Genomic DNA, 71174 nt, shown 5'->3' with positions numbered 1-71174 from the left:
ATTTCAATTAAAAAAAAAAAAAATAGCCTTCTTCAGTATGTTTTCCTGTGGTCAGCAGCCCCTGAAAAGGAGGACAGAGATATCCCAATTTATCTGGGGCACTTGGCAGGGATGGGGCAGCAATTCCTGTTGGGGGGTGATTTCCCCACAGTTTTGAGTTCTAAACCCAGCGATTTTGGCCAACATTTGGTTTTTAACACCCTGCCCATGGCTGTGCCAGCATCACCCTGCTCTCAGCCCTGTCTGAGGGTGATTCTGGTCCCACACTGGGGCAAAGCCACGCTCAGCTGCAAAACCAGCAAGTTTTGGCTAATCCCTCTCCTAGCACAGCACACCCCTCCCACCAACACGCTGCTGCTCTCTAATAGTATTAATAATTCTCCCTTTATTTCTCACTCAAACACTCTTGGAGGGATCATCCAATTTAAATCACAGCTTCTCTAGTTAGCGTGTGTCACCACGAGAGGGCAATAAATCATCTAATTACAGTGATGGAGCCGCTGTCCCTCCACAAAGCCACCCATGATGAACTTAAATGGATTTTAAACATTAATATAATAGGCATTTAGTAAAGAATGGGAAGGGAAAAGAACATTTTAAACAAGCCAGCAGGTTCCCCTGAATGTATTCGGGATGCAGGGCTCGGATTGGCCACCAAAACCATCCTGATGTGCTGGAATTAAAACCGGGGAAGGGAGCCCTGCCTCTTTGAGATGCTAATTCAGGTAAAAGCTCATTTTGAGGAGTGCAGACGTACTGACCCTAATGATTCGGAGCTATTTGTGGAGCTAATGGAGGGTTACTAATTTCAAAGCATATCAATCTCATAAGAAGTGAAAGGAGATGGTTCCTCACTCGGCCGTCCTGGGGGGTGTCTGGGGGCTCCCTGGCCCCTTCCACTGGATCCACAGGCCAAAATGCTCTGCCACATCCACTGCTAAGGCTTGGCCCTATAGATACCAAGGAAAAACCATTTCATCCCCCAGGCTGATGCTGTCAGGAACAGCTACTCTAATCCTGGCACTCTGACCCCAGCCAGGGGAATATTTTTGCTATAAAATGGTCCCACTCTCTGCTTTATCCCCCAGGGTGAGGTGGCAGGGTCTTGGTGGATGTTTTGTGCCCCAAATGTGGCAGGAGCAGATGGTTCCCACCTCTCCTGGGATGTGTTTTTGTGGTGACCTTGGCTGGTTTCTTGAGGGGCAAGGGTGGGAGTTGTCATTGAGTCAGCCAAATCTTATCTTGGCATTCATCATTGTCCTCAATGTCCTCATGATCCCAGTCTTCCCAGTTTCCACATCTGCCCATGAGGCAGGAGCAGAAATCCATCAGAAACAGCCATTCAAGAGGTGTGGGAGGTTTAAGGGCAGCAATACAAGATGTTGCTGGCATTTTGGGGTTATTTAATCCCTTTTATTTGATTTCTCACGCTTGGATGGATGAGACACCGAGCTGGTGCACCTGTGACTTTTGGAGATGGGGAGAGAGCAGAGCTTTTCTGCAGGAATCCAACACAGACCTGGATGAACCAAGATGAAAAATGAGCAGTTACCAGTTCCCAAAGCCCAGGAGAGCAAGATTAGTACATTTAGGAGGGCAAAATTAGGCACACAAGTATGAGAAGAGAGGAGAAGAGAAGAGAGGAGAAGAGAAGAGAGAGAGAAGAGAAGAGAAGAGAAGAGAAGAGAAGAGAAGAGAAGAGAAGAGAAGAGAAGAGAAGAGAAGAGAAGAGAAGAGAAGAGAAGAGAAGAGAAGAGAAGAGAAAGCAGCAGTGTTGGGGGCTGGCTGTGAAAGCAGAACAAATCACAGCCTAGGGCTGATGGGACAGGAAAGAAAAACTCATTTGGGGTGTTTATTATAAAGAGAGTCACACGTGAGACCTGGCAGGGACTGGTCCTGCCTCGTGTGCTCCTGCCAGGCATGAGGGAAGCTCAGGGCTTCAAGACCTTGTGAGCAACTTGTAGGGAGCCCAGAGGGAAGGAGCAGAGGTGAGGTGAGGGAAGATGGGCTATGAGCCTCCTGGAGTAGTGTGAGAAATGGATTTGTAAGGGATTCTCAAAATCTGACAGAAATCTCACACAGCCTTGCACATCTGTATGCAAACTCTGAGATAGGGTGTGCTGGCTTAGGAAGGCCATGGAGTAGAGATGACATTGCTGAGAGAGAGACTGAACTAGAAACAAGTTTCAACAAGTTTCGAAATACGGCCTTGAAAAAAGACCAGATATTTTAGAGAATTAGAACTGTGAAAGATGCATTGTAGCAAGATTACATGGGGCAAAAATAGAAGTTATTTGTGTTAGAAGTATTAGCAGCACGGTGTGGTAAAAGCTAATAGGCTGAAAACATTTATAAGATATTGTGACCAGGAAATAGGTTGGCTTCTGATGGAATGGGGTTGAGTTTTACATCTCTTACATCTCACTCTTCATCGAGACTGATAATGGAATAAAATCTTTTAAAATGCCTCTCAAGTTGCCCTGTCTCTAAAAAGCTGGGAATAATCCAATAGAGCAGGATTTGGCTCTCCTGTTCCTTGGGGAAAGGTCAAAGCTGCACTCAAGGAAAAACTCAACTGGTTTGAGTTGGAAGAGCAATGTCATGGTGAGGGGAGCACGTGCAGCCTCTGCCTTGGAGCTTTCCAGAACAGGGAGCTCCTGGGGAGGGACTGGGCCATTCAGACCTTCTCCACTTGATGGCCAAACGGGGCCAGAGCTGGGGAGGGTTGGGAAATGCTCCCTGTGATCCCCTCTGGAGCTCTCGTGCAGCTCTGGATGTGCCTGAGTCCCGTGGCTCTGCACGAGGCTGGTGCTGGCCATAAACCATGAGGAACAGCAGTGAAATCAAGGTTAATCTGGCAACAAGACCCACAGCACAGCCAGTGCTGCAGGAGAAAGGAAAAGCTGCCAGCAGGAGAAGGAATTGGGACAGGATATTCCTGCTCCGAGGAGTTACCAGGGAACATTATCAGGGAACACAGGAAATCCATGTTAAAGTTCTCTTGAAAAATAAGGGGATGACAAGAGCTGAGGGCCACCACAGCAAGTCCTGATGTAAAGGTTTAAGGAGCTGAAGGTTATGGGTTCACACACAGATTTATCCTCTGTGCTGATAACCATCCTCTGTGGAAGTCATGGTCACCATGGGGGTCTCCTGGCTCCTCCTGGCAGCATTTTCCAGCCTTTTCCACTGGGATGGAGGAGAAAAAGGCAGCTCAGGAGTGGTGTGGGTGATGGACACCCTGGCAGGTTGTTTGCAGCAGTCCTGGGTGGATATTTCCCTGGATTTCCCCTGGACCAGCATTGGCACGTTCAGTCCTGAGCAGAGCATGAAACAGAGGAGGAGAACATGGAGCCACAGAGCCCGGCCAAGTTCTGCACTGATTTTCATAACTAATAAAGATCCGCTATGAATATGAGATTGAAAGGCCTCAAAGCTGATTAAATCTGTTTGATATTTGTGGGTTTCCTCCCCCTCCCTCCCCTTTGTTAAAGGACAGTCTCCTCCTTCAAAGTGAGTGATGGTCTAAAGTCGTAATGCCGATTATTGCTGAGATTCTCACACAAATGCGGTGGGGAGAAGGGGGGGGGAAGAATAAAAATCCCTGTAGGGTAGTTTAAAGTCGGCGTGAGTAGTGTGTAATCTACCCAACAGGATTGATCCAGGTCAGGCATTAAAGGCTAAAATGGATTAAACAAAAGACATTCCCCTTGTAACAAGAAGGAAAAACTTCAAAGGTGGGATTTGTTCTTGTTATGACAAAGGAAGTGGATTTACCAAGTGCCTGGGGGCACACACCCCTCCGCGGCTTTCAATTTGCTCGAGTTGCTCTGAAGGAACAGGACAAAATGCGTGGGGGTTTTCGCCGTGTGCCGGGGCCCTCCCCGGGCTAGCAACGCTGGGTTAAGAGGATCGGCTTGGCATCGCTTGTTCTTGTTTTGTTTTGTTCGCTCTTTAGGGGGAAAGAAGGAAAAAAAATAGGAAAAAAAAAAAAAAGAAGAAAGGGCGGGGCGGGAATAACAAAAGGAGGGAGAAAGGGAGGGTTGGTGTGTCAGAGGGATGGGTGGGTGAGGGTGGTGGGGACAGGTGGGACAAGGGGTGGGATGGGATGAGATGGGATGGGATGGGAAGGGTGAGTTTCAAAGCAAAGAATGACCCAGGTTGTCCCAGACAAGGCTGGAGAAGGGGCTGGTCCTGTTTTGATACCAACCACCCTCTGCATGAAGATGCCTTTTCCCTCCTGCTCCCCATGGCCAAGGTGGGTGCTGATTGTCCCTGAAATCAGCTCTGCATGGACCACAAGGGAAGGGGATGGGACCTTCAGGCCAACAAACCTCACCAGGCCAACCAATCTCCCCAGGTCCCCAGGTGAGCGTTACAGCCACTTGTTTTCACAAGATTTGCACCCTGCTGGGCTGGGGGGAGGATTATTCTTTTCTTTCTTGTTCTTGAACCCACTCCAGGGCGAAGCTAATTCTCCTGCCTGGCTGGAAAAAGGCACCTGGCAGTAGCCATGGTGACAGCAGGGCATGGTGGCAACCAGAAACGTTCCCTCCATCTCCCCCAGGTCCTGCCACCGCTGCAGGGAACACGCTGGGACACCAAACACCTGCAGGATTCAGCCAGGAGAGCCATGACATTCCAAACCTTTCCAGGATCAGCCAGGAGAGCTGGAGCTGACACTCCAAACCTTTCCAGGAGACCCATGACACCCCAAACCTTTCCAGGAGAGCCATGACACTCCAAACCTTTCCAGGACTCTGCCAGGAGAGCCATGACATTCCAAACCTTCCCAGGAGACCCATGACACTCCGAACCTTTCCAGGACTCAGCCAGGAGACCCTGACACTCCAAACCTTTCCTGGCATGGTGCTTCCACAAAGCCTGAAGTGCTCCTTGGTGCACCCAAATCTGGAGCATCTCAAGCTGGGCTGGGCAGGGATGTTGGTGCCAACATCCACCAGCCAGAGGTGCTGGATGGTGGGAGCCTGGTGGCTTCCATGTTGTCTGTCTATAATTGCTTGAATTCAAACTACAGCTTCTTTGGAACAAAACTTGTGTGATTTTGAGTTATTTCTTGAAGGGAACACACTCTAATCTGTGTGATCACAGCAGGGTTAAGTTGAATGTGCCCATGTATGTGTACAAGTTTTCCACACTAAAGTCAGGTTAATTCTGTGAGGAAGTGGATCCTTGCTCTGGTGCAGCACAGGGTTCTGGTATTTCTATCTAATTACCCAGGTAATGCAATTAGAAAATCAGGTCTAAGCTGACATCAAGAGGGGAGGTCCCCAGGTTTGCACAGCAACAGGACTATGGTGATTAAAGGTGCCACACTCAATTATTGACACGTGAAAGCATCTTTGGGAAACTCCATCCCCACCCACATTCTCTGTGGTAACCAGCAGGTCTGAGCTGCAGCTCACTGCTTTGTGGGCAGAGAAGGATTTTGTGAGGGCCTGGAGGGACAGGACGAGGGGGAATGGATTCAGACTGGCAGAGGGCAGGATTGGATGGGATATTGGGAAGGAATTGTCCCCCGTGAGGAACAGGGAACACAGGGTGCCCAGAGAACCTGTGGATACCACATCCCTGGAATTGCCCAGGATAGGGCTTGGAGCAACCTGGTCAGGTGGAAGGTGTCCCTGCCCATGTCCCTTCTGCAGGGAGGTGGGAATGAGATGAGTTTTAAGGCCCAACACAAACTATTCTGGGATTCTGTGAACACGAGCTCCTTCTCCCAGGGTGTCTGGCAGTGGAGCTGACTCACCTCTTCAGGGCCTTCTGCTTGGACTCAGCATCTTCCTCAGGAGACCTTCCCAGGCAGAGGATGTGAGGGAGAGGGATCCCCTCTAGCTGGGAAGGACACTGCAGGACAGATGGAGATAAACAGCAAAGAAAGGTGCTCACAGTTAGCACAGAGCCCCTTTCCCTTTCCTGCAGCACAGTTATTTCCACAGAGCATGGCCAAGTCCCTTTAAACACAAGTGTAAATGGTTCCTGCTGAGGTGAGGACAAACGATGGAGCTGTGGATCTCCTCAGGAGCCCAGGCAGGTCCAAAGGACCACCCTGGTCTGGAAGCAGTGGCCTGGCAGAGCCATGGAGGTGGAGAAAAGGTGTGAATTCATCACTCCATGCTTAACTTCCGACCTCAGCAGCAGCTGCAGAGGGTGGCTGCTCCTGTCTTTCTCTGACACAGCTTTGGCTTAATGCACCTGTATTTAACCATGTCTGTGCCAAGCTTTAGTGACAGAATACTTTATTTCTATTTGAAGGAGCTGTGGACAGATTCCTGCTGTGGTCTGTCCAGCTCCGTGGCTCTCACCCCTCTTTAGCAGGTTCTGAAAGATCTTTATCATGCCCTTAAATCCCTTGAGCTTTGCTGGGGCCATCAGCTCCCTTTGGTGGTGGAATGGACAGACAGGGACATGGGGTGGTCTCTGTGCCAGGACTGTGACTGAGATACTCCACACAAAGCCTGATTGTCAGAGAGCTGAGCTGGTGCAGGTCCTTCCTTCCTTCCTTCCTTCCTTCCTTCCTTCCTTCCTTCCTTCCTTCCTTCCTTCCTTCCTTCCTTCCTTCCTTCCTTCCTTCCTTCCTTCCTTCCTTCCTTCCTTCCTTCCTTCCTTCCTTCCTTCCTTCCTTCCTTCCTTCCTTCCTTCCTTCCTTCCTTCCTTCCTTCCTTCCTTCCTTCCTTCCTTCCTTCCTTCCTTCCTTCCTTCCTTCCTTCCTTCCTTCCTTCCTTCCTTCCTTCCTTCCTTCCTTCCTTCCTTCCTTCCTTCCTTCCTTCCTTCCTTCCTTCCTTCCTTCCTTCCTTCCTTCCTTCCTTCCTTCCTTCCTTCCTTCCTTCCTTTTCCTTCCTTCTCCAACAACACACCCCATGGCCCATTAACATCCTCCCACACCATCTCTCTGCAATACTTCATACTCTGGGGTCTTCTTGGGAGTCTCAGTTTTATAGTGAGATCCTGGAAGTCTTTTCACACCGAATCAGAGAATCCCTTATGTTAGAAAAGGTCTCCAATATCATCAATTCCAACCTTTGGCTGATTACCACCTTGTCAACCAGACCAGAGCACTGAGTGCCATGCCCAGTCATTTCTGGAACACTTCCAGGGATGGTGACTGCTGGCCAGCCCATTCCAATGCCTGACAACCCTTTCCATGAAGAAGTTCCTCTTGGTGACCAACCTGAACCCTCCCTGTTGCAATCTGGGGCCGTTTGCTCTCGTTCTGCCACTGGTTCCCTGGGAGCAAAGCCTGACCCCCTCCAGGCTGCACCCTCCTGTCAGGAGCTGTGGAGAACACAAAGGTCCCCCCTGAGCCTCCTTGTCTCCAGGCTGAGACCCCCAGCTCCCTCAGCTGTTCCTCACGCTCCTTCCTCTCTCCACTCTTGCATCTCATGGCAGGGCAGCGGGCATGTGCTCAACCCCACCAGCCCCAAACATGTTCCAGGTGGTTTCTCCTCACTCCCAGATCACTCCAGGCTGTGAAAATCCCTTCTACCCAAGCCACGCCACTGCACAACCTCTTTCCTTGCATTATCCCAGCACCTCCCAATGCACTGGGGCCACCACACATCATCCCAGTGGGAGCCCCCTGAGGGCTGGCAAATCTTCCATCCTCTGCAGCTCTCCCACCTCCTGCTCCTTTACAGGATTCTTGGAAATCCCGCTGGGTTTTGTTTGGGTTTTTTTTGCCTGGGTGTTTGTTGCTCTCGTCCCCATTTTCTGCTCCCTTGGAAGGGGAGCTTGGCACGCTCTGAAAGAGACAAGCGTGAGTTCTCCGTCTCCACAGGTGAGCTTTCTGCTCTGGGATCAGCAAGGAGCCCTCATGCACGGGGAACACATCCCCCTAATTGTGCTCTGCCACCGCCAAAGCTCCTCTTGGCACCGGGCGCTCAGCGCAGTCAGCTCGAAAAATGGGGAAAAAACACAAAAAACAAGCAAAATGCAGAGTTCTGGGGCAGCGGGGGAAGACAAGAGGTGGTGCTAAAACAGCAGCAAGACAGGGATGCTGGGCACCACGGGGCAGAGGATGAGGGGATAATTCCCCCATGGCCATCTGTAAAAACCCATTTGGGCTGTTTTTATAGGAAGCGAAGTGGCAAAACTACATTCGCTAGCAAATAATTTAAATATTGCCAGTCACGTCACATTGTGGTTGTTTGGAAATAATTATATCCATATCACAGACAGTAAATAATAGATGTGCTTTCACTAACATTTTATTCATGTTCTGTTTTAATATGGCAAACTTAGAAGTAATTTAATCTCCCAGTAAATTGAACTGGTAGGGGGTTCTTCACACAGAAGATTGCAAGTTATTAATTCCAGGCAGTCTTCATCTTGTACAATTAGTCACTGTTTGCAGCTGGAAATGTTTTATTAATTTTCCATAGCAGTTGATTTTCCACAGTTTTCTCAGTTTAAATTAAGCAGTAAGAGCCGCTGTTTCTTCTTAAATAAATTTCCTTTCCACAAAAATACATGCCTCTGGCTATGTCAATTTTCCCATTTGATTAAAGTGCCAGCAGGCAATTAATAACTTAATGCATTTTAAAGTACTTTTGGAAAAGTAATTTGAATAGCCAAACTTGTATATTTGAATTGATTGTTGCAGAAGATTTAACACACATTCTTAAATCACAGAACCTTGTAAAGGACAAATGAAGAGTTGCAGAAGAAGCAGCCACAACCATCTAACACTGTCTCCTGAAAACAGAGGGATCTTCTAAGTCTCCTCTTTTGGGATTGTCACCCAGATTTTGGTCCTGGGAGAGGGGTTGGGGTTGGTTCATTGGAGGCTTCATGGGAAGGGGATGGTTGCCTTGGCTGAGCTCATTGCAGATGAGATCTTTGGGAAGCCCTGAGGAAAGGACCTGCTCTGTTAAATAATTTTCCATGCTCTGGTAAATAATTGTCCCTTCTCCACTGCATGGGCTGGGACATTCCCAGCCACCATAGAGGCTCCCACTGGCAGCAGGGATCTGCTCTCAGGTGGGTCCTTGTGGTGATTCAGACCTAATTTTGTTGCGCATCCATTGCAGAATCACAGAATTGTTTCAGCTGGAAAGGACCTTAAATATCACCTGATTCCAGCCACTTCCATGGGCAGGGACACCTTCCACTAGATGAGGTTGCTCCAAGCCCCATCCAACCTGGCCTGGAATTCACTTGGAGGGATAGGGCAGCCACAGCTTCTCTGGACAACCTAAGGCCAGGACCCCACCACCTCCAGAGGGAAAAATTTCTTCTCAATATCCCATCTAAACCTACTCCCTTTTAGGTTGAAGCCATTCCCCCTTGTCTTTTCACTTCACGCTCCTGAAAAAGTCCCTCTCCATCTCTCTTGAAGGCTCTCTCCAGGCACTGGAAGGCTGCAATTAGGTCCCACCAAAGCCTTCTCCTTCCCAGGCTGAGAATTCCCAATTCTACCAGTCTTTAGCCATCAAGAATTTCATAATAACCAACTTAAACTTGCCTTCTGCCAATTCAATACCATTCCCCATTGATGCCTTAATTTTTTAAGTTTTTCTTAGCCTCCTGATGTTTACATTCTTGTAATGAACTTTCTTATACACTTTCTGTAAATAACTTATTGTTTTGCATTGTTTTCTGGAGGAGGAGAAATTTGATAGACTTGGTTTGTCCAGTGTCATTGGAGACGTGGCACTGTCATCCTCCAATCCACTGTTGCTTTTGGAAATCTATAAATGCTGGAGTCAAGAAATAAACTCCCTTTTTTACCTTGAGAACAGCAGCATGTCCATGTTGTGTTGTTTCGTGTCTTATTATATTGACACCCCCTGGTCCTCTCCTTATCTGTCAGGATCTCTAGCTGGTCAGAGTGACCCTGAGAAAAGTTCAAAAGTCTGTTTTCCCAGCCTGGAGCTTGAAGAAGGAGTCAGCGTCTTCATTTCTTGGTCTCAAGGTTGTTTATTGTTCCTTATCTATAAAATATTTTCTCCTGCCCTGCCGAGGTCCATCCAGCAGGACAGTTCCAGGCACTCTGCCTGCCCCTGGGGTGGTGTTATGTCTGTATACTAAAAACTACCTGCACAATGTTTACAATTAATTCCCAATACCCATCACTATGTTAGACAGTGAGCTTCTACTCTAAACCAATCCAACAGTGCCAACATCACAGCAGAAGATGGAGGCCAAGAAGGAGAAAGGCTGGACATGCCCAGATCCCTCCATCTTGCCTCCTGAACCTCCATTCTAGAAACCCCCAAAATCTACTTTTTCACCTTGTGATAAATTCACTGTCATTCTACTTAATTTGTCATGGCTTGCAGATCTTCATCTAGGGTTGGTAACTTGCTCCACGGGTCATAATCAAACCCACAGGGGCATTTTGGGCTCTGTGCCAGGGTCTTTGAGCCCCCTGGCAGGGGTCTTGGCTGCTCAGGACAGCCAGAGGGATGTCCTGGGTCCTGACTTGTGTAAAAAGTCAATCTCCATGTTCATCTCCATGCTCATGGTTATATCCATGCCCTTTCCCACATCTGTCCATGGTCAGTCTCAGCAGGAGCAGCTCAGCACGAGCCCCTCCTGTGATTCCAAATCTTCCCTCAGACAGGAACAAGGACTCAAAAGGCCACCTCACCCAGGTGGGATCAGCAACCTCCAGACTGGAGAGATGTTTGTCACTGGCTCATGAGACCCCACCACATCCCCTGGGCACCCAGCCAGCCTTTGCTGCCCTTCCAAGGACTCTGTCCTTGGCTGTCCTTTGGCTGGACAGTGCTCAGGCACAAAGGGACCGGGTTGACAGCAGGCTGGACATGAGCCAGCAGTGTGCTTTGGTGGCCAAGAAGGCCAATGGCCTGGTCTGAATCAGGAATGGTGTGGCCAGAAGGACAAGGGAGATCATTCTGCCCCTGTACTGGGTGCTGGTGAGGCCAAACCCTGAGTGCTGTGTCCAGTTCTGGCCCCTCAGTTAGGGAAGGATGTTGAGATCCTTGAGCACATCCAGAGGAGGCAACGAGGCTGGAGAGGGGCTGGGAACACAAACCCTGTGGAGAACCACTGAGGGAGCTGGGGCTGTTCAGCCTGGAGAAGAGGAGGCTCAGAGGTGCCCTCATTGCTCTCCACACCTTCCTGAAGGGAGGCTGCAGGCAGGTGGGGTCGGTCTCTGACAGAACCAGAGGACACAGCCTCCAGCTATGGCAGGGAAGGGATAGGTTGGATATTAGGAAGAAACGTTTTACCAAAAGAATAATAAAGTACTGGAATGCTCTTCCCAGGCAAGTGGTGGAATCACCATCTCTGGATGTGTTTAACAAAAGACTGGACATGGCACTTGGTGCTATGGTCTGGTTGAGGTGTTAGGGCATAGGTTGGACTCGATGATCTTAGAGATCCCTTCCAACCTCATAACTCTGTGATTCTGTGATTCTGTCCTGGCTGTAGCTCCCGTTGGATGGGTTTTCCCTGGAAGCTGTGTTCAGGGTGTGCTGAGGTCACGGCGGGCAGGAGAGAGGGGCGTTTCTCCTCCCACACCTGACACCCTGATCCAGCAAAGCCCTTAAGAGCCCTCATAAATACAACCAGATAAACACCCCCTTTGAGTCGTGGCATTATTCCTCTGCTTGCCTTAAAGCAGGCGCTTAAGGACTTTGTTGGATTGGATTTGAAATGCTTTAGCCCTCGTCTTTATCTGCCTTAAAATCAGTCTTGGAATAAGGGCTGTCTTGTATTTGTTATTCCTTTCAAGACATCAGCAATCTCATCAATGTTTCCTCCTTTTTGCAGAAATTGAGGAACGCTGTGGCATCACCCAACTGTGAGGAGCTGAGGGTACCATGAGAGACAATTGTGAATTTCACCTGGTGCATCCACCAACTGGAAAGAGATTGTTTTTCTCGATGCTGAGCTGACTTTTCTGACCATCTCAGTGTAGACCTGGAGCCAAGTGTGGGGTGGCAGGAGGGGAAGGGATGGGTGATTCTTGTTTCACACATCTGAGAGCACAACGTGCCCCAGCTGAGAACTTCAATCCACTTAGTGCCAGATAAAATGGCAGCTGTGTTAGATTGATAAAAAATAATAATCCTGATGAAATAATAGGATTAATATGCCAGCTAGTGCTGTTTAACCAAAAGGTCATTTTGACAGAGGTAACTTTTATCAGGAAGCATCAAAATATCAGATTCATTTTTGCTTTTTTTGAGGAGAGGGCACTGAGAAGACAAAGTGGGGATGTTGAACGTGCCAGGACTTTTCTGGGCTGTGGCATTTGGCTGGAAGCAGCTCCCAGTCTGCAAAGAGCAGGTTCTCAGCTCCAGGGACATTGTGGCCAAAGCTCAGCCATGATCAGCACCAGGCTCTGTGTCCCAGCTGAGAAACTCACCCTCAAACCACATTCCTTTGGGTGAACTCTCAAGGGTTTTATTTTTCTCTAATTTCCTGAAACTATGGGGTTGTTCCTGATGTCTCCACTAACAAACATCTTCCTGCTTGTCTTGGAAACCCAGTTCAGCATCACTCCAGTTCCCACCTGCCCCTGCTGGCCTGTCTGGTCCTCGTGGGCAGCTTTGGCTCTCCAGGGACCACTCAGGTTATGCCAGCACTGACAGCTCTGCCTTTCCTCCCTCAACTGGCTTAGTGCCCATCCTAAGGATGATGGGGCTAAAAAACATACAAATGAAAAAGAAAAAAAAGGTTGTAAAGCTCTGCTCCTTGCCTGGGGCTGTGGCAGAAGGAGAAAAGTCGATTGGGAGGAATAAATCTAACTTGTGTGTCTCCCTTCTGCTGGTGGCTTTGCTGGACCTCCACCTCTCTGCTTTCCCACCACGCCTGTCCTGCAACCCTGGATTTGCCCAGGGTTGAGTCTCATGTCCCTCCTGGAGGAGGAATCTTGCTGCCAGGGGGCTCTGGGCTCTTCATTTGTCCTTGTTGCACTGTGTTCTGTGTTTTTCCCCTCCTCTGAAGGCCAGGGTGGTGTCCTTGAACCTCCTGTGCCATGGGCACCGTGTCCAGAGATGTCACTGCTGGCTTCCCCACACCATGAGCAGCCTGGTGAGCTGGAGCTGTGTGGTGTTTGTGAGGTCCGCAGGACGAGGTGAGAGATGAGAATTTGACTCCTTGTTCTCAGAAGGCTGATATATTATATTATATTATATTATATTATATTATATTATATTATATTATATTATATTATATTATATTATATTATATTATATTATATTATATTATATTATATTATATTATATTATATTATATTATATTATATTATATTATATTATATTATATTATATTATATTATATTATATTATATTATATTATATTATATTATATTATATTATATTATATTATATTATCATATTATGTTATACTAAAACTATACTAAAAGAAAGAGAAAGGATACACCAGAAGGCTTAACAAGAATGAATAATAAAAGCCTGTGACTCCTCAGAGCCTCGACACAGCTGGACCATGCTTGGTCATTAAATTAAAACAATTCACATGTTCGGATAAACAATCTCCAGACAACATTCCAGAGCACCAAAACCTGTTGAAGCTGAAGCTTCCCAGCTTCCCAGCAGAAGAAATCCTGGTGAAGGGATTTTTCAGAAAATATCATTGTGACAGAGGTGTCCCTCCCCATGGCAGGAGGGCTGCACTGGGTGATCTTTGAAGGTCCTTTTCAACCTAAGCCTTTCTGTGATTATATGATTCCATGCCTAGCTCTGCCAGTCTCAGGCCCCACATTTTTGGGAGCTCCTTGGCAATCCAGGAGCAGAGCTGAGAGGCTGTCTCCTCCTTTCCTGATACACCTGCCGCCTCCTGCTGCTCAGGGTGCTTTGTGTCTTGTACCCAGTTAAAACCAGGGTACGCCAACGCAGCCAGCAAGGGGTGGAATTGCTTTATTTTTACCTTTGGAAGCCAGAGGTGCTTTCCAGCAAAATCCAGAAGTGGTTTTTTCCCCTGGATTTGGCTGCTGAAGTGTGGGGCTGCGCTGTTTCCATCCCAGGAGCTGCTCTCCCACTGCTCCCATATCAAATGCAAACAGGAGCTGTGGGAGGCCAGCCCGTCTCTAACTGCATGAATCTGAAGGGAAGAGACAAAATCCCCAAATCTCGAAATAATGAAAACAAAGATATCCAAGTAATAAAATCTGTGAGAAGCACAAAGACAACATAACTCAGATCTCAGCTGGCTCAGAGAAAGTGTCCATTAACAAGGGATTAGCAGGAGGGAAGTACACAACCAGTCAATAGGAAGTGAAAACACACCACACAGTCACCCAATATCACAGCCCAGTGCAGGCTTAGGATGAAGGATGTGTTGGTGAAGTCAGAAAAACAGCTACTCCAGAATCTATCAAATAATAAAAACACATAAGTGCTGCCAAACCTGGCTTTGCCGAGGAGCCTGGCTCTTAAAAACCCTTAAAAAAGAGAGATTTGGGGTTTTTTTTTTTTTTTTTTTTTTTTGTTGTTGTTGTTGTTGTTGTTGTTGTTGAGGGTTTTTTTGGGTTTTTTTTTGTTGTTTGTTTGTTTGTTTGTTTTTGGGGTTTTGGGGTTTTTTTTTTGGGAGTGGGTTGGGGTTTTTTTTTGGTTTTTTTTTGGGACTATCTCCTCACAAATTTGGACCTTTGGGGTGCCTTCTTCACACAAATAGGAATCAAAAATCAGTGAGATTGATTATGTTCTCCCCACTGCTGTTTTTCAGCTAACCCAAACTCTTCCTTCCCGAAATTGCATTGTAATCACTTGTTTGAAAGGCACTGGTGGCTTGTGGAGTATTTCTTCCAAAGCAGGGCAGAAGCAAGTGCTGTGTAATTAGATATGCAGAGAGCGTAGAGTGTGTGGGTGATCCATTCATTTGGAGTCATTCACACACTTGCACTTCCATCGTTATTTAGAGATTAAAGCAGTTCAGCTCCCTTAGTGCTCACATCTGCCCAACACCCCCGTGGACTGCAGGCACTGGGGTACCTCCTGAAGCCACAAAATATCAAACCCCATCCCAAAATGCTGCTCTGACACGAGTGTTCACAAGCAAAGCCTTATTTTAGTAACTCTGGGTTTCAGCTGCTCTGTGTCAGGAGAGGCTGGGTGCTGCCCAACACCCCTCCCTGGTGATTCACATCCCACCCTGGGGGGGTCAGCCCAGCCGCATGGGAAACAGGGCCAGGTTCTAAATAGGGGCTTAATCTGAGTTAAAATTAAATGGGCTTGATCTGGTCTTAATCTGAAATAATACCTCCGGTGTTCTGGATATGTCGGCAGAGGGCTGGCAGGAGCAGGCACCGTCCTTCAGGAGCCCTGGGCACTGCTGCCAGCCTGGCACCCTGCTGCCTCCCAAAATGACCTCTGGGTCTCTGTGGCCACCAGCAGTAGCGGTCATCACACCCTCAACCTGATACCCTCTGTAGAATGGAGACTCCTGAGTGCAAGACAGAAATCTGTTGGGTTTGTAGGATTGTGAACGCCCTCACAGGCCTGCCCTGGAGTCTGTAGAAGTCCTGAAGCAGTGCAGGTGCTGCTGATGCCTTTAATATAATTTTTGAAGGAATAAATGTACTAGCTTTGATGAATCAATGGTATTTAGGTGTGCAAAGTTAGCATGAATTAGTTTCACCTACTTCTGTTGTGGCACAGAGCTGTGGGCTCAGCTGTGTGGGTTTGGCACGTGCTGTCAGGGTCCCCTTGAGACCGTGGAATGGGAAATGGAGCCCTGAGATAAAGGCTGTGGCTGAGCCCATCCTGCTGGATGCAGGTGAACGCATCCACCTGGGCCTGGGAGGAAAGGAAACTGCAATGGGCACAGCAGGGAGGATGAAAGGAAGTGTGACAGGCCTCAGAGTAACATTGGCAGGACCTTGGTGGGGCTCAGCCAGCCCTGGATCAGACACCTGCACTTCAAACACGAGCAAAAATAGCAAAAGGTTGCTTCAGGAGCAGATGGGAGGCTCTCCCACCACCAAAGTCCATACATTCATAGGAGATCCTGAGCTGGAAGGGGACCACAGGGATCACTGAGAGCAGCTCCTGGCCCTGCACAGACACCCCAACAATCCCACCCTGTGCCTGAGAGCAGTTTCCAAACACTCCTGGAGCTCTGGCAGCCTTGGGACTGCCCATTCCCTGGGGAGCCTGGGCAGTGCCCAGCACCCTCTAAGTGAAGAACCTTTCCTGATATCCAACCTAAACCTCCCCTGACTCAGCTCGATGCCATTCCCATGGCCAAAACCCAGTGAAAGCAAAAGGGGAGCTTTTAATTTCCTTATTGGAGCCCTTATCCACCCCAAAGCCATCTCAGCACCCATCAGAGGGGCCAGCAGCTCCTGCTAAAAACCTTTCCCAGCTCTTCCGGCATCCCCCAGCTTGGATAGAGTATGCACCCAAAGCCTTGCAGGCCTTGCCAGAGGATTTGGGCACCTCCAGCTCAGAGGTTTCTGCTCCCTGGGTTTGCAAACTTAAAGCAAAAGTGTTTTTCAAGACGTGTGCCCTGAATCCTGCTCCAGCCTGATGGATTTAGGTGAGCATTGGTGTGAGTGGCATCATCTGACACGAACTGGCACCTCTGGCAAAGCTCCTGGGCTGGGGGAGAAGTTTCTCAGCTTTGCTTTGCTTTTTGCCTGGCAATTGGCATGCAAACACCCTCTCCCCAGAAAATAATGTACATTGTCCTGAGGATTTATGTGTTGCCAGCTGCAATTTATGAGATTCTGCAAGCTCTGCTGGTAGCTTTGTATACTGGAGGTTTCATTTGAGAGTCATCAGCCACAGATTATGACTGCAAGGGGTGCCTGTCTTTAATCTCATTTTTGAAGGAATAAATGTTATTAGTTTTGATGAATTAATGGTATTTAGGTGTGCAAGGTTAGCATGAATTAATGTCCACCTATTTCTGTTGTGTGCCTGACTATTGTAAAAGGACTCTGGTAAGCAATCTTTACACAGTCTCTTTTTTTCCTTCCCCTTCATTCTTTTCTAATGCTCTTTTAGGAGCTTAAAAATAATGTTTGAGAATTCTTTTTTTCCTCTTTCTTTTTAAGTAAAAAGAAATATTGAAGATTTTCCCCTGGGTAGAGCTGACATTAACTTAGCCACTGCTGAGTCACGGAAGGCTAACAAGCATTTGGGAGCCCAACCAAAAGGCTCTGATTTATGGATGCTGCAGGTGGAGGAATAATTCATGGCACAGCTCAGCTTTCTGGGGAGGGCTGGCATTGCTGAGGGTTGTGGATTTACTGGCTGATGGAAGAGCACCAAGAGAGGCGTTGCAGGGAACCTGCCACCTCCAGAGGGGGTCACAGGAGTGCAGGGCACTGGGATCTGCTGCCCCATGGAGCCAGGGGCCACAATCCCCTTTATGAGCTGCTCACCCTCTGCTAAAACCATTTTGTTTTAATTTTACCCTAGAATTGTTGAGCCACAGAATGGTTTGGGTTGGAAGGAACCCTAGAGACCATCCCATTCCAAACCCCTGCCATGGATAGGGATGCCTTCCACTATCCCAGGCTGATCCAAGCCCTGTCCAGCCTGGCCTTGGACACTTCCAGGGATCCAGGGGCAGCCACAGCTGCTCTGGGCACCTGTGCCAGGGCCTCACCACCTTCACCCTCAGGCAAGAATTTTTTCTGTATATCTAATCTAAATTTCCCCTTTTTCAGTTTAAACCCATTACATTCTTCTTAAACTCCCATATTTTCTTCTGATCAGAATCAACCAGCCCTGATAATTACAAAATCTCATTTCCTTCATTTCCCCTGGCAGATTCATGATCATTGTAACCTGGATTGTTTGTGCTCCATGCTGTCCATCATACCAAGGCAAGCATGCTGCTTCTGCTTGTTTGAGATGATTCTCTAGAATAACATCACTTTCATGGTGGGGAACAAAAAAAAATCTGTACAAAAATTGGATATTTCATGTTCCAAATGGTTGTGACAAGTCATGTTTTGAATTTCTCTGCGTGGGCTGAGAAGGTTTAACTCTGAAATGGGTGGACAGTGTGTTGAAGGTCCTCACTGCCACTCCATCCTTCAAAAGTAAGGACAGAGGGATGTATCTGGCTTTTTCTTTGCCCACCCTGCAGAGAGCTTGGCATGGGCATTCACAAGGTTATGAGGAAAGAACAGACTGGTCTAATAAGTTTGGCCTCTCAGAAGGGGGCTCAGCACAGAGGGTTTTGGTGGCAGCTTGGTACCTGAGAGTGCAAACAGCCTTTCTGAAAACAGGCAGCAATATTCACTTCCAAACCTTGAGGAATAATTCTACCAGAAAAAATAATTTTCTGGCATAAAATCAGCATAAAGTTGGGTTCCAAATCAATGTGCCATGAACACCTAGACCAGATATTTATTTATAGATCCCTGGCAATGCTCAAGGAAGGTTGGAGAGGCTTGGAACAACCTGGTCTCGTGGAAGATGCCCCTGCCCATGGCAGGGGGTTGGAATGAGATGGGCTTTAAGGTCCCTTCCAACACAAATAATTCTATAATTCAATGATTGTCAACAACCTGGGCACTGAGAACATTGATCATTAGAAACCCAGAGATTTCTCTGCCTTCCCCTGGTCCCATCAACTGGGGACTTGCTCTGTTAAAAGATAATAAGATATAAGATCTGGCAGTATTATCTGGATGCAAGGAACCTTTAATTGAGGATTTTTTTGCTTTATTAATGAGAGTCTCCAGGAGCAGGCGGGGAATGCCTGTACTGCTGGAAGGATCCAGGTTTTGTCGTGCTTGCCTTTATTAAATTCTGTGTTATCTGATCACAGCTACAGAGCCTTCCCCAAAATTGGGTTTGTTACAGTGCCTTCGCTGAAAAAAATTGCACACAAAAGATCTGAACCCCTTTACAAGGGAAGTACCTGTAGTATGTGATAGGCTTCTTTCTCCCATATAGGTATATTTAGGAATAACAAAAAGTCTGTGTAAAAATGCCTTGAGCTGTTCTTTAAGTTAATTATCACTTCTTTGGGTACTATGAATGGCTGTTCAATGACACTGTCAGCAAGTGGAATGAACCAAATTACTTTAATTATGGAGTAATTGCACAGAGTGATGGTAATTAAATCTTGATCAGTTTAAGTGAGTGAATTAATTGCTCCAGCTTGGAATGCACACGGCAGCAAGAGGAGTTGTTTTGTAGTTTAATTAACACCAACCACTAAATTCTTATCATATCTAAAATGCAGACAATTAATGAGTTTGATTCTGCTCTCACCTTAATAGGAACTAGGACAGAACACATGCTGAGAAAGGTAGCTGTGGTAGCAAAATGACAGAAAACTTAATATTCCCGTCAGTGGTGGAGATACATTAGCTATACTCTGCTTTGCCTTGCAGTGAAATGTGCAAATAGAAATATTTCCATATAATTAGCTCCTGGCCCCATTTTGTTTCAATACTTGCTGATCAGGAGACATTGCCAAATTTGTTCATGTTTCCATGAACATGTTTTCCAGCTTCAGCTGCCTGTGTTTCCAGGTGATTTTTGGCCTTTTCTCTTGGGTGCTGCTCTTCCCTTGTGCCACGTGCCAACGTGCTGCCATGGTTTTGGGTGTGTGATGGTCACACAGACCCCGCCTTAATGCAATGCCCACCTGCTGCCTCACCTGACAGCCTCCCAAAAGTGACTCCTCTCATGGGGAAGTCACTGCTTCTCTTCTTTTCACCATGATAACATCTTCCTGAAGGGTCAGGGGACATAGAGGTTGGGGTGTTGACATGTTGACAAAAGGGAGGAAAGCTGCAAATGCAGCCCACGAGTGCTTGCCATGCTGGTGACACTGCTTAAGGGACACTTAAAAGTATAGAAGAAGGGATTTCCCAGCAGATGACGTGTCTGTGGGTTCAGAGTATTAATTTTTAGCTTAATCATGCAGATCAGAGGAGAGGGGAAACTCCCTGGATTGATACCAAATGAGGAACTTGGTAAAAGCACTTAAAGGTGCTTTTAAATAATAAAATTTCTGTCCTGAACACCTTCCTGGGGCACTTTCACACAGACAAACATACAGCTCCATCTTTCACTAACAAGAAGTGATAATTTACTCTGCAGGGAAGCTGGTGGAGGTGTGGCCCTGAGCTGGAGCTGCCATTCATGAGGTGACAGCAACCACCATCCCATTGTGGAGGGCAGTGGCCACAGTGGGAATGCCACAGCTTCAAGGTTCTACAGGTGTCAAGTGTTTAATTGGAATTTGCACCCCTGAAGCCTCTGAATTTGACCAAAACCAGTAAATTTTCCAGCACAGAGAAGCACCCAGCGGTGTGGCCAGGGACAGTGCCCAGCTGGCAGTGCCAGAGCAGCAGCCTCTTCATTAGCTCTGATTTCTGCCTCCTCTTTAATTGGTGCCCCGAGCCAGCCCTGCCGTGGATCTGCAGCGCTGCTCTGCCCAAGGCCAGCTCTTGATCAAATTTTCCACATCTTGTCCCGACCTTGGTCACGTTCCCTCACTCCTTCCACATCCCCACTCAGCTCCATGTCATGGACACAGGCACAGCCCCAGGAGATAATTCCCTGCTGAGTGGTCTCTCCTCTGATTTGAATTGCTGTCAGCGGCAGAACACCATCTTTTGGAAGCAAAAGAAAGAACCTGCTGAATTAGAGGTATTTCTCCATCCATTTGCTAGATTTCATGGAGTTAATTTGAATGCATGGCTCCTGTGGCTGCCATGACAAAATCAGAGCCTTAGAGATGGCCAAGGATTTCTCATTTTTCAGGGATTTTTGATCCCCTGAGGCAGGCTCAGCTTCTGCTAAGGACTCAAGCCACGTAAAGGGTTTAGATAGCAGCTCCCTTCTCTTCTAACACCATCAGACTCACAAAATGTTTATTCATTATTCATTCAAATATTTATATTCATTTATTTCAAAGCATCTTCCTACTCTTTTCCTAAAATAACATGGTAGCACAATATCTGGGGCTCACTACCCAGCATCCTAGAATTTATTTTTAATTTTTTTCTCTTCCTTCTTTGGTGACTTTGCTTGTGAATTGGTGCACGATATTTGCCTGGGTTATGTCCTGAAGATATTTGAAGGCAAAAAGGTTTTTTTCATTCTGAAATCTGAGCCTCTTGAGTGAAAGGCCCTGTTGTTTGATTTTTGTGGTGCTGGAGGCCTTCGTCCCCTTTGGGACCTTCATTCCACTTTGCCTTTCCCCACAAAGCACCACCTTCATTTTGGCACTGGAGAAGAGGCCACACTGTGATAATTTATTTGTGGGGAGTTTTGAATAAGTTAGAGATGGGATTTTTGAGTTGTTTTTTATGATGTGGTTTATTTTTTATTTTTTTACAAAGGTAGGAAGGGTGAGTTTGGTTTACATTGTTACAATATGGTTTAGAAAGTTATCAGACTTTTAGTTATTAGATTTTTAAAGGAGTTATTAACTAATAAAATATTGTTAACAAAGATATTTATGTTTTTAACTTAATCTTTAAATATTTAGTCTTATAGACTCATACTACAGTGCAAATTTTCTTAATCATGTTATGACACACAAACCTACAGTACTACATTCTAATCTTTTTATTTACCTTTGTAACTACTTCTATTTTTTCTATATCTTAAACTCAAAAACTCTAAACTTTCCTTAACTTAACTCTAAACTTTCCTTAACTTAAATGTGTCTCTACTTCAAACTATAAATCCACATTCTCACTTCTAGCACTTATGTTTAGAAGCTTTTCCCAAAATCTCAAATCAAATCTTGTATTTAATTCGAAGCTTTAACTTACAACCCTAAAATTCTAAAAATTCCTTACATTTCAAATCCCAGCACCACAAAACCACTCCACACAGGGTCCTGTGCCTTTGGGCACCTGCCTGGAAGATCCATCCCAATGTTTGCCTAAAGAAAGAGAGGGAAGGAGGAAATTGCTTGTTTTTACTCTAGGGAGGGTCTGGACCCACTTAGACCTGGATTTCTTCCAGCTGCCCATCACTGTGGATTGTCTGCTACTCTCCTGCACCTCCTGCCTGGGTCTTGCATGGTGCCAACCCTCCCCAGTGCCACTGGGATAAGGATGACCAGGAGTGACTTGCAGCGATGGTGGACTCTTGGGAAGGATGAAAGTTTGACAAGAAAGTCTCACAGATATGCGCGCTTAGCAGAAAGATTTTTGAATGTAGAGTCTGGTGAAGGAATAGAGATGGAAGCAAGTTTTGATATAGAAGAAAAGAATTGCTGAGCCAGTCTCACTGGATAACCAAGGAGGCAAAGGCTGTGTTAGTTAGAAGGGGTTTTTATGACTTAGAGCAAAGGATAAACCCACCCCAAACAAGATGCTTTTACCAAGCAGAAAGATAGCACAGCCAAACAAGTCAGCATATGTTGCAAGTAGAATAAAGGTCTCAGAATTTTCCATTTTCACTGCAAGAAAATGGAAAAACAACTTCTAGCTTAAACTGTAATGTATTAACTTTTAGTGATTGGAGAACGGTAACATGAATATGGTAATATGGTAATTACAGTAGTTCTGATAGGCTATAGGTAAAAGTTAAGGTATAGATTGGTTCTTAAGATGCTCAGGCTATAGGTAAAAGTTAAGGTATAGATTGGTTCTTAAGATGCTCAGCAAAGAAAAGTATATAATGTATTTGTAACCTAAACTAAGGGTGTCCAGGCCTGCCTGCAGCTGGAGCTGACAGCTGTGGGCACAGCTCTGTTCACCCACAACCCTGGACTGGTGTAACATCTTGGATGGAATAAACTGCATTTTTGAAGAGCCACCTGGAGTCCCACATCCCTCATTCAGGCTCTCAGTGGACAGGTTTGAGCAGCCCCCACTCGCTGTGCCCTCAGCAATCCATCCCTCCTGCAGGACCCTGGCTGTCAGGAAATTCTGCTAATCCCATGCAGCCATGGAGAGCTTTTCTCCCATTTGCTGGATGTACGAAATCCATATGTCATCAATCTCTTTCTGGTGGCTGGAGCCTGCTCACGAAGCTTAAATCTCTGGCATGTGGCTGGGAGCACGAGGGCCAAGTCCTGGTGCCTGCCAGCACAAGCTTCCCCCTCCCACATCTCCTGCTGCCCTCTGCTCTCCCTCCTCTGGCAGCCAGCACCCCCTGCAGCCCCTCTTGGATCCATTTTAGGGGAACCAAATGGTTTCTGCATAAAGCTGGAGGTGGAGCAGCCCAGATGTGCTGTTGGAGCAAGGAGGAGGCAGAGATGGGCATCTGGCTGCGTGCTTTCCCCTGGGAGGGCATCACCAGTGCTCCAAAATCTTCTTCCCAAACCACCTGCCAGCTCTCAAGCTGCCAAAAAAGCAACAAATGAAGTGCAGCAGGGTCAGCTGCCTGGCCTCCACCAGCACAGGGGAGCTGAGGCTGCTTAAAAATGATGGCATTGCCAAATTTGGGGGCAAAAATCAGCCTTTTGTCGATACTGTCTTTGCTTCAGCGCCCGGCTTGGGCTTTCCAAATTCCTCTCCAGAGGCTGGGCAAAGGAAATGGGCAAATCTGGGGAACAACCCAGCCCTCCAGAGTGGGTGGAAGGGGTCCTGCAGTTGGCAGGGAGGAGCTGGCAGAGGCTGGGCACCGTGGAGAGGTGACAGACCCGCTGGTGGGGACAGGGTGCCAGGAACGCTGCCCCAGCACTGCCAAGCTGCCCCTGAGCCCCAGGCACAGAGCAGATGTGGGAGGATGGGGAATGCTGCCACAGAGAGGTGCACAAGAACAGGGAATGAGGCCCAGGAGCAGCTCAGGGTTGGGATGAGGGGAGAATTCACATGGGGTCAGAGCCCTTCTCCTTTTATCTTTGGGAGATTTGGGTAGCTTACTTTATTTTAGTCCCTTGCAATACATTTACATAAAGCTGCTTTGGGCTGAGTGCTTCTTAGTGCTGGTCTCTGCTCTATTTAAACATAAATGTTTTAAAGTGCACAGATAGGTTTTTAACAGGGGGAAAAATTGCATGTGAATTACATTTATTTCTTGTTTACCCATACGGCTCCAGCCGACACTTATCGACAGATTAACTTTCACTAAACTTTCCATGTAATATGTTTTAAAAACCCACTTCAAGTACAGATTCTATTAGTTCCTGACCTTATGTTTTAAGAGGAAGAAAGTGGCTTTACACCACATGAAATGTGTTAATGCATGGATAGAAGTCCTCTTATCCTCCTGCTTACATTAGGTCCAATCAGGAGAATGGATTATGTTTTTAATAATCTGACATTAGTATTAAAAGTAATATTTAAGGCATTAGGATCCATAACTGCTGTGGTGTGTTCAGAGCTTTCTCTTTGTGTATGTGCACACAGGGCTGGGCTAAAACATATGTTTATGAAACAATGCATTAGCCCAAAACCTCCCCAAATATATGGGGATAAATTGGGGCAGCAGATTACTGTTGACATCACTTTTTCAATTAGAGGCAGAGGGAAGATTTGATGGCCATTTTAAAACTGATTATGGAGGGCAGGGATTAGAGGCTGTTAGGAACAGGAGGTCTTGCTCTCCCCTCAGCCTTGGCCTCCTGTAGACTTCAGGAGTGGGTGCTGCTTTATGGGGTGGAATAAGGCCAGAGGCACTGGTGGCACTGGTTTTATGTACAGGTTATCTGTACATGGGGCTGGGCCTCTCAGCCTGTCTTGGAAACATTCCATGGGACAGGGGAAGAAATTTGGAGTCCTTATCCCTAAACTGAATGTTTTAGGGGAAAGCCAAATATTCCCAGCTGGTTTGGGTGGGTAAACACTGAGCCCTGCTAGGCTGGATCTCTTCTCTCTGTCTTCACTCATGGCTGGAGGGACATTCAAGTCATCTCAAGCCCTGATGTCCCCTGCATCCCCTGGAAAAGACAAAAGGGAGCTGGAAAAGAAACAGGGAACACCAAGAGGAGAAAATAGTGTGTGTGGCCATCACCATGCAGAGGAGTGGACTAGGATCTGCCATCCCAGCCAGATTTCTGCAGTGTTTAATTCCCTCCACCCAGAACCTCACCTCTAGGTGTAATTTTGTCTAATTGCAGCTTTTAGCACTTAAGGCTCACTTCAGCTTTGTCTGCTCAATTAATCATCCTTCCAGAATCAGAAATCTTCTCCTCATGGGGCACTCACAGCCCATGGCCACACTACCGCCCACCCTCCTCTCTGCTAAGCTGTAGATTGCTCAATGGAATTACAGAGGGTTTTTTTGCACCCCTACTGGTGCTCACAGTGAATTTTAGACCTGTCCTATGTTTTAAGAATCCTCCTTGGGAAGCCTAACCAGAGCCTAATGCTCCCATCAGGGCTGGACGCAGATGTAACTCCACGACTGCTGTTGGTAAGAATTGGAGATCAAAATGCTTCAGCTTTCACTCCTCAGCTGCTGGGAGAGCATCCTCCCTTATTTTCACACACACCTTTCTCTCCCACATCTCCTGGACAGCAGGAATTGCAGGGAGCCTCTGCCTTTCCCCCCTTCTGATGGCAAACAAGGCTTTATCTTCCCAACATATGTGCAGTAACTGCTGTTTGGTGGCAGAAGGGAAATCCACAAGCTATCCAGCCACTGCACCTGCCTGCTTGGACAGAATTCCCTTACTTGTGTTTGTTGACTGGAGTTAAGCAGGTCCTGGGCTGGGAGACCAGCTGGGAAATGCAGTGATTACAGGCACAAACAAACGAGCGAGGGGCGGGCACGGGCAGCTGCTCCTGTGTGACCACCACCCAGGGAATTTGGCAACACACCCTCCTGACTCTTTATTTTAATTCCAGTCGGGGGAAATTGGAGCCAGCCAAAGGAGGTGGGAGACAGGATGTCCCCCACCCTCCAATCTGGACTGGTGGCACGTTTTGTCTGGGGGAACGCAGCGGTTCGAGGCGGCCACCCTGGGCTCTGCAGACTGTCCTGCCTTCCTCCTGCTCTGCCACGGCCTTTTCTGACACTGAGGGGGTGTCTGAGCAGAGCCTCTTTGTCTCCAGCTTCCAGACACAACAGCTGTTTCAGAGGGCCCTCCTGGCAGCCTCTCACAGGTGTGGTTTTGGCCAGCACAGGGGTATGAAGTGCCAGGTGAAAGGATGGGTTGTGCAGAGCTATTGGTGTTTAGCTGGAAACTTCCTTCCCCAAAAGAGCTGCAGAGCTGGGGCATTTCTGGAGCTGACTTTGGAGCTGCATCAGTTTCCAACTGGGATAAACTGGTCATTTCTGGATGGGTAAGAGATGAGACCCCACAGATATCTCCATGCTTGGAGTGACTCCTTGAACTAACCCCCCAATGGATTTCATCCATATGTAGAGAAATCAAATGAAATTTAAGGTTTTTCTTCATTTTCCTGGTGTCCTTTCCAGTTGGTCAGCTACAGGGGACAAAAACCCAGCCCAGATAAACTGATATTCATGAATACCAGTGGATATTATTCTGCAAAAGCTTTGTTTGGGAAGGTCAAGTCGTACAGCATTATCTCATATTTACCAGTGGAAAAAATCCACAAGGTTCCTAGAAAACAGGAAAAAAGGCTTCAATTGCCTCCTGTATTGCAGAAGAATTATCTGTGCTGATTAAGCTGTTGCTCATTAGCTCACCAGGCTTATCAAGGCCCCAGCCCACAAGGCCTTTGACTCTAGCAGAAATGATAGCACAGAACATTTGGACCACCTTGGGTCATTTTACACCCATTTTGCCTTTTTTTGCTGCTAATATCATGTGTAAATATATGCACAGCTGACCCTGCTGGAGAGTCCCCTGTCCCCTGCAAGAGGCTTCAGTTCCCCTGTGCTTCCTTTAGCAGTGTAAGTTCAGGCAGATTTGTGGAAAGCAGGAGATTTTGTTTGCGCCTAAATCTTTTTGTAGGATTTTCCTTAAAGGCCTTAATGCCATGGAAAAACATCAAGAGGCAAATTCTGCTTTGGGTTACACCAAAAGGGGAGTAAGGCAGCTGAAGGCAGCGAGGGAAGCTGGATTTATCCCAGTGGAGGCAGAAGCAGAGCTCAGCCCCTTGCACTTTGCTATTTTCTGCACCAGCAGTTCTGGCCTTTGAAAAATGAGATGCATTTTTGTCCTTGTGCCTTGAGAGGAGCCTGCAAATGCCAGATGACAGAAAGCAGAGGAGGAGAAGTCTGAGGCTCCTAAATTAGAAGCTGTGGCAACTTCAGGCACTGTCCTATAGAAGCTGCCCTTGGCTTTATGTTAAATGTTGTTTTCTTGTGATTGTCAGCATTTGGTGTTAAAGAGATGCTCAGGGAAGGCTCATTTTACCTCAAATCTATGATTGGGCAGTACCAGATTGGAAGATTTGTCTCTTTATGGGATGGGATTTGGAGCAACTTGGCTTAGTGGGAGGTGTCCCTGTCCATGGCAGGGTGTGGAATGAGATGGGCTTTAAGGTCTCTTCCAACCCAAACCATTCCATGAAGATTTTGGGGTCCTTCCCACAACATCTCCCACAAGGCAGCTGGTTTGGGTATGGATTTCCCATGGAGTGCTCTGGCCACATGGGTGCTGAGCATCTGGTGATGTCAAGGGGCAAAGCCAGGTCTGGGAATACGCCAGGATTTAATCTGGATTTAATATAATCCATTTAATCTGTTTCCTAGCCTGGCCTTCCACAGGAAATGGGAGATGGGGCCAAAGTATCCTGATTCTGTTTTTGTGCTTCCTGACCTCTAAGGAGAACAGCTGCAGGACCTGTGCAGACCTTGAAACCAGGGCGTGGAGACCTTTCAGGAGATTTGATGGATGATTCAGGACTCAGGAGATCCTTGATGCATGGAGGGTAAAATTCCACATGAGCTCTGGGGACGCTGCTGAGCTGGGACATGCTCCTGTCAGCCACCAGCATGCTGAAGGAAACATGCCTGAGGTTTGGGTTGTTTTTTGAGGCTATGGAGAATCCCACTGTTCCAGCCTGAATTTTTGGTGAGGTTTATGCTTAAATGGTTCAGCCAATTATTGTAAGTGTAAAAGAAGAATATTGTGTTCTGCTCCTGTGTAATAGAAACAGCAGCTCTGGGACTGTCACCCCCTGGGACAGGAACTAGGGCTGAGCCAGGGATCAGCCAGAGAAAAACAAACCAGCCCACTCAGCCTAGCTCAAAATCCTGTCCATGGGTTGACTTCCCAACTCTCTTCCCTCCAAAAATTTTATTTATTACATTGGAGCTCTCCAGGAATGTGAGCTATCCACAAAATGGCACATCCTGCATGATGGCACAGCTCCATCAGCAGGGCTGCTTGGATACAGGGAAATGGGAATTACAGAATCCCAGAATGGTTTGGGTAGAAGGAACCTTAAATCCCATCCCATCCCACCCCTGCCATGGGAAGGGACACCTTCCACTATCCCAAGCTGCTCCAAGCCCTGTCCAAGCTGGCCTTGGACACTTCCAGGGATGGGGCAAGCCCACCATCTCTCCTCCATTCTCACACTACCTGCTGCTCAGCATCTCCACAAGTTCATTTTGGCCACGTATCAACACACCACAGCCCTCGTCTGTGACCTCATCTATGCAGAACAGGGGGAGGAAAAAAGGTTCCTATCACAATCTTACCAGAATTATTATTACCACAATCTTACCAGAGATTAATGCAAAAACCCTGTAGGAGAACACAGGTTTTTGAGCTGACTCTGGAGCTGCATCAATTTCCAGCTGGAATAAAGTAGCAGCACCAAGGATTTGTTTAATGGAGGAACACAAGAAAGATATGGAGGGGCCAGGCAGGAAAACACAGGTATAGAGAGCAATTTTGGAGGGTACAATTCCTGTCCTACTTGACATCCTTTGTGCAAATTCCCTGAGCATGATCCTCAGCTGACACAATTCTGACAGAAGCTTAAAGAAATGGGAACAAAACAGAGAGGACTGATGGAATGTGAAAAATTCTTACCTAAATGAGTTCCTTGACGAGTTTCACTGGAGCTGTGAGCACAGATGAAGAAATGAGAGTTTTAAACCCTGAACTGCTGGTACAGATTTTCAACCGTCAGCTGTGTGTGGGCATTTCTTGGGCCAGGCTGTGAATTTGGCCACCAGGCTATGGGCTAGAAATTGATGTCCTACACCTGTAATTAAAATATGGATGAAAATGTGTAAATGAGTAAAAAATGTTCCCTTTTCCCAAACACTTACTGAGAGTAATAGGGATGAAGGGAGCAAGGCCCTCAAGTGATGCAGCAGACGGAGAAGATGATCTGGGAGGTGGTGGTGGAGATCAGGCATTTCCAATAAGGCATGGGGATAAATAAATAATATTAGTTCAAGGAAATCAGGTGTGAAAACACAGAGATGACTGTCAGAGTTCTGAGGAAACCAGCTGAGACAAGTGGGATCTGTGACTGCTCAGTGTGACAGAAAATCAGCTGGGAGGCCACTGAAACTGGTGCAGGAAGAGATTGGAGTCTTCTACAAGTCAATAAAGCCTTTCTGACAAAGGTGCAAAACTGTGGGAAACAAGAAATGGGGAAATTAAAATTAAAAATTGAAACAAGAAACATAGGAAATTTGTTCAGTCAGTTTTTCTATTTGGGGAATAAAATGAAGCTGAGCTTAAAAAAAAAGAACAAGCTGTCCTGGCAGCAGTGGAACCGATTCTGTTTTCCTGTGGAACTGAGTCCCTGTTCTTCTCTGACCCCTTCTCACCTGGGAGAGCTTTACCTTTCTTTTGAATTTTGAGGGGTTCACAAGGCACTGAGTGTTTCCTGGTGGATGTGCATGAATCTGGGTCCCTCGGATGGCCAGGGAGAACACAAGGAACCAGCACAGAACTTCCCCAGTGCTCTGGTGACCAGCCACATCCAGACATGTCCTTGATGGCTGGATCTACCTTGAAAATGTGATTTTGCAGGATGGGGCAGAGAGAACCCCATGTCTGATGGTTTTTGGCTTCTTTTCTCTACCTCTGTCAAGGTCAGGACTGAAGCTCTCGAGATGATATTTTGTATTCAGGCTCAGACATTTATTATTTCTTATCTGTATTACAAGTTGTGAGTTCTACAGCATTCTACTAACAAGCTACAAAATGGCTATCTTTCTCTACAAGGTCTTTTAAACTATCCAAGTAAGAAATGACACCTAAATTATTTTCACTTTTAACCCAATAACTGATCACTCCAAGTAATGCAGGCTTTCATGTCCAATTACAAAATACCACCCAAACCCATGAAGAAAAAGGAAGAAGAAGGTGAAGAAGAAGAACAACCAGCCACTGCCCTAAAATCTCCATCTTGCCCCACATATATTGCTATATTCTAAAGCCTTAAACTCTAAGTTTTCCACCCAGTGATATTACACACTTCTAATCAAACTCCACATCCATAATCCCAGTGCTATCAATCAATTTTGGAAGCCTTCTCCATGGCCTCAGGTCAAATACAATATTTTCTTGTGGGTCTGTGCCCTTCAGCACAGGAAGTCTAAAATTCCCAGCATCCAGGATTCCAACACATGTCCAAGGACAACAGGATGCTCCCAGGACCAGGTGTGCTTTTATTCCACTTTATTCTCCTTGGAAACTCCTTCTGCACCACGTCCACTGCAGCCACGTTGCTGTAACTGGGGTATGGGAGCCTGGTCTTGCCCCCCTCAACAAACAAGTCATAAAAAGCAGCTTATTCATCAACTTAAGAACAAATAAAAGCAGCATAACCTCCTTCATCGTGCTTTGCAGGCGGCCATACATCGCCTGTGGAAATTCTGCCAAAATTCTTGTTTAAATATAGGAGCTGTTCTTCTTTGTATTGTTGGTGGTCCCCACGAGGACCTGCTCTCCTTGCATGGGGATATTGTTCAGAATGAAGCCTGGGCTGGCTACTTTGCCATTAAAATTCCGTGCCAGCCCAGTGCTGACAATATTGAGGCTTTGCTAAATGTGTGTACGTGTAAGTTCATTAAATGGGTGCTGACTGTTGTTACACGAGTACAGCAGTTGAGTGCTTTCTGTATTAACCTTATCACCTGATGGGCAAAAGAAAAGGTTTAACTAAAGCTTAGGACTAATTGAACGGTATTTCAGTATTTTCTTATGTAAAACTGGTTCTGGTCTATTGTTTTTATTTATTTGCAATAACTGTGCTCATTCAAGTTTGTAATGACACTGCCATGGGTGAATAGAATTTGCTTTAAGTATTATTCTCCCTTTTCCTATCTCCTGCCTCCTCTAAACTGTGTCTCTCAGGAGAAAATCTGCAACAGAGCCTGGTAAAAAGACAACTCTCTAAGTACACAGTAATTTTTGGGAGATACATTCCCAAGCTGTGTTTTCAAAATTACTTCTAGCAGTTCCTGTTTATTTTCTCTGCCTGCCTTGGGTATTTCCTGCTGGGCTGAGCACCGAGCGTGGAGCTGGAGGAGATAGGAGAGGAAAAGCCTCTCGAAGAAAGGTGGGAGGTGTCTTATCATCAGGACACTGCACAAACCAGAGCACTTTCTTTGCTCGGTTGCCACTAGAGTATGCTCTCGTGCTACAAGTTCCAAGGATTTTTAAGAAATAAATCACTCTGTGTAGCACGAGGCCGTCTTTCAAAGGCTTTCCATTTGCCCCAGTGGTTTGGGTGTTTTTTTCTAAGTAATTTTTTTTTAAAATTGCTGTTGAGTACACACTCAAAGCTTTGAGAAAGCCTGGAGGGCTGCTCTGCGGTGAGGTGAATCTAACTTGGATTTGGACAACTCCCAGAGCGTGGGTGAAAACGCCCAAAAATATCTTACCTGTCTCTAAAAAACAACAAAAAAGGGAGGTTTGCATGTCCTTCCTGTCTTGGTCAAACCCCCGGGTCATGGCTGATGAAGAAAGGGGAGGCAAATCTCACGAATTAATAGATTTCAGCTTACAGAAGAAACATGTAAATTCCCCTTTTCAACATAAAGTGTGCCTGTAATCCCAGCCTTTGAAATGGTGGTAGTTATTCAGTAAGATAAAGGCTGCTGTGAGCCTGCCCTACCACATTACAGCAAAGTACTTTGTCACTGGCACCCTAAAACTTCCAGCTTCTGCATGACAAAGATATGAAACAACTTGCAGGACAATTAAAGAACAGTTTGTCCTCACCCTATTATTACCAGCCATTCTTCCACGTTTCGATATTTGCCCGTAAATTGCTACCTCCCCCATCAATATAATTGTAATCAGCCATGGCTCACATTTGTCTTTGGATGCCTTTTCCAAGGGAAACACAAAGAAGGAAAAATACGGCAAAGAAAAAAGCCACGCTCCGGATAAAGAGCCTCGCCACCAGCCTGCTTTCACACACAGGCTGCGCACTTTGCTGCTAAAATTACATTTTAGGAGCCCCAACGGGCACGGGAACAATGACCCCGCTCATTTCCATAGTGACAATGGCTGGAGGAGGATTGGAACGTGTCTTTTTCCTCTCCCCGATGGTGCTCAGCCAACGAGGGCAGAAACCTGCCAAGGAGTTGGGTCCTGGAAGCTCTTGGTCACCGCCGAGCTGGGAGATTCCCTTTGGGCCCAGGTGGTGCTCATACCCTCCACCAGTGACTTCTGAGTGGGTCAAAACTTCAGCTTTTCTCTACAGCCCGGTTGAGTGCACAAAGCTTGCCCAAATTTATAAAATAACAGGATGGCTTGGGTTGGAAGGAACCTCAAAACCCATCTCATTCCACCCTATGCCATTTCAGGGACACCTTCCACCATCCCAGGTTGCTCCAAGCCCCATCCAAGCTGGCCTGGAACACTTCCAGGGATGCAGGGGCAGCCACAGCCCCTGGATCCACTCATTTCCATAGTGACAATGGTTGGAGGAGGATTGGAACGTGTCTTTTTCCTCTCCCCAGTGGTGCTCAGCCAACGAGGGCAGAAACCTGCCAAGGAGTTGAGTCCTGGAAGCTCTGGGTCACCACTGCTTCTCTTTGAGATGGGAGGCAGCTGCTGGGCCCAGGTGGTGCTCACAGCCTTCAACACCAGCTCCTCCAGGCTCCCCAGTGATGTCTGAGTGTGTCAAATCTTCATCTTTTCTGTACAGCCCGGTTGAGTGCACAGAGCTTGCCTAAATTCATAAAACAACAGGATGGCTTGGGTTGGAAGGGGCCTCAAACCCATCTCATTCCACCCCTGCCATGGCAGGGACACCTTCCACCATCCTAGGTTGCTCCAAGCCCCATCAAAGCTGGCCTTGGACACTTACAGGGATCCAGGAGCAGCCACAGCCCCTGGATCCACTCATTTCCATAGTGATAATGGCTGGAGGAGGATTGGAACGTGTCTTTTTCCCCTCCCCGATGGTGCTCAGCCAATGAGGGCAAAAATCTGCCAAGGAGTTGGGTCCCTGGAAGCTCTGGGTCACCACTGCTTCCCTTTGGGATGGGAGGCAGCTGCTGGGCCCAGGTGATTTTCACAGCCTCCAATACCAGTGACTTCAGAGTGTGTCAAATCTTCATCTTTTCTGTACAGCCCGGTTGAGTGCACAGAGCTTGCCTAAATTAATAAAATAACAGGATGGCTTGGGTTGGAAGGGGCCTCAAACCCATCTCATTCCACCCCTGCCATGGCAGGGACATCTTCCACCATCCTAGGTTGCTCCAAGAACCATCAAATCTGGCCTTGGACACTTCCAGGGATCCAGGGGCAGCCACAGCCCCTGGATCCACTCATTTCCATAGTGACAATGGTTGGAGGAGGATTGGAACGTGTCTTTTTCCTCTCCCCAATGGTGCTCAGCCAACGAGGGTAGAAACCTGCCAATGAGTTGGGTCCTGGAAGCTCTGGGTCACCACTGCTTCCCTTTGAGATGGGAGGCAGCTGCTGGGCCCAGGTGGTGCTCACAGCCTTCAACACCAGCTCCTCCAGGCATCCCAGTGATGTCTGAGTGGGTCAAAACTTCATCTTTTCTGTACAGCCCAGTTGAGTGCACAGAACTTGCCTAAATTCATAAAATAACAGGATGGCTTGGGTTGGAAGGGGCCTCAAAACCCATCTCATTCCACCCTATGCCATTTCAGGGACACCTTCCACCATCCCAGACTGCTCCAAGCCCCGTCAAAGCTGGCCTTGGACGTTTCCAGGGATCCAGGAGCAGCCACAGCCCCTGGATCCACTCATTTCCATAGTGACAATGGTTGGAGGAGGATTGGAACATGTCTTTTTCCCCTCCCCGATGGTGCTCAGCCAACGAGGGCAGAAACCTGCCAATGAGTTGGGTCCTGGAAGCTCTGGGTCACCACTGCTTCGCTTTGGGATGGGAGGCAGCTGCTGGGCCCAGGTGATTTTCACAGCCTCCAATACCAGTGACTTCAGAGTGTGTCAAATCTTCATCTTTTCTGTACAACCTGGTTGAGTGCACAGAGCTTGCCTAAATTCATAAAATAACAGGATGGCTTGGGTTGGAAGGGGCCTCAAACCCATCTCATTCCACCCCTGCCATGGCAGGGACATCTTCCACCATCCTAGGTTGCTCCAAGAACCGTCAAATCTGGCCTTGGACACTTCCAGGGATCCAGGGGCAGCCACAGCTTCTCTGGGCATCCTGTGCCAGGGTCTCACCACCCTCACAGGGAACAATTCCTTCCAATATCCCACCTAACCCTGCCCTCTGGCTGTGGGAAGCCATTCCCCCTTGTCCTGTCATTCCAGGCCCTTGTCCAAGTCTCTTCTCATCTCTCTTGGAGCTCTTTTACGTTTTGGAAGAGTCTCTAAGGTCTCCCTGGAATCTTCTCCAGGCTGAACAACTTTCCTAGGAATCTCTTGGGAAAGCCAGGCTGCTGAGCCCACTCTGGGACAGCCCATTTCATGCTTGGAGCACTAAGCAGCCCTAAAGTACAACAGATGTCAAAAAACTAAATGGGAACATTTCTTCAAGAATGTGTTGCATTCTTGAAGAACATTCAAGGGATCAACACTTCCAGGGATCCAGGGGCAGCCACGGCTTCTGTGGGCACCCTGTGCCAGGGCCTCACCTCCCTCACAGGGAAGAATTCCTTCCCAAGATCCCATCTAAATCTAATCTCTTCTAGTTTGAAGCCATTCCCCCTTGTCTTGGCACTCCATGCTCCTGTGAAAAGTCATTCTCCAGCTCCTTGGAGCCCCTTTCAGGTACTGGAAGGCCCCAGTGAGGTCACCCCAAGGCCTCCTCTGAACATCCCCAGCTCTCCCAGCCTTTCCCCACAGTAGAGGGGCTCCATCCCTCAAATCATCTTGGTGGCCTCCTCAGGATTCCCTCCATCAGGTTGAAGTCCCTGCTGTGCTGGGGACCCCAGAATTCCCTGAATGCCTCCCTTGGTTTCACTTTCCAGGTTTTTTTTGCTGCTGTTTTAGCAGGACCCTTCTCCATCCCCAGAACACCACACACATTCCCTCCGTTGTGTCAGCCCTTAATCCTTAATAAATGCAAACCTAATTTTCTAACGTCTCCACTTAGATCTAATCCATAAGGCTGTTTATTATCCTCATTACCCTCTCCTATACCTTTTTTCATTTGTATTCAAAAGCCTCTCTTTAATCTGTCTCAATTCTGCAGGTACGGCCTCGCCGCTCTTTGGTACAATCCCATAATGATTTCCACGGATGTGTTTTAGTCCTCCATCGATAGGTCTCGGGATGCTATTTGCCTTCCTTAACTGCTTCCCACAGCGGGAATCACCGCTTTTAATAATCCGTGCGCTGACACCTTCAATCTTTCCCTTCACCAGCATCTTGTGCCACCCCAACCAGGGGTTAAATCTTTATTATTTGTGTATGGGCACACTGGAGTTGTGGTGGAGGGGGTGCAGCCAGCACTGTCCGAGGAGGGTTTTGATGTGTGTGAGAGAGGCCAGAAGGAGCTGATCCTTAAAAAACTGATCCTTAAAAAATCTCGTCCTGAAGGGACGATCCCAGGAGCAAGGGAGAGGCAGGACGCGCACCGGTCCCCTTCTCCCCCCGCATCTCCGGTGGTTTCGGCCCGTCCCCCCCCAGCGCGCCTTGGTCCCGCCCGGCCGTACTCACCCTCCGCCACGCCCTCTTCGGCTGTACCAACTCTTCTCCGCCGGGGAAGATGGAAGAGAGCGGGAGGCCGCGCTGAATAGCCTCACTGGGTTTTCGGCTTTCTCTGTTCTCTGAGATCTGTATTGAGAGAAGTCCCTGAAGGCGCTCTGGGGAGAGCGAGAAGGCGAGCGGGACAGGGATGCTCCCCCGCGGGGCGGTGGATGGTACAGCCCGCCCGAACCCGGAAGGTGGCGGCGCACATGGGCGCGGGGCCCGGGCCCGGGGCCGGCACCGGCACCGGCGCGGGGATCGGAAACGGGATCGGGAATGGGGCGGGAGGAGCCGCTGCCGGGGCCCTGGGCGCTGCCGTGGCTGCTCTCTACACGGCCACGCTGCCGCCCGCCCTGCCCGGCGGGGATGCGGGTAATGTATCGGGTGGGGACCCTCGGCCCGTAGCGGCCGGTGCATGGCGGTGGGTGGCGGGGGCCAAACCCTCAGGGACTGGGTCATCCTTGTCACCCCACAGGGCTGCTGTCACCCCACGGGAGCTCAGTGCATCAGTGCATCAGTGTCACCCGTGTAGGGTTGGTCTGTCCGAAGGAGCCGGTGCGTTGGTGTCACCCCACTGGGTTGTCACCACAGAGAGCTGCTCACTCCAGAGCGACTGGTGCCTTGATGTCACCCCATCGGCTTGCTGCCATCCCACGGGGATGCTCATCCTATAGGCGCTGGTTCTTCACTGTCACCCTATAAAAATGCTCATCCTATAGGGATGGGTGCATTGCTGTCACTCTATAGGGTGACTGGCTATAGGGCTGTTCACCCCCGAGGAGCTGGTGCATTGCTGTCACCCCATTAGGTTGGCTGTCATCCCATAGGTATGCTCATCCTATAGGGGCTGGTACTTCATCGTCACCCCATATGGTTGCTGTTATCCTGCAGGGACTGGGGATCAGTGTCACTCCAGGGGGTTGCTGTCATCCCATAGGAATGCTCATCCTATAAGGGCTGGTACTTTACTGTCACCCCATAAGGATGTTTATCCTATAGGGGCTGGTACTTCACCCCACAGGGTGACTGGTGCATGGCTCTCACCCCTGTAGGGCTGTTCACCCCAGAGGGGCTGGTGCATTGCTGTCACCCCATTAGGTTGGCTGTCATCCCATTGGAATGCTTATCCTGTAGGGTCTGGTATTTCATTGTCACCCCACATGGTTGCTGTTATCCTGTAGGAACTGGAGCATTGCTGTCACCCCATTAGGCTGGTTATCATCCCATAGGAATGCTCATCCTATAGGATATTTCTGTTATTTCGTTGTCCCCCATATGGTTGCTGTTATCCTACAGGGACTGGGGCATTAGTGTCACTGCAGGGGGTTGCTGTCACCCCATAAGGATGCTCATCCTATCAGGGCTGGTACTTCAATGTCACCCCATAAGGATGCTCATCCTAGAGGGACGGGTGCATTGCTGTCACCCCATGGAGTTGCTGGTCCCATTGGTATATTTTGGGTCCCCATTAGGTCCCTGTAGCCCCATTAGGGGCAGTGCAGCCACTTTTGGGGTGCTCACCCCATTGGGGTTGGTGCATTTAAAGCTCCCACAGGTGGGTGCAGCAGGGACACCCTGCTTTGGGGTGTGCAATGGCCCAGTGGGGTCAGCACAGCAGGGACCCCCCTGGGCTGGTGCCCTTGAGCCCCCCATAATGGTTTGCCCATATTTGAGCCTTTCAGAGGAGGATTTGGGCAGGGGACAGCTGGTGGCTTTAGGGGACAGCTGTGCCATCCTGCCAGCTGTGCTGTCACGGGATTGTGCAGCAGGGAAATCTTTGGAGCTGCCTCTCTGCCAGTGCAGCTTCCTGGCAGTGCCAGCCTGTCTGAATTTTGGTGTTTGGCCCTGCTGATCCCACAGGGGGACAGAGTTCTCCTGTTTGGTCCTGCTCTGCTTTTACTGATTTAACCTGTTCTTGTTTTAAAAATGCTTTGGTTTTGCCTGTGTGGGTTGGAGATGGGAGGGCTTGGTTTTTCTTGGGAATATATTGATGATTTTTATTTAATGGAACAAGTGTCCAAGATTCTTTCTTTCTGTGTCATCCCAGAACAGTTCAGTGGTTCTGCTTAATGCTGTGCCTCCTGGTCACCAGTGGTTTCAAATCCAAGCTGTGCATGAAAATCCTTCTAAATAAATGACATTTTAATGGTTTCAGGTATTTTACAGGCTCAGGATGTGTGGAGAGAGGCACTGGCCAGGCTGGCCATGTGCATCCTGATGCCTTTTGCTTCTGCTCCCAAGTTACTGAAAGGGCTGTGTTTGCTCCTTCTGGGTATATTAATTAATGTGTGATGATTGGTATATTTACAGTTGTTACAATTTGGGTTTTTATTATAGTTTTTTGCCTCTTTTTTTGTCTGTGGAGAGCACCCTGTGCTCTGAGCTGTTCATGCTGCATGAAGCCTCGGGAACCTGGTTCTTAATTAAACCTGGTTCTTAATTAAACCTGGTTCTTAAACCTGGTGCTTGAGCCTGGATTCTCCCTCTGGGATGCAAATAGGCATGAGCAGCCTCTGCAGAGGGGGATGCAGGTTCTCCTGGTGATGTCCTGGCTGGATCTGGGATTTGGTTTTTTGTTTGATATGAATTATCCCAGTGGACAGAGCAAGCAGACAAACAGCACAGTGGGTTCACCCCACTTTCCCCAGGGTATTGTGGAAAGGAAATCCCTCAGGACAGAGTCCCCTGACCAGCCCTGTGACCTCGCTCCTTGTCTTTCCTTATTTCTTTATTTTTGTGAATTTTATTTTAAATTTCCTGCCTGTCTTCCATGTGTTCACTGGGACTGGGCAGACACACTGCTGTCCCCTTGTGCCTGTCCCAGCCAGCATTGTGTCCCATCACAGTGTCAGGACTTTTTTGGGCATTATTTCCCTGGTTTCTCATGGATTGAGCCTGGAATTCCTCAGCTGGAATATCTGTGCATGGCCCTGCTTGTGGTGTTTGATTTGCCTGTGCCTGAAACTTGTGCCACCAAAAGCACTGAGGCTACTTGTGTGAATAAAGAGCTGCTTAAGGATTTGCTGTATCTGCTTCCAGGCAGGGAGCCTAGTATTTTATTTTATTTTATTTTATTTTATTTTATTTTATTTTATTTTATTTTATTTTATTTTATTTTATTTCATTTCATTTTATTTTATTTTATTTTTATTTTTATTTTTATTTTATTTTATTTTATTTTGTTTTATTTTTATTTTATTTTTATTTTAATTTTAATTTAATTTAATTTTATTTTTTATTTTAAGTTTTATTTTATTTATTTTATTTTATTTTATTTTATTTTATTTTATTTTAATTTTTATTTTATTTTATTTTATTTTATTTTATTTTATTATTTTATTTTATTTTCATTATTATTTTATTATCTTCTATTATTTTATTTTTAAACTATCTGTATTTTTAATTGTTCCCCAAGTTTGCAGTAATCCAAAAATATCTAAGGCAGTTGGTATTTCTCTCTCTGGCAGCTTGCTCGTGTTACTTAGTGTTGGAATAAAGAAATGAATGAGAGAATAATAGGGGGAGATGGAATTATAATTCAGAAATATCCACAGATGTTAAAACAGCTTTAAAAGGGATCAAATAAAGTTTAAAAAAATAGAAACCAACCAAATGTTCACTGTGATGTTTCAAACATCAGCTCCCAAACTTGCTGGGTATAAATCAAGAGTTCAGGCAGCATTGGGTTTGTTGCCTGAACACCTTTATGGGGGAATCAGAAACTTGTTTCCATCAGGAATCACTGAATATTCTGAATTAAAAGGGACCCACAATGATCATCAAGTCCAGCTCCTGTTCCCGTGGAGTTGGAGGGAATAAACATTTCAGTTTGAGCTGGTGCCTGAAGATGCCAGAGGTCATTCTGTCTCACAGGACATTGAGTTTGGGGGTGTGTTTTGTTATTTAACAAAATAAATGCTCCTCACTCCTCCAGCCCATGGAGGCTGTAAGGGATGCTCAGGTGTGTGGGTGGGAGGTGGAGAATTAACCTTATCCAAAGCAGTGGCTGTTATGTACTTATTTTGATTTTCCCACTGGAATTCAACAAGCCTGCAGCCTGTGAGCTGATCTTTTGCAGCTCTTTTTGGGTTTTTTTTTCCTTAATTCTTACAAGGCAAAGTTGTGCTGTTGTATTTCAAAGCTTGGTGGTGGCTTCCACCAGTGGTTTATTTGTATTATTTCTGCAGCTCCCTGGTTGATTTGTGGCTGTGTTTCTTTGGGGTGATTCTTGCCCTTGATATAAACGTCACAGCAATGTGAACGAAGTTAAATTTTTGCTTTTTTAGATGCACATATTGCTACATCCCAGGAGGATTTTAGTGGAGCAGCATGCCTGGGATGTGCTGGGTGATGGGCATCACCAGCTGCTGCACACTGGGGAACCCCCCCAGTGCCAAATTTAGGGTTTCCTTTATTGTCACCATCCTTTACTGTGTGCAGGAGGATTTATCCCTTCCCAGCCCTGGAAATGTTGGAGCTGCTGAACTCTGAAGGGCTCAGAATTGGGATGGATGGTTTTCCCATTGCATCCATTTTTTGGGGGCTGTTTTGCAGTGTAGAGTGAAATTTTCCTAAAATAAGAATAGCAGGAAACTCCATGTCTGAGAGGTTTTGGTGCAGAAGTGGCAGGTTTGGCTCCAGTCATTGCCAGCCAACAGCTCTAATTCTGCAGAAGTTGCCACCAGCAGTAATGGGTTGAATCTTCATTTTAAAATGCAGCATTTACTGCATTTTACTTTAAATCCTGGTGTCAGGATTTAAAGGTGCCATTGGTACAATCCCCCCTGCCCCCCTTTGTGTGGCGTGGTGAGGATGTGACTGTACAGAAATTTAAAATATTGTTAATTTAGCATTTAAAGCCACCAGCGCCCTTCATTTGTGTCTTTCCCATCTAACAAGGCTTCCATGACCCTGGTGCTTGCAAAATTATTAGGACCTAGTAAAATTGGATTATGAAATTTGAGGGAAGGAAGGAAAACCAGCTGTAAATTTTTAATTTTGTGTCTCCCTGAATGCGTTGTTCTCATTGAATATATTTGATGTATGTTGTTCAGTTTGCTGCAAAATGCTCCAGTGTCAAATGCTCTAAAAATGCCAACTATTCTGCTAACGTGGGTCTTTTTGTGGCAGCTATTTGTCCTGGCTTAAAATACAAACAAAATGCACAATCTTAATGTTGTTTCTGTTGGGAGCTGGGTGCAGCATCCACTGACAGGTAAAAGAATTACTTGTGAAGCAGAATTGCTTTAGCATCTAGGGAGAGCAAGCTTCCCAGATAAATGGATGCAGATTTGCACAATCAGTGATTATGTTTTTCCTCTTTAAAAGCTGTAAAGCTCTGGTTTTGTGTTGGTTTCTATAATTTTTTTTATGACAAACAACTGGGTTATTGAACAAACAATGCAGCTTAAGCGTTGCAAAGTGCAGTGCTTGAAAGTTATTGAGTCAGATGGTTTTAAATTAAAAACACACACACACAGATGTCTGCATTTTGAATGTCTCAGGCCATTCTTTGCCCGATCCTACCTATATTTTCACTTATCTGTTCATAAAAGTCTCACGAAAAACATACAAAAGATATTTTGTGCAATGACATCAGAGGGAGAAAATATTCTTAGAAAATTTCATGCTGTTAAATCTCCACAGATTTACAGTTTTATCCAGTCAAATTAATGCAAAACCCCAATGCAAGCATTTGGATTTTGAAAACTTTGGAGGAGTGTCATTTCCTAATAGTAATTATTGGTTTTACATTATTTTTTCACAGGGGAGCTGATCACAGCCGCATATGAGCTTGGAGTAAGTATTAGTTTTATTGTTTAATCAATGCTCTCATTAACAGTTTTAGGAATTAAGGAAGTTTAATTAAGCATGGAGTAAAGTAGATTAATTTATTTTCAAACCACAGTTTTTACTAACTTATAAGTACAGCACGCGACAATTTACTTCAAGTTTTAAATCCAATTAAACTAAATTATAAAGCAAAGGCTTTACTGTATATACAGTAGCTGGCTTATTATCAACCCAAATTTTGTATAAGCTGGGGAGAATAAAATAAATCGGGTTAACAATTTTAATAAGTTTTATTATTTAATAAACTTTATTATGGTGCATGATCCCTTTAGGCAAGACCTTAGGACTGTCAGCGCGGTGGTAATCCGATAGCAGTGTGGTCTTTCAACTTGCTAACCAATAAAATAGTTGAGAAGCTGCTTTAAAAAAAAAAAAAAAAAAAAAAAAGGGGGAAAGAAAAAAAAAACAACAGCCTTTTGAATGACCCTAATATACTGTGAACCCAAACAAGGAGCCCTTTAAGGCACGCTAATGAAACGTGGCACCTCCTTTTCCTCGCAGCCTCATTATTATGGGCGAGGTGTGGAGCCAGATCCACTGAGGAAAAAACCTTGGTGGGGTTGGGATGGGTACCAGGGTTTGGGATGGGTACCAGGGTTTGGGATGGGTATCAGGGTTTGGGATGGGCACTGGGATTTGGGATGGTTATGGGGATTTGAGATGGGTACCAAGGGTTGGGATGGGCACTGAGGGTGGCTCGGGGAGCGGAGCTGCTCAGGGCTGCCCTGCTCCCATTCCCAGCCTCTCCCCCCCTTCCAACCCTGTGTCCCTCTGTCCCCAGGTCGCCCACCCTCCTGGCTACCCCCTGTTCACGCTGCTGGCCAAAGGGGCCACGGGGCTGCCCGGCAGCTCCCCTGCCTTCCGAGTCAATCTCCTCTGCGGCTTGGTGGGAGCAGCTGCTGCCTCTTTGCTTTTTTGCACGGTTTTCAGGTAAAGTCCTCGGGGGCGCTTTTTCCTTGGCTTCGTGGTGCTTCCCCGGCAGCTCGGGACATTCCCGAAGGCTCCCTCTGCTCCCTGCTGGCCTTCGGACCAGCATTCCCCCCCCTTCCCTAATTAGTTCCTCTGATTAACCTAACAGCAACTTAATCTGAATTTGACCTTCTTTCCCGCACAAAAGCCTCCCCCCTCTTTTTATTTCCCCCCCCCCACCCTTTTCTTTTCTGTTAAATAATAATAATAGCAATAATAAAAAGTGCGCCCTTTCCCTTGCCCAGCCGTGACAGGTTGTTCAGGCTCATTATCACAAATCACCGCTCGGTTTAACTAACCAGAACTAATGAAGTTTGTCGTTCTCGAAAGATGCAGATGGTCTGTTTAAATTAACAGGATGAGCTTCACCTATCGGGAAACCGTGAACTTGGTTTAATTGCAGCTCCCGGCGGAGGTGGATGGGCAGTTGCCTGCCCGTGGTACCCAAGGAGCAGGGAGAGCATCCCTGCCTTTCCCTGGAGCAGCTCCGGGCTTGGGGGGGATGTCCGGGAGCCTCCTTTCCGCACCTCTAACCTTGGGAGGACAATCGGGATGCTCACGTGGTTGTGGGGTTTTTGTTAACCCTGCTCGTCTTTGATGTGCAAGTTCTGGCTGCTCTTAACCTCAGCCTGACCCATATTTGAGAGGATTATGGCAACCCGTATAAACAATTTCTGATGTTCTTTTTGCAGGGAAAATAGGGCACGTTTTGAGGCTGCGAGTGGTATCGGGGCGCTCCGGGATGAGACGGGGCGATTCCCGACTGGGATTATTTTGACAAAAGCCCTTTTCTCCCACCCGTTTCCAGAGCCACCCCTCAGGGAAACCTTCCCAGCAACCTAGAAATAAAAGCAGGAATAAACGGGGAGGTGGTGGGGGGCAGATTCTGAGATTAAGCAAGCTCTGAGCTCACTTAAACTTTGTTCCACAGGGTCCATCTTTCTCTGCTGAAGAGGAGTTGCTTTTTTGCACATCACCTCGCGCGTAGCATCAGCTCCAAAGCACACCTACTGGAATTGCTTGAGTAGTTCCTAAATATTTCTGTAGGCATTTCAAGTGATTGCTTTCACTGGTGGGTAATACATGTAATTAAGTCAGCATTATTTAATTTAATATCCTGTATTTCACAGCCTGTTTGGGAGGCTGGAAGTGGCGCTGCCCTCCCGTGCACAGCGCTCGGTGCAGCATCAGAGCACAACTCCATTCTGTTAAAAACTCCTGCAAGGAGTTGCTAAAGGTTCTCTATATTTGTTTCTGATTTCTTTTTTTATGATGATTATTCCCATTATTGCAGTTATTTGGAAGATCTTCCCCAGTTTTTAGTTTGTGTGTGACAGTTCCTTGGGTACCCACTTTGTGCTTTGGAAATGGTGCAATCGTTCCTTTAGAGAAATAAGGATACAGGAGAGAAATGGCAGGCTAAATTTGAGAATTATTTTGGGAATTACTTCAGCACTTCTGAAGGTTTAGGTGTTTTGTTGGTGTTTAATTGGATTTGGAAGACGGCGCTTCTGTCAAATTTAGAATTTGCGTGAAGGAACAGAAAACGTGCAAGTGAGAAATGATAAAAACTATTAAGACTTACAGAAATTATTTCACAGATACTGACGGGATCAATTATTCAGCCTAACAGTGATTGTTTTGGTTTTTTTTTTAATAATTGTAAGGTCAGTTTTATTTCCAAATTATAGTGTTACATTTTTCATTTCAAGCACCTTAAAATTGGTTTATTTTTTGGAACACTGATCTGGCAAAAAAAAAAAAAAAAGAAAAGTTACTGCTTTTTAAAAAATTTTTTTTAAAAGAAAAATATTAGAAATTATTCACTGGCACTGTCTGCTTGAAACTGTAGCTGTCTGGGGGTGATGTGGTGTGTTTTAAACTGGGCTTGTCTGTCCTCACAAAGGGACTAAACGGGTCTATCAAATCCCCCCTTATTTTTGTGTTTAAATAAAATTATCTGGTGGGGTGACCCCTCCGAGGTACCAATGGCAGAATCAGCAGCTGCTCCTCCTGCCGTGTGAAACATGGATGTTAATATGAAAATATGTAGATGTTAGGAGTACAAATAATTGATGAAGTACACATCCTTCGGGAGCAACACGGTTCAAGTGGCAAATCTGCCTGCTCAAACAATAGCCACCCTCCAGCAGGGAGGAAGCCATCTCTATGGAAATGGGGCTGACGCTGCCCTATTGATCCAGTGAAGAAGACATTATACAATGTCAGTTGGGTTGTTACGATTTCATTTGTCGTCTGACCTGAACTTAACCTCTAAAACCTTTCTTTTCTCCCCGCCAGCCGGGCAGCGCTGCTGTTTACCCTCACACCCCGTGCCTCCCTCCCTCCCTCCCGGCATCCCCATACAGTAAATCTCTCCCTTTTTAAATTTTTTTTCTTTTAAATTAATTTCCCCATTGATTCTTTTTGTTTGAGTCATTTCCCGGAGTTTATTCCTCGGCAGGTCGGGATGATTTTATTGCTTAAGGAGAAGAGTCGTGGTCCCTTCCCTATGTGGTGTTTGGGATGTTGTGGCACGTGTGGGATTAGGGTGGAATTTATTCCTTGAGCAGATTTCTCCTTTGCCAGGTGATGGCTGGCGGGATGCTCTGCACTGGGGTCAAGAGGAAGCGGCTGCCGCATCACATCTGTTTATTAATTTTATTGTGTTATAATATATTATATTACTCCTTTAATTACATTATTTTTTTAAGCCTGGATTGTTCTCAAAGTGAAATTATGTGGCAGCACATTGATGCAGAAAGGCTTTTTGTCAGTAATCCAGACTATCGCTGAACGAGCCGTTTCTCCTTTGAGTTACTTCTCAAGTGTGGATTTTTTTCACCCCCCTCTGCACAGTCTTAATAAATTGCTTGTAATTATCGTAAAATGCCATTTACAAAGAGTTTTCTCGGACTGCTTGTAACTGAGGCAAATAATTCATCTTTGCTTTGAAGGAGGGGGGAGATGCTTTATGTTTTTAGCACTCAGTGAGTGCGGCTGTAGGATTGTTTCTTTAAACAACTATTTATTTGTTTTACTGTGGGAGGCAAAGCATAGCAAGTTTACAAAGTAAACCAATTATCTTCTTATAATATGATTGCCAAAGTGTCATTTTCTGCACAGGGGATGCATTCTTTGCGTTCTCTGCTGCAAAGAGAAATAGGAAGCTTTCCCCTGCTCCGAGTGCATTTTTTTTCGGTCTGTACCTTTCATAGTTTGGCTGTTTTGGGGTTTCTGAGCACATAAAGCTGTTTTATTGCAGAGGCAGTAGTAGAGTAGATGGTGTCATTGCCCAGGTATTTGTGGGAAGTTTTTGCTAGCTTTATTTTGGCTGAATTGACAGGGTTTTCAAAAGGGGGAAGATGTTGCATTAAATTAAGCAATTCACATGTGTTTGGTGTGCTGTTCTGGGTATCATATTAACTTTGGTACCAATACATTATGCATACATATATTTTTATATGTATATGTGTATTCCCTGCCCGCTAAACCTTCCAGGCAAGGAACTGTATATAAAACCCAGAGCCAGCTCTTTTCCCACTGCCAGCAAAAAGGAGAACTAGGTGTGTTGGATAATGAAATCATCAAAATTATTCCATCATTTTGAAATCATAGGGATGTTTTGGAAGTGCCACTTGATCCTCTTGATGGCACTGAGCTTTCTGGCTCCCAGGGTGTGTGTCCTGGAGCTCTTGTGGGAAGGTCCCTAAGGAGGACCAGGAGGACCTTCATGGCCATCCCAGAGGGACCCCATGGCTGATGCTCCCTTAAAACTGCCCAGTGCTGGGAAAAGTTGTCTTCTGCCTCTGGTGAGTGAGGAAATGCTCCGTGTCCCTGGGTACATGGGTTTGCCAGAGCAGAGTTCATCCCTGAGAACAGTTTGACCCCCTTTTTTGTGGACATGACTTGGGGAAGGTGGAGGGATGAGAGAGGAGTCAGTGCCTGCTCAGCCAGAGTGAGAAATGAAGAAATTGGGCTTTGGGGAAGGAGGAATCTCCTTAGAGGGCGTGTTTGGATTTTTCCAGATTACAGATTATCGTAGATTATCTCTGTTGTAGCACAGCAGGAACGTCTTGGGCGTTTGGGAAGCAGCTGTGCTTAGTGAGGAGTAGTTACAAAGTTTTAGGTGGGAGAGAAGAAAGGAATGCACTCAGGTACTAATTTGCTTTTAGAAAATCTGCTGTGACCTCTGGCTAATTGATCACATATCTATTTTTATTTTTTTCCCACTTGTCCCCAGAATAAACCGGCGCTGAGTTCAGTCTGTTTGAAGACGCTGCCAAATCTGTTCATTTGCATTTGGCTCTAAAGTAGGCACACGAGGCTGCAGTAACTCTGCTTCATTTTGAAAAGGGTGGTGGGAGGGGGGGGGGAAGAAAAAGCAGGGCAAAAAAACTCTTCTTTTTTTTTTTTTTTTTTTTTTTAAAGACTGAAGAGTCTTTTCTGACAGCTAGTCAGAGTTAGAATTAGTTCAAGGAAATGTTAATAATGCACTGCCTGGCTTAATCCCTTTGATATCACCAGGTATCCTCCTGTTCATGGGTTAATTGCTTTAAAAGCGGAGGCAATATTCTGAGCGGTGGGCCGCTTCACCTTTTCACAGCTGTTACCATTGAGTGACAACTAAATCCCATGTGTAAGATGAGGAAGAGCTCAATCTCCAATTGGGAGAAAATTTATGTAAACCGCAATCCCTTCAGAATGTGCGGAAGTCACAGACTTTCTTGATTTACTCTGCTTTTCCCAGAAAGCTCCATTGTTCCCTTCCCTAAGTCCCATCAACCCTTTGTAGCAGAATATCACAGCGGCGGCAGATAGCTTGAAATATATAAATGCTATCATAGCTCTGATTAATAGCGGCGCTTATGAGTCAAGTCTGATAACGGAGCAGCTCTCCACTCAATTTCAGATACCGCTAATGGAATCTGTCTCCTGCAATTGTAATGTGAGAAGGGCTAATTTGCCATGGAGCTTGGAGCTGTCACCAGCCGGGGATTGGGGGGTCAGATGGGAGCTGCCAGGTTTTTGCCCTGCAGCTTGTATCTCTCGCTTTGAATAGCGCAGCCCCCTGCCTGCCAGGGAGCTGATAGGCCGCCGGGGGGTTTATGCCACTCGTACAATAGCGAAGGGCTGCATGGGCTGACTTGGTAATTGTGAAGCCAGCTCATTTTTATTTTATTTTATATTTTATTCTATTTTTTTTCCCCCCCTTCAACTCCTTCCTTTTCGCCCCCCCCCCCTCCTGCTCCTTTTTTTTTTCTTTCTTTTTTATTTTTTTTTTCTGCAGCTGCATAATTTCTAATAAGGGGTTTTAACAAATGTCAGATTAGGAAAAGTTTCTGCAATTACCCAAAAAAAAAAAAAAGCCAACTTATAAAACATTTAAATAGCTCAAGTCGGCTCCTACTGTGGGTTGGGGTTTTTTGGCTGCTGGAAGCAGGCACTGGTTATTACAGGAGCCTGGGATAAAGGTGTATCTATTTTCCAAGGATTGTGAATCAAATAATGGGTTGAACTAATACACCCTTTGCACTTGCAAAGACACCAGGAGAGAATTTCTCATTTGTAATGGCTGGAAGCACAGTTTGTACAACTCAAATGTGAGTATGGGGTGATATTTCTTAAAGCAGCGCAGCCCTGTGTGCATTTTATAGATCTGTCATGAGCTGTTCCACTCGTTGAGCTGCTCTGGAATAACTTGGCATGGAAGTGTTGAATTTAAATACCAAACTTCCTTGGCAAGGGGCTGCTGCAGGCAGGCTCTGCTCCGGTGGTGATGGACATCCTGGAGCATGCAAGGTGTGAGGTTGGAATGTCTCATTCCTTGCTCCCCTGACGAGTTGTCACAGGGGGCTCTTCCCATCCCTGTTGTCCAGTGGACCCATGGAGGTCCTTGCTGCCATCCCAGAGCAGTTTGAGTCTCCCAGCAAGAGGATCCAAGGTGACTTGGCCCCAGGACACAAGGGATGGGATGCAAGATGCCTCTTGCATATGCTGGCGACCTTCACAGGTCCACATTTCCAAAGGGGTGGGCAGAGACAAAATCCTTCAGAGGTGGTGTCCCAGCTGGACACCTCCAGTCCAGGAGGACATGTGTGAGAGGGTGCAAGGACCAGCTCCCCTTTGCCAAAATCCTCACTGCCACCCTGGACCATCCCCTGTCCAAACTGTGGTGTTTCAATAAAATAACTACAAGAAAGAAGAGTCAGGAAGTGATGGCGGTCCCTGGCAGGGTGTGAGGCATTCCATGCTTGTGGTGAGAGGTGAGGGTGCTGCCTGCTATCCCAGAAATCATGGATCTATGGGAATGCTGAAGCTGTGGGATGCTGAAGTCCTGTTTCACACCAAGGACAGCAGCTGGTTGTGACCAGACTGGTTTGGTTTTCTTTTATTTCATGGTGGCTCTGCCTCTTTGCTTGGTCTCTTTTCCCTTCACTCCCTGTGACCATGGGACCCAACCAGGAGAGATGAGCCAAGCCCTGCTCTCCTTCCTCCTCCTCCTGCTGCGGGCAGGGCTTAAGTGGCTATTGAGCTCCAGGTCCTTGAGGAAGAATAAAATCTGGTTTGCTATTCCCTGTGGTACCTGAGCTGGCTCTTCAGCGCTGAGAGCAAGAGAAACCGCCTTTTGTCGTGGAGTGTTTGTGGCTGAGAGGCAGGCAAACCTAGAGGGATTGGGGTTTTGGGGGATAATTATTGTTACTTAAGCCCTAAACTCCTGTTTGGATTTTAATTTTTAAATAATTCTTCTATTTCAGCGCCGATGCTCGTGCACGCTTGAAATTTATCAGTGGGGAGCTTGGTTGTTGAGTCTTCTGCGTCTCTTTCTCTTTAGCCTCATCAAAAAAATAGTTGTTTCTTTTTTCTTTTAATTGATTGATTAACAAGAAAAACCTCTTAAATTCAAAATGTTAACTCTTTAGTGCACTGCCTTGAAATAAAAATACACTGAAGGAATGTATCTTTGCTACTGCAAAGAGACAGAGGTTGCTGGTGATGCAGTTGGAGTCTGTGGAAGTGAACAGGGAGCCAGCAACATCAGGGTCATCATCTGCAGGTGCAGGGACGGGCAATTTTATTTTTTTTTTAATTCCATTATTTAGTTAATTAGTGGAGATTTTAGAAATCAAGAGAGTTTTTCTTATTCTACTGCCTAAAAAAATAAATGAAAGATGCAAGGCTAAGATCTCCTGCCTATGAAGTTTTGGAGAGAAAAGAAGGCAGAAATAATCAGCTTATTTCACTAGGTACAGATAGGTGTTGCCAGTGTTAAATACATCAGCTTCAAATATAAACCATTCCAATTATCTTACTTTTCTTAATGAATCCAGTGCACCGAAGATTGCATTTAGCAAAAACATTTTAATTAAATTCCAGTTCCCATCCATATGTAGCTTTATGCTGATCATTTAATACATTTTGGGGAATTATTAAATATAGAATATCTACTGTTGTTTTATAAATAAAAAGTAAAAATGCTGGTGCAGTTTTTTTATTAAAGGCATATGACTTGTAATCTTGGCTAAAGGAAAATATTAGCAAACTTAAAGGAAAGGCTAAATTTTAAATTGCAATCTTGCATGTTTTAGTGATTCCCAACAAATGAGAAGCTAAAAACTATACTTGAAAAAAACACCCAGGTTAATATATTAAATTTCAGTTTTCCCAAATGTTCCTGCAAACTCTTAATAAAAACTTGTAGCTAATATAGTCCTGATTAAAGCAAATTCCTACTGGCTGCATCCTTTTAGCTGAGGCCCAAGTACATTCTTTCACTTGCATGCTTGAAAAGGAAAACACAATCATAATTTATTTTTTTTTTAGTCTTTTCCTTTTATGTTTAGGGATGCCATGGGAAAATATTTCTCAGAAAGGACTGTGTGACCTCTCCGTTGCTGACTCTTTCTGTCCCTTCTCAGTGAGTTTTTGGATGATGGTCATGAAGACTTTCCCAATTTTGCCATGGCTTCAATTATTTTCTTCTTCCATGAGCTGGCTCTGGTGCTGGGGCTGTTTTCTCATACTGGGCCCAAAAAGTGGGGAAACAAGCTGGATTTGGGGGAACAGCCATCTACCCTCCCTGCTCCCCAAAATATTGGAATAAACTCTCCTAAGGATGTTGCTTTTCCATGAGGCCAGTTGAGGATTGAGCTGCTGGGTGTCTTTGCCATGTTTTGTAGCACCTCAACTCTATTTGAAAAATAAAGACGGTGTTTAAAGGGTTTAAAGACAGAAGCACAAGTAGAAATTGAGTGAAAATAATTTTCTTCTGCTCTCTGCTCTACAGTCCTGATGTACTGTCAAAAGGAAAGACAGTGTTAAACAACTGGAAGGTATTTCCAGGAAAAAACCCAAAATGTTTTTTTCCTTCTCCTAACCACGTGGGAAGCCTCCAGCCAGTGCAGATTGCAGAGTGTGGGGCTCCAGGCAAGGTGGCAGAGCCCAAAGGCTCTGTGGTTCCTTCTTGTCCAGCTGGGCTTCACTGCAGGAAATATTTGCATTGTCAGTGCCAGGCCTGGTGTTTGAATTGGTGAGACAAATGATTATGTGCCACGAAAAACTTCTTAGCTTCCACACCAGGAGTAACCTCTTCATGTTGTTCCCTCTGTCTCCACATTGGTCACTGGGTTGCTGAGTTCTTGCTGGACTTAAGGGAGGTTTCCTTTAGCTCTTGAATGAACCATCTTCCATAAAATACTCTGTCTTAACCACAAGAATTCTCTCTGTGCCTGTAATTAGGGCAGCTATTGTCTTCTGGCCCCCTAATGTCCTGCTTCCTTGTGTAACATGTCACCAACATCTCCAGTTGTGGATTGCACCGTGCTCCTTTGCAATTTTTTCATGCTTTTTAGAGAATCACAGAATTCCAGGATGGTTTGGGTTGGAAAGGATCTTAAAGCTCATCCCTTTCCAACCTTTCACTAGACCAGGCTGCTCCAACCCCCATCCAACCTGCCATGGAACCTTCCCAGGGATGGGGAAAAAAATAATTCTTGGCTTTAGGCTTCTTGACCTCTGTTTCAAAGCTCTGTCCCATGCCTTTGCTTTTTCAGTTTTTCCCATCTTTATTTCACTCTTGTGCCTATTCTTGAGAGTTCTTTCATCTCACTCTGCCTTGCACCACTGAACACCCATCAGTGTCTTTTCCGCCCTGAGGTTGCTCTTTGGTCCAGAGGGGTGTAGGTGGCTGAGCTGTCCATGCCTGAGGTTTTTGTCACCTCCTTGGACATTGTGTCATTTGAGACCATCTTGGTTCTGAGGCTGGAGAGATATGGGCACATTGTCACTCTGTGCTGGAGGATTCCAACAGGCTGCAGAGGCAGGGGAGCATGGAGACCTCATGTTGTCAAAATGAGCTGTATAACCACGTTACCCCAGCTGCAGGGCAGGATTGATTTAATATTGCCCCAAAATCATGCTGACAATCACCTGGAATTCATTTCTACTTGACCTGCTGGGGTCCTGCTTTGCACTGTGGATTGATGCATTTCTTCTGCCAGGTGCTCTTCATCCTCCTCTGGAGATACCTGCCCTGATTGCTTCCACTTCTGAGAGTTTCCCTCTGAAGCAGCAAACTCACAAATCCATCTCTTCCATTGCTGATAGCAGAACCTGCAGAAAAACTCTTGGTCTCCAGCTTGCACTTCCCAAAGCTGTTTTCTTGATGTTCTTCAAGAATGCAACAAGTTTGTTTTTTTTGATATCTGTTGTACTTTAGAGGAGCTTAGTGGGCCCCTGGATCCCTGGAAGTGTCCAAGGCCAGGTTGGATGGGGCTTGGAGCAACCTGGTCTAGAGGAAGGTGTCCCTGCCATGGCTTAGCTGGAACAGGATGATCTTTGAGTTCCCTTCCAACCTGAGCCATTTTATGATTGTTTTTATGATTCTGTGGACAGACATGTCTGTGGTCTCCAGCTTGCACTTCCCAAAGCTGTTTTCTTGATATTCTTCAAGAGTGCAGCGCATTCCTGTTTGGTTTTTTGACATCTGTGGTACTTGGAGGAGCTTAGTGCTCCAAGCATGAAATGGGCTGTCCCAGAGTGGGCTCAGCAGCCTGGCTTTCTCATGAATTTCCTGGCAAAGTTGTTCAGCCTGGAGAAGATTCCAGGGAGACCTTAGAGACTCTTCCAAAACCTGAAAGAGCTTCAAGAGAGATGAGAAGAGACTTGGACAAGGCCCTGGAGTGACAGGACAAGGGGGAATGGCTTCCCACAGCCAGAGGGCAGGGTTAGGTGGGATATTGGAAGGAATTCCTGGCTGTGAGGGTGCTGAGGCCCTGGCACAGGGTGCCCAGAGAAGCTGTGGCTGCCCCTGGACCCCTGGAAGCGTCCAAGGCCAGGTTTGACACTAAGCCAAGGTGTCCCCGCCCATGGCTTATGTTGGAACAGGATGATCTTTGAGTTCCCTTCCCACCCAAGCCATTTTATGATTGTTTTTGTAATTCTGTGGACAGACAGATCTGTGGGCTGTGCTTAGTTTGTGCTCCTGATCTGCTCGGTGAGCAGACGTGTCCTGTGTCCCACACAGCTGGGATAACTCTTTAAGCTTTGAGTTGAGTGGCTTTTGCTTAAGCTTTGCTTCATAAAACTCAACTCGCAGGTTTGAGACTTTTTGTCAAGAGGATGGGATTTCTTTCGTCTCACTTGAACCCTCATGATATGTTTGAGTCTTTCCTGAGAAGGACAAGGAGAATTGGTGAATGAATGAGACGTTTGCCTAAAGTGCTGGTTTTCTGAAAGTTTTTGGAAAAGTTGTTTCACCTTTTTTTTTTTTACCTTATTTCCCTGCAAGAATGTCAAGGGGGTTTATGGAGTTGTTTCTTTATAACTAAAAGTTTGAACTGTTTTAATGGTTTAGTCAAAACAGGAACATCATGAAGTGAATTTGTGTATTGGGGATCTGCTGATTTTTCATTATACCTGGTCCTGCTGCCCTTTCCTGGTATCTTTCTTCAGTTTTTTTCCCAATTCTGTTGATTTTTTGAGTCTTTTCCCCACAGTTGATGTTGGACTCTCTGTCACCTTCCCACTATCTTGATGTTGAACATGCTGTCACCTTGAGCTTGGCCTGGAGCACCTCAGAATTGTTTCCTTTTTTCCCAATGTTCACTCCATACTTCTCACCCTTAGGCTACATCCTGCAGGTGCAAATCTCAAAATACTTCACAAAGGAGATAAAAATCATGAGATCTATTTTCCAGATACCTTCAGATCTCTGGCAAACCAAGCAGAGGAGCCCTTGTAGAGAGGGCTCTATCAGGAGCTTCCTCATGTGGAAATCACATGTGTAGCTCGATGAAGAGGTTGAGTAGTTTATATTTTTTTTTTTGTTTAAACCTGCTAGAATTGTTAGGATTAAATGGAACTGTGTGTGTCTGGATGGAATCAGAAAAATACCCAATTTTTGGTGGAGACTAGCTGAGTCTTACAGTGGAATGATGAATTTCTGGAGTGTAGCTTTGACCACGGTCACAGCTATTTGTATTTTTGAATAAAGCTTGGTTGAGCATGTTGTGGTGCCCTACACTTCTCCTTTTCAGAGTGACTTCCTAAAGGAGAGAGCTTCCAGACAGGCAGAGCCAGAGCAATGAAGGGAAGAGCCACTGTGGTGGAATGGGTTTCTTAAATTCCCCCTCACGGGCTGCCTGTGCTGGCTGCAGCATCCAGCTGAGCTGGGCAGGCCGCTCTGTGGGGAATGTGCCATAATCCCATCTGGGAGTCCCAGAGATGGCCAGCTTTGGGCTCACAGCCATCCCAACAGTGGCTGCTTCACCCTCTCCCTCCCTCTTGCTGGAGCTGGCACCTATTTCCCACACTCCTGACCTCTCCTTGATGGGACTGTGGGTGCTGCAGTCCCCAGGACACCAAACCCCCCCCAGGAAAGCCCTGCCAATGCTGTCCATCCTGAATAGCTCTAATCCACTCTTAATTCAGCTCCTGGATGAATTGAAGGCTGCACCCTTGCTGGCATCTCCTCCAGAGTATCCCATTAAAGCCATGACTCCCTGGCTCCCTGCACCCTCTGGGCCTTCCCTCATCAGGATTTCTGAAGCAAATTCAATCCTGGAAGTTTGCATGGCGAGAAGAAGCAGATTCTTTGGTGTTGGGTGGCTGGCAAAGAGGCTCTGCTCTTCCCAATGGCAGTCCTTAGCAGAGAAATTATTAGGGAGATCTTAACCATATAATGTTTTGGCAGGGTGCTGGGTGGCACTCATTGCTGCTGCTGCAGTATGTTTTGTTTAAAAAAAAAAAAAAATTAAAAAAAGAAGGACAATAAAGTAGGCTCTTTTTTTTTTGTTGGAAAAGAAGATTTCATGTTATCTGTGTTTGCAGGCTTTCTGGCTCATATGCTGGAGGAATCCTTGCTGCGGGGGTGTTTTCGTTTTCCCGTCTAACATGGCAGTGGTCCATCACGGCGGAGGTTTTCAGCTTAAACAATCTGTTTGTGGGGCTGCTGATGGCTCTCACTGCTCATTTTGAGGAGGCATCCTCTGCAAAAGAGAGATCAAAGGTAAAACATCTCAAGCAAAGTGAATGGTTCTTTATTTTTTTTGTAATTGGTTAGCACCTGTTTGTTTAATTTCTTGTTCGTTTACTGCTGATTTAGTTTTAAGTAAATAGGCCAAATTTTAGGTCTTGCCTCAGCACTTTGCTGGGTGGGTCCATCCCTGATCTACCTGGATGTTCAAAAGTGACAAACATTGAAAAAACCCTGCCCACTTTGCTTAAGGATGGAGTTGGGACCTGTTGGATAGGTTTGGAATTGATTTAATACTCACAGAATGGAAGCAGGAAAACCAAAATCATTTCAATCTAAACATTTTAGTTCGTCCTGCATCAAAGACACAAACTAGGCTGTGAGTGTTCAAGGTTTTGTTTTAAGAATTGGTAATTTTCTTGGGGGTAAATGGATGTATTGTACAGAAACCTCCATCTAATCAAAAACCAGGTTCCAGCTCAAAAATGGGAACTAGCAAATTTTCAATCAGTTTTTCTTTTGAAATTAAATGTGCCCCTAAAATAATGGCATTGTTAAATACAGAGACTTCAAATTTCATGCTGTATTTTCTACTTTTTAAACAGACTAGTCAGCCAAATGATATTTTTGCTCAGCAGTCTTGTTCTTTCTTTTTGTCTGCCTGAACATCTGATCTCTTTTCCTCCGACAGACTTGCCTGCTGTGACTCCTGTAAATTGTGTGAATAAAGGGATTTTTGTCAGGCTAGGCTAGAATTTCAGGAGTCTGCAGTGGTAGTTTACTCAGCTTCATGAGTTCTCAAATAACATGTTTTATCAATGGCTACAGAGACCTTATTTTACCATTGGATTTTTTAAAAATGATTATTATTATTTTCTAATGAGCAACAGTCCCAAGATCCCCACAACCTGAACTCCACAGACATGGAGCTGGGCATTTTGCAGCCTTCTCCCATGTTTCACATGCCTGGTTTCCAATGGGATTTTCAAAATTAGATTTTCAGAAGCAGTTAAGGAGCTTGTTCCAATGGTTTTTTTGAGTGTCTGGCATCCCACGCCTGGAAGAAGCCAGGCTGCCAACAGCAAGCTTGCAGTGCTTTTTATAAATCAGATGGTCATACAGACATCATATTGGAGCTCATCCATGTACTTAAAAAATGACTGAGGTGGTTCTGAGCCCTGCCAGGCAGCTCTGAGACCCACAAAGGTTTTTCTGAACTTATGGCAAGGTGCTTCCATGGCAGGGCAGTGTCCAGTGTGGAAGGCTGAGCAGTTAATTAAAAATTACAAGGTGATCCCAGCACTACACCAAGGCAACGTTTGCATCTCACACACCACCCTCACCAAGGGCTGGAACAAGCAGGGGAGGTTTAGCTTGGATACCAGGAAAAGGTTCTTTCCCCAGAGGGTGACTGGGCACTGGAACAGGTTTGAGGTTTTAGAATTATGAGGGTTTCACCTTTAATTCCCATGGCTTAGGAAGTTTGTGCAGCCCTGACTTTAGCCCTCTGTGCCTAACAAAGAGGAAAAAATAATTTCTGTTAAAAAAAAAAAATTAGATTTCTGTAGATAATGGCTTTATTTTAGGACATTTCTAAAAAATCACACAAAGTGAACTGTTGGGCAGCCTCCCCTGTGCAGCTGGGTTCAGGAACTGGACTCATCCCATCATTATGATGTGATGATGCTGCACAGGATCTCTGTATGCATGGAGGCATGGCTGTTCAGCTGGACACTTCTTAAAGAATATTTTCTGTGAAACAGTTGGAATCTCCCTGTCAAAAATAAAAAAATCCCCTGAGTTCTGTGTTACAACTGCCCAGTGCTCACTGGTGTATTTGCCTTTCTCCTCCAAGGATGCTGTGCTGAATCTTTTTGATCTCTAGATGTTTTTGCAAACTTGTAAATAGTAATTGTGATTTTTTTTTGTTTTTTCCCCTCTCAGATCTCTAAATGGGGTGCCTTTTGCTGTGGGCTCAGTCTGTGCAATCAGCACACCATAGTGCTTTATGTTGCTTGTATTGTGCCCTGGGTTCTCTCACAGCTTTTCAGAAAGAGGGTATGTATATACAGTCACTTACACACTCACACCTCTGGTTTTCTAAGGCTGGGATTGATTCTTCTCCCCCAGAATTTGTGTCACTTCTAAGTTAATGTGATTAATCATGACCCACTGAAGTTACAGTCTGACACCATAGCCACTGATCTCAAGGGGGTCTGATTTAAAGAGGGTCTGCAAGAAGGGCATGGAGTGATAGGACAAGAGGCTTTAACTGATAGAGGGAAGGGTTAGATTTAGATATTAGGAAGAAATCCTTCCCTGTGAGTGTGTGGGGCCCTGGCACAGGGTGCCCAGAGCAGCTGTGGCTGCCCCTGGATCCCTGGCAGTGCCCAAGGCCAGGCTGGACAGGGCTTGGAGCACCCTGGGATGATGGAAGGTGTCCCTGCCCATGGCAGGGGGTTAAAACAAGATGATATCTGTGTTCCCTTCCAACCCAAACCATTCTGGAGTTCTGTGATCTTTGCTCATGCCAGTGATCTGTGACCCTCTTGCATCCCCTGGCACAGGAGTGCTCTGCCCCAGCTGCTTGCAATTACCCTGTGAGCTAAAATAATACTTGGAACTGAGAACTCAGCCTTCCCCATGCCATCAGCTCCCCTGGAGATGAGTTCTGTGTGTTGGCTCCCTGGTGGAAGCCAGCAGAAACCACATCCACTCAGGGCATAACTAAGCCTGGGTGAAGCACATGAGCTGCAAGAAATGTGATGCAACTCAGACAAGCTTGATCCAAAATCTCTTCAGCATCCCCAGCAACGCCCTTTTCTGGCCATATATTTCCATTAACACAATCAATAATCACTTCTGCAATATATTTATAGTTTGTTTTGGGTTTCTTTTTTGAGCAGGGAGGTCCAGAGAGACCTCTGTGGTTCCCAGTAAAGGCAGTGCTGTGCCAGTATGATAATCCTGGGAAATACTTTGGACAGCCCAGTAGTGCCTGCTGCAGGAAACCACTGAATAAGATGGAAATGGATGGAAAACTGCCTTTTTAAAGTACAAATGAGCCACCTTCCTTCTGGAGGAGCTCTGACCACCATCATTATCAAGCTCCTTTCTCTGCTCCACAGATCATCACTCCCAGTAACCCCAAATGCTGAGGAAGTGCTTTGATTGACAGGGCAGTGGCTAACGACAAAGCAAGCGTGCAATATTCTAGGGTGGGATTTTCCAAAGCACTTAAAGGAGTTAGGCACACAAGTCCCTTTGAAAGTCTTGTCTCCCTGACCCCTTAGGCAGTGTCGAAAATCCCACCCCAAAAGTTGGCCTATCCAATTTAGCCAGCCTAATCACGATCAAGTGAATGGCAAAACTGACTCCTGATGATGGTGATGATGTGTGCAGTTGTACTAGAGCAGCATTTATGTGGGGTTTTTTTTTTTTTTTTTGCCAGATGGAAAACCAGCCAACTCTTAATCGCTGCAAAGTGGGTTATCTCAGCCTTGCAGTGCTTCAGCCATCTATGCATGTCATGCCATGATTTAAATGTGAAAGATGCAATGAGTATGATACTCATGAGTCCTAGCTAATATTATTTGCTTCACTTAAATTTCACCCTGCCATGCAAAGGAGATCAGTTTGATGCAGTTTCCTAGTAATCCACAAAATCGTAAGGTTTAACATAGCATTTTGTAGGGACTTACTATAAATTGAGAGATCAGCTCTGTGTAAATATATTTGATGTTTTTTCTTTATCTGTTCTTGAAGTTCCAGCGTGATTAAACTAAAATAAACATTGTTATGCAATATGACATATTTTGGTGCAGGAATTGTCCCTAGGCCATTTGCTGAAGTTGGGTTTATGCTTCTTGGCTGGTTTGCTGCCTTATCTCTATCTGCCGGCTTCGTCCTACCTCAATCGAGCCCGCTGGACATGGGGAGACCAGACGACTTTTCAAGGATTTCTGACCCACTTTCTGAGGGAAGAATATGGGACATTCAATCTGGTAAACAAGGGTCACTGCCTAAATTGCTTCCTCTTCACTTATGCAACAGCAGAGATGTTCTGTTTGTGACGATTAAGGGCTCGCGGGGAAGGAAATTGAAAATGTTTCATTTTTTAAGCATTCATTTTGGATTTCGACCTCCTGACCTGTCAGGTTTTCTGGGAATGGGTCACATGGCTGGGAAAGCAAAGAGATAATTCTCATTGCCTTATGGGGTGAGCCAAATTATCTCCTGGGAGCTGTATGGGTGTCTTATGTGTGTAGGAGCCCAAAGAACAAACTGTGTGCCAGAGGGAGTTGGTGACATCAATTTTGATGTTTTTAAGATTAATATTGTCTTATTTTTCTATTTTTAACTCAGACATTTAAAGAGGTCACAAGCAGTTTTCATTTAAAAGCTATTCCTCTTTAATTTACTGATGTTGAATTTAAGTGAGTGGTTGTTTTGAGGGCTCTAAATTATTCCTCTTAACTTACTAATGTTGAATTCAAGTGAAAGGTTGGTTTGAGGGTTCTCAGGAACCTCTGATCTGAGTTATTGAGGTCTCTGCTCTTGCCAGAAGAGGGAAGAATCCTGGTTGCTTTCAGAATATAGGGTTTGCATCTTCCTCCTCCAGCCCTGACTTGGATGTTGGGCTCTGGCCACCCAAGGAGATCACCAGCCCACCACCCCAGGGTCTGTCCTGCTTCCAAGTTTTCAGGGCAGAGGGCTGGGAAGTCACACCACTGGGAGGAAAACAATAAAAAGGTGTGGTCTGCATGTTCTGTCCCTCCCTGGAGTCCTGGAGCTCCACATCCTCAGAAATCACCCTTCACTTGCAGCCAGCGTGACACAGCATCACTGCCACTGTGCCATTCCACCCTTCTCAGAGGGCTCTGAGGCTGCAGGATGTGTGTCAAAAGACATGATAATTCCTGCTGCTGCCACTAAATCTGCCCAAAAACTCGTGCAGAGATCAGGCCCAGCCTCTGAAGGACCTGTGAGACTTCCCCTGTTGTCCTGTTGCCTGCTGTCTCCTGAGAATCAGCCTCCACTGGGCAGAGCAATACCGAGGCATGCAAATCCCTTAACTCCTCTCTCCATCAAATGTGATGAATTCAAGTTGATGTTCAGGAGGCTTAGGGATGGACTGTGTGTAATCCTACACCACAAATCACATTTAGGATGAACTTGTCTGAAGCAGGAGCAATAAATACAGCAAAATCCAAGCGTTTGGTCCTGGTGCCGGTTGGGATAATGCCAGAGCACTGCTGGGTGGACAGACAGCTTTTACATCCCATAGCTCTGTTTTAAGGGCAGACAGGGTCATAAAAAAAAGCCCAGAAAATATTTTGGAGAGGGTTCCACCTGTAAGCCATGGGTCAGAAATGTTATCTCTGTGGTGGATGTGTCCAGGGCCATCAGTTGCCAACAAGGTGGGGCTGCAGGAGCTGTGAGCTGGCTCTCCATCCTCTAACACTTATTTTTTAATCAAATCCTGGATGCAATTAGCTATTCCATTTTTATTGAAATTAAATATTCCTTCCAAACCTCCTGAATCTGTTCACCTTATCTTTAATGTGGTAGCCACCACTTTTCCAACAAGCAGCAATGAAGGTAATTCTTCCCCTCCACAAAGCATGTCTTTTTCCCAGACATGTGGCATGGATTGCAGATCTCTGCAATAAAAATTCTCATTATCTCATAAAGATTTTGTACAGCTCTGCATTTGTCAGGGCAGAGGAGATGGGCAAGTCTGGTAAGCAAGGAGGAATTGAGCTTGTCTCAGGCTGGGGGAAGATGTCACAGAAAATAATTGCACCATGAAGATACAGAGCATGACCTCAAGTTGTGGCAGGAGAGGTTTAGGTGGGATATTAGGAAAAAAAAAATCACAGAAAGAATGGTCAGGAATTGGAGTAGGCTGAATAGGCAGTGGTGGAATCCTCATCTCTGGAGGGATTTAAGAGATGTGTGGATGTGGCACTTGGGGACATGGGTTAGTGCTGGGGGAATGGTTGGACTCCATCTCAGAGGGCTTTTCCAACCCAAATGATTCCATGATACAGCAGAGATCATGGTTGAACCATATGCCATGCTCCAATCACAGGATAATGAGTTGCCAGCACCTTGAAGAAATGCTTATCCAGGGGTGAATCCTTCAGTGGCATCACATGAAACAGGCAGGTGGGAGAACACCTTGCAGTGAAGGTTTGAGCAGAGGTTGCTGCCTTTCTTGCAAGCAGAAAATGAGAAGAATTTCCTTCCCCCAGTCACTGTGTGGGCTCCTCACGGGTTTCCTTTGTTTTTATTTCAGGCCAAGTCTGAGACAGGATCCAGTATGGGAGAGATGCTGCTGTGAGTGACACCTTGGCTGTGCCTTTCACCTGCTGCTGCTGCTGCTGTCCTTTGGCCCAGAGTGGCTCCTGTCCTTCCTTTCCTCACCTATATCCAGAGCTGGGGCCATGTGTGTCCAGCACCAATCCTGCCCTCTGGCTCCCCCACTGAAGGAAAAACACTGAATCCCCCATCCCAGTGATTTTCCCTTCAAAATTCTACCATATAACCCATCCCTATCCCATTTCTGGTAGACTTAATCCCAGCAGAATGGGAATATATTCTGTTGTGCTTATTCCCTGTTTCTCCTGACACTTTAATTGAGTGCAGGGATGATTTGGGGATGATTTGACACATCCACACTTTAATTTTTCCACAGTTTCCAGCTGGCACAGATGAAGTCAGAGCTCTCCCTTCCTGTCCTTGCCCTGGCACTGGTGACCTGTGTGAGCACAGCACTGCCACTGTAAGTTGAACAATATTTGCTTCAATGTGCATTTTTTTTCTCATTTTTCTTACTGCCTGCATGGGCAGCTTGTTTTGCCTTCTGCTTGCTGCTGCAGAAATTGCAGCAATTGGCTGTGGTCATCAATTATTAAGAGCAAAATATCCCTTACTCCTGGTTAACCCTGTGCCTTGGTAGGTGGCAAGTTTAAAACTCCTGAAATGCTGATGGCTGTGTGCTTTGAAAACAGAAGTTTGATAAATGGAAAAGGTAAAGAAAAACTCATCAGCTCCCAGTGTTAAATGCATTTAGGTATGCAAGTTCAAGGACAAATGATTTTTGCTTTGTTTTTTCATCATGTGTCAGGAGTGATACTTTTTTTGGTAATAGGAAAAAGCAGCAGAAATCACCTGTGATCTGGCTCTTCACTGGAATGCTCTGCCTTTATTCCCTTTTCTTTGCTTGGAGAGCAAATTTGGATGTTACAAAGCCTCTGTTTCTAGGCGTGGTAAGTTGCGCTCCCAGAGTTGCTCCGGCACGTTAGATTTTTGAGAGAAACATTCATAACCTTAAAACCACCTTAACCAGTTGTCTTAAACTGCAGAAAAGTACCAAAATACAGCTCCAAGGCCAGGTTGGATGGGGCTTGGAGCAACCTGGTCTGGTGGGAGGTGTGGGATGAGGGATGATCTTCATGGTCCCTTGCAGCCCCGCCCCAGTTCTGGGATTCTCTCTCCTAGGTGGAGCGGTTCTGGCTGCAGAGCAGCGCCGTGGTGGCTGTGCTGGCAGGGCTGGGCTTGGCCACACTGGCCAGCCTGGGGAGGGACACTGTGCTGCAGGGCACCTTGCTGCTGCCATGCCTGGAATGGCTTCCTGCTCTTGCCCTCGTGGCTTCTCAACTTTGGGCAAATTACAGGTGAGAAATTCGGTGCCAACTCGCTGGGTGACCTGGCATTTCTGGCCTTGGCTGGGAGTGGGAAAGGCTCTTTTCACACCCCACCTAAGCTTGCATGGTCACAGCCTGCAGAGCCCCCTGGTTTGATCTCCCTCAGAGTCACTCCAGGCTGTAAATGGGGATGTTACAGAGGTTGAGGGAAAAAAACTCAGTAGATATGTAAATTTTTAAAAACCCCTTATAAATCTCTGCTTTGTCTCCTAAGGAGGTTTGCAGAATTCATGTGGCTCAAACTTCTCTTGCTTTCCTTCACTCTACTGTGACAGTGCTTACAGGGGTTTTAAGGATGAGGGAAGAGATGTAGATCTGACTCCGTATTTCAGAAGGCTTGATTTATTATTTCATGATATATGTATTTTACATTATAACCATACTTAAAAAACAGAAGGAAAAGTTTCCTCTCAGAAGGCTAGCTAAGAATAGAATAGAAAAGAATGAAAACAAAAGCAGCTGGCTCAGACAGAGAGAGAGAGCCAACTCTGCCATGACTGGTTACTAAATCTAAACATCTAAACACGAGACCAATCACAGATCCATCTGTTGCATTCCACAGCAGCAGATTACCAATGTTTACATTTTGTTCCTGAGACCTCAGCTTCTCAACAGGAAAAATCCTAAAGAAAAGGATTTTCACAAAAGATGTTTGCGACACTCTAGCTCATATCCTGAAATTTTTTCTGATTTTTTTTTCCCATTTTTGAAGATTTAAATCTGTAGTTTAGTTTGGGGCTTCCCCATCGCATAACTCATGCAGTCACTTGGATAGGAATCAGTGTCCTGGTAGGGATGCTCAGGTACAGGCTGACCAAGGAATGTAGACTTCTTCATCAGGAAACCTTTCTTTGGCACACCTTTTCCAAAGGCTTGTCCATACCTGAGCCAGTCATAGCTCCTGTCCTCAAGTGTCATCTGAATCCATACCTGGAGTATGTGCACACAACTTTGATGAAAATTATCTAATCTCAGATCATGTAAACCAATTTCTGCCTGACTCTACAAAAACTTGGGATTTTCAATCTTAATAGAAACATTAAAGGATGAGGAGGATTTCAAATGCTCTGCAGAACCATTGTTGGACTGGCACTTCCAGCACCAGCTAATAGGTTTTTAGATTTAGCCCAAGAAGAAATCAGAATTAAGGTGAAGGTGTGTGTTTTGGCTAAACTGTAGTGGGTGGTGCTTTCTGATGAGTGCCTGTGCTTTAAATGCTTTGTTTCTGCATCTCATTTTCTCTGGAAATAGAGATATTAAGTTGTTGTAGTGATTAAGTTCTTGACTCCATCCCTGGAAGTTCCAGGCCAGGTTGGATGGGCTTGGAGCAACCTGGGGCAGTGGAAGCTGTCCCTGCCCATGGCAAGGGGGTGGAATGAGATGTTCTTTAAAGTCTCAACTGAAACCATTCTGTGACTGTGATGTTTCCATCCTGACCAGGGTGGATTTCCCCTGTGGGTGCCCATTGTATAAAATTCTTCAGAATTTCTGCCAAGCCATGCAAATACTTGGTTTAAACATTCTGTTTTCCATCTGTTCTCTTCAGCACTTGTGATCAGAGCAACAACTACGTTGTTGATAAGTTTGCAAGGAACGTGCTGTCCTCCATGCCAAGGGGGGCAGTGATCCTGCTCAGAGGAGACTTGCCAGGGAATGCTCTTCGTTACCTTCATTATTGTGAGGGGATGAGGCCAGATATCACCTTAGTGGACCAGGAGGTACGTTCAGAAAGTGCTGTTTAGAGAGGCAGATTTAAATATCAGCTGCAAAAGTTCAGTTTTTCCTTTTGTCTCCTTAAAACTCATGATGTGGTAATAAATAAAATTGATTTTTTTTTTAAGAGTCATGGGTAACCCTGGACTGGAGTGTGGTGTGCACATTCCTTTTTCACTGAGAAATGGGAAAAGGAAAAAAAAAGTTACAGGATGGGTCACCAGCACTTCCGCTGGCACATCATCCTCACACCTGGCTTTGCAACTTGTTGGCAAACCCCAAAGCCAATTCCTGGTGTTTAACCAAACCAAATCCCTGTTGTGTGTCTTACCAGCAGTGGCTATTTTGTGGTGGAGTGAGGACCTCGTGGCTCTGATCAGAAGGCACTGGTGACCCAGTCTGGTGCTGTGATATGGCCATGGTGACCCAGTCTGGTGGTGTGGTCTGACCATAGTGACCCAGTCTGGCCACAGTGAGCCAGTCTGACCTTGGTGAGCCAGTCTGACCATGGTGACCCAGTATGACCATGGTGCCCCATTCTGGCCATGGTGACCCAGTCTGGTGCTGTGATGTGACCTTGGTGACCCAGCCTGGCCATGGTGACCCCGTTTGACCATGGTGACTCAGTTGGATGCTGTGGTGTGACCATGATGGCCCAGTCTCACCATGGTGACCCAGTTTGACCATGGTGACCCAGTCGGGTGCTGTGATTTAACCATGGTGACCCAGTCTGGTGCTGAGGTGTGTCCATGGTGACCCAGTCTGACCTTGATGACCAAGTCTGGTGCTGTGTGTGACCATGGTGACTCAGTCTGGCCATGGTGACCCAGCCTGACCTTGGTGACCCAGTCTGACCATGGTGACCCAGTCTGGTGCTGTGGTGTGGCCATGGTGACCCAGTCTGACCTTGGTGACCCAGCCTGACCTTGGTGACCCAGTCTGACCATGGTGACCCAGTCTGGTGCTGTGGTGTGGCCATGGTGACCCAGTCTGACCTTGGTGACCCAGTCTGGCCATGGTGACCCAGGCTAGTGCTGTGTGGGACCATGGTGACCCAGTTTGGACATGGTGACCCAGCCTGGCCATGGTGACCCCGTTTGGCCGTGGTGACCCAGTCTGGTGCTGTGATCTGACCATGATTTAACCATGGTGACCCATTCTGGCCTTGGTGACCCAGTCTAGCTTTGGTGACCCAGTTTGGTGCTGTGATCCGACCATGGTGACCCAATCTGACCTTAGTAACCCAGTCTGGTGCTGTCGTGCGACCATGGTGACCCATTCTGGCTGTGGTGCCCCAGTTTGGCCGTGGTGACCCAGTCACTGCTGTGATTTACCATGGTGCCCCAGTTTGGCCATGGTGACCCATTCTGGCCATGGTGACCCAGTCACTGCTGTGATTTAACCATGGTGACCCAGTATGGCCATGGTGACCCATTCTGGCCATGGTGCCCCGTTCTGGCCATGGTGCCCAGCCTGATCTCGTGTCCCTGCTGACGCGGTTGGTGACATCCCTGAGCAAAAGGCCGTTCCTCCTGCAGAAACCATTTCTCCTGGCTGTAAATGTCCTGATTGCTGTTCAGATGGTGCTAACAGCTTCCATTGCAGATGATGACTTACGGATGGTATTTACCCAAGCTGGCAAAGCACTTACCGGGCGTTCATTTTCCCGGGAACCGGTGGAATCCTGTGGAAGGAGCATTACCCGACGGGACACTCGCCTTTAATCTCCATCGTTTCCTCCAAGTAAATAAACAGTAAGCATTCCTTTCATATGTAACAGCTTTCCTAAAATCTCTGACCTTTTTTTTTCTTTTTTTTCCCCTCTTGAAATTGTTTATGGAACAGCTTGGTACTGCATCCAAAAGACCAATTTTCTCCACTGACTTCCTCCCCGGTGGCGAGATTATTTTTGCAATTAAAGCAAAATATCTCTGCAGAAGTAACTCCATCCGGATATAATATTGCCTGTTGTTTTGAGGTTGGTTTGGTTTTTAGGAAGGAAGGGAAAAAAAGGTGATCTGCAGAGTGTTTACTGATGATTTTTTTGTTGTTGTTGTCAATACAATTCATCACAGAGAATAGGAGCGCTCCTGTGTACTCAGAACGACGATGGTTGGAGAGCAAATTGCTGCTGCTTCTCCTTTGTGAACATTGTGGCCAACTGATTAGCATAGAATGAATGTATTCCAGGAATAATCATCATATAAAAATAGCTTAGTAAGAGTGGAGAAAGGATTAGATACTCACACGAATAAGAATAGCATCTGCATTTAGACTAGCTGGGGTGAGCCCTGCGAGGGTGGGGAGGCACAGGAGCACAGCCAGGTGCCAGTGGGCAGAAATGGGCTTCTGCTACAGCTTCTGGCCTGTTTGGGAGGTCCAGGAGAGGGAACAGGATGTGACTGCTCAGGATGGGCAGTGCCAGATGGGGAATTAATTTGTTTTCCACACTGCTCCAAATCATGCCCATGCTGATGGGAGATGTGGTGGGTGGGTGTGTTTGCTGCACAGTGTGCTGTGGTTTGGTTTGGTTTGGTTTGGTTTGGTTTGGTTTGGTTTGGTTTGGTTTGGTCAGGGACATTGGGTAGCCCATGGTCCTTGAGGTGGCTTCACCATTGCTCTCTCTGTTGGTTTTTTTGGCAGTAAGGAAGTGTTTGTCTGCATAGGTCTTCATGAGGGGGACTCAACCTGGAGAAGGAGCCACTCGCTGTGGCCCTGGGGGACGTGTGAGAAGTTGGTTCCTTCTGGAGCTGTGTTTGACCCAGGAGAGTGGATTCGTCTCACAAGGAATCTCTATAACTGGACTGAAGACTATGGCAGGTACAAGGCAGAGGAGCCTCTGCTCCTTCCTGCTCATCATTTTCTGCCAGCAGCATTGCCACACCTGCTGCAGTGTTAGAGGAATCAAACAAGGGCCATAATCTCAATGTTTTGTGTTCTGGAGAGATAGCAGGGAGAAATTCTTCCCTGTCAGGGTGGTGAGATGCTGGCACAGCCCCGAGAGCTGGGCTGCCCCATCCCTGGCAGTGTCCCAGGCCAGGCTGGATGGGCTTGGAGCAACCTGGGATAGTGGAAGGTGTCCCTGCTCATGGCAGGGAGCTGGAATGAAATGCTTTTTAATGTCCCTTCCAACCCAAACCATTCCATGATCTGTGATTTTTAATAATGTGAAAACCAGCAAGGACAGCTCTAGCCAAGTATGAGGTCCAATTCTGACCTTAAAACTTAATCAGGATCTAAAATTATTGAGACATCCAGAGGTTTAAATGGCATAGGCTGACCTGTGGTGGTAAAAAACATCTCTGGCTCTGAGATCTGGGATGCTGTGAAACACCTGAGGCTCCTTCTGTGGAGGGAGAGGCACAAAGTTTTTTGAATGACAGGGAATCAGCTGAATTCCCTGCTGTCAGAGCCACAGGTTTGCTTCTGCCTGGGAGCTCTGTAGCTGGGCTGGAAGGGTTGTGGTGGGTGAAACCCAGCGACGTGGATCTGATGGCTGAATTTTGTTTCCATTCCCATTTAGTTTCAGCCCCTCTTCCTGGGAAGCTGTTGCCAACGAGGAGATGTGGCAAGCCAGGTAATTTTCCTTTGCTCCCTTCCAACAGCCAGTGGGCACTGCCAGCTCACTGGGGTGGAAACACACACCAAAGCAGGCAGCTTGATGGGCCATGGCCTTATTGGGTCTGCACGTGCCAGGCTTTAGAAGGAAAAGGCTGGCAGGATGAGATGAAGCTGCCAGCAAAGCCTTCAGCAAAGTGGCTGTTTTGTTCACCAAAAGGTTCTGCTCAAAGTCTCTCAAAGGTAGTTGGGGTGTAGGGTAAGGAAATAGGTTATGGAGAGAAATTTGTCTCACTGATGGCTTTGCTGTCCCACATGTGGACGTGTTGAAGCTGTGTACAACCCTGTGATGGGAGCTGGTTGCATTAAGCAGTTACCACATGGAAGTTTTCCTCCTTTTCCTAGGATGAAAACAGCTTTCTTCATCTTTGACCTCGCAGAAAGAGCCAGTGTGACTGCAGAAATGAAAGCACAACTTTACACATTCGCATACACTGTAAGTCCTGGATTTGGGTTAGGAGTGCTCCCTGCATCCTAATTTTTTAGCCTCCATCACAATTTTTTTTACCCCCTCTTCTTTTAAATATCTAGAGTCCATAGAAACACAGTGTTTCCTGCAATCTGCATTCCCCGTGTTTATCCAAACTGGGAGCACAGCCGATCCAAAGAGATTTGTGCAGGGATTTTATCCATTGCCCCCTCGGTCACGGAGGATGCCAGCAGCAAACCAGTCAACACCCTGCTTTTGCTATAATTATGTTGTCTGTGCTGGGCTCCAAACCCATGCCAAGAGATTGCTTGTCCTGAAGTCCCCTCTCTGCACTTGTCCCCTCTGTCATTACACAGTCGTGCGGTCTGAGCCAGCGAGTGTAAAATCCCACAGTCTTCTCTCTGCAAATTAATTCTGCTGCATTTCACACCAAAGAATAACACCCATAAGCTGGTGTAGGTATCTCTGGAAATGCTGGACTGCCTGAGATGCCAACAGATGCACGAAGTGATCAGTGTGTATCAGCAGAGAGGAACAGTATTTCATACTCCAGCACAGAATCAACAAATGGTTTCCTTAATTCTTGCCCGTTTTGCTGTGATTTTTGCTGTTCTGCAAAGTTCCCAGGCACATGCCTGCTGTTGAGCTTATGAATATTCCCACTCAAGTCAACAGACTGCCTAAGTCCCGTGGAAGACATCCTGATCTCCTGAAATATTGAGTAAATGTCTTGCAGGCGCGGCAGTTAAATCTCTTTTTTCCCCCAGCTTGGTGTAACACCTCTCTGGGGGAAGCACATAATGTGCTGTGGGGTTATCACCATCATCTGTAATGTTTCTAAACAAACAGCTGCTGTTGGAAGGGAAACGTTTCAGCCCCCCTTGGATTTCTGATTCATGCTGCTGAATGGCAAACACAGAGCAAATTACAGAAATACTCCAGCTCTGGACTTGGACATCTAAATAGCATCTGTTTCTTTCTAGGCAGTTTTGAAGCACTGTTAAAAGCTGTTGCTCCCACTTTGTTCAATTAATTTGCTGCCTCTACCTTCTCTTTTTCTTTTTTTTTTTTTTTTTTTTTTTTTTTTTTTCTTTTTGTTCCTTTAACAGTCGTACAAAGAAATTGTCAGCTCCCATCCCCATCACCCGGTGAACTGGCACAAAAACTTCGCCATCGCCTGCGAGAGGATGCTGCGCCTCGGCCGGGGGGACGTGGACCCCGAACTGCTGCTCTCCCAAACTGTGAAACATTTCCTGCTCTACACCCAGAAGGCAGAGGATGATCCCCAGCGCCAGGACATCCTGCAGGCCGTGCAGCACCTCAGGGAGGAGCTGCAGGGGCTGAGGAGGAGGAAGGCAGAGCTGAGGCGCGGAGCTGGGTAGCTCCCGGTCCTGCTGAAGTGTTAAAGTCGGGACTTAAAATCTGAATTAGTCCTTGGCTGTGTGAAAGTGGTTTGAAAAGGGGACAGAAATGGCAGCAGAGAGGAAATCCAGTGTGATCCCCTCTGCAGGAACATAGTGGTGTTTGGTTTCTGTTGCCAAGTGAACTTTTTTGGGGGGTAGGGGAGAAGCTCACCACTAAATAACATCAGGTTTCGAAAAGGAGAGTTTTCTTTTACAAGAAAACTATGAGCTTGTACTGTGAAAATATATATATATATATATATAATTGATTGATTTCTGTTGCCAAATGAACTTTTTTGGGGGGTAGGGGAGAAGCTCACCACTAAACAAAATACCAGGTATATATATATGTATAATATATATATTTATGATTGATTGATTGATTGATTGATTGATTGATTTATGTTGCCAAATGAACTTTTTTTGGGGTAGGGGAGAAGCTCACCACTAAATAAAATATCAGGTTTTGAAAAAGAGAGTTTTCTTTTACAAGAACACTATGAGGTTGTACTGTGAATATATATATATATTTTTATGAATGCAGCGTCCATTCTAGATGTAAAAATGTATTTAGCATTTTATTGTTTCCTCTGTTGCTGAGCCAAGAGGTTTCCTAAAGGCATTTTTCATTAGCTGTGCTGTGTCTGTGTGTTTTTGTGGTGGGTTTCCAGCAGGACAAGCTGGGGGATGGTGCCCTCCCAGGAGCCTGGTCATTCACTGGTTTGGATGTGCTCTGAGCCCTGGCTGTGCCTGTGCCCAAGGACACTGCAGAACCATAATCACAAAATCCCAGAATGGTTTGGGTTGGAAGTGACCTTAAAGATCATCTCATTCCACTCCCTGCCATGGGCAGGGACACCTCCCACTATCCCAGGTTGCTCCAAGCCCTGTCCAACCTTGGACACTTTCAGAGATCCAGGGGCAGCCACAGCTTCTCTGGGCACCCTGTGCCAGGGCCTCAGCACCCTCACAGGCAAGAATTCCTTCCCAATATCCCATCCAGCCCTGCCTTCCTTCACTTTGAAGCCTTCCCCCCTTGTCCTGTCACTTCATGCCCATGTAAACCGTCCCTTTCCAGCTCTCCCTTTAGGTACTGGGAGGACAGGATGTCCTGCTGGAATGGAGTG

The 71174-nt window shown here is 46.3% G+C and overlaps 1 protein-coding gene across 1 annotated transcript; it reads left to right on the top strand.

The window, feature by feature from the left end:
- The first annotated feature begins 36044 nt into the window (after nt 1-36044).
- TMEM260 (transmembrane protein 260) lies at nt 36045-70679 on the top strand. Its single transcript, XM_058026729.1, has 16 exons — nt 36045-36246; nt 41642-41673; nt 42509-42657; nt 55027-55204; nt 57116-57229; nt 58996-59175; nt 61473-61513; nt 61872-61958; nt 62328-62445; nt 62678-62853; nt 64430-64601; nt 66202-66350; nt 67240-67416; nt 68120-68173; nt 68560-68650; nt 69754-70679. Exons 1-16 carry the CDS (start codon nt 36045-36047, stop codon nt 70024-70026), a joined length of 2193 nt encoding a protein of 730 aa, XP_057882712.1. The 3' UTR covers nt 70027-70679.
- Nucleotides 70680-71174: the final 495 nt, after the last annotated feature.

The sequence above is a fragment of the Melospiza georgiana genome, chromosome 6, assembly GCF_028018845.1.
Source record: "Melospiza georgiana isolate bMelGeo1 chromosome 6, bMelGeo1.pri, whole genome shotgun sequence".
NCBI classification, from domain to species: domain Eukaryota; kingdom Metazoa; phylum Chordata; class Aves; order Passeriformes; family Passerellidae; genus Melospiza; species Melospiza georgiana.
Note: the sequence above shows the minus strand (reverse complement) of the source record. Positions and strands in the feature narration are given on the sequence as shown.

Bases quoted from the DNA above. Each gene is read 5' to 3' on its own strand.
- TMEM260 (XM_058026729.1), top strand. From the start codon at position 36,045: ATGGTACAGCCCGCCCGAACCCGGAAGGTGGCGGCGCACATGGGCGCG. The intron at 41,674-42,508 runs GTAAGTATTAGT...CTCTGTCCCCAG, and splicing joins CAGCCGCATATGAGCTTGGA to GTCGCCCACCCTCCTGGCTA. The intron at 55,205-57,115 runs GTAAAACATCTC...TTCCCCTCTCAG, and splicing joins CTGCAAAAGAGAGATCAAAG to ATCTCTAAATGGGGTGCCTT.